Source organism: Protopterus annectens, chromosome 9.part0 (genome assembly GCF_019279795.1).
Source record: "Protopterus annectens isolate FY-2018-M chromosome 9.part0, PAN1.0, whole genome shotgun sequence".
Taxonomy (NCBI): Eukaryota; Metazoa; Chordata; order Ceratodontiformes; family Protopteridae; genus Protopterus; species Protopterus annectens.
Window position 1 is genome coordinate 777,392,334 of NC_056743.1, and position 72,089 is coordinate 777,464,422.

Sequence of the window (72,089 nt, forward strand, 5' to 3'; positions counted from 1 at the left end):
TTGCACTCTCTTCACTAATCAAACTCATGTCCGCTGGGTTATTGTCATGACCTTATCTGTCTTCGTCACTAGGCTGGCAAAAGATTTTACAAAGAATTCCATATAGATGTTTTAAAATGTTCAGTTTGCTATGCTGCATTTAAAGTCTTTTCCCCTAAAATCTATACTAATCTAAACTGTGTTTTCAATTTTACTTTTAAAGGTAAATTTGAGTAGATGTATCTTATTAACCTATAAAAAATTTTGAAAATGTGTGAAGACACCTTCCAGGATGATTTGATATCAGTGACCATGAACTTACTACAGGAAAGTGACTTTTGTTATTCAAGATATTGAATACTTATACAAGTATACTTACACACGTATACTTATACAGGTATACTTACACTTATATAAGTGATACATTTTGATTTATCTCTGCTTAATATCTGAGCTTTGGCCGGCTAACATCTACCTGAAATCAACTGGATGTATAAGTGAATTTAAGTACACTTTTATCTGCTCTTTATCATATAGTACTGTATTTACTTTATATGTGTGAATGGGCATTCTTCGTTGAAGGTTGTGCATTAGGCCCGGCAAGCCAGCACGTCAAAATCTACTGCCAATCATTAGCGGACCGGAGTTCCGCTGTGGTGACCCCTAACCGGGAAAAGCTGAAAGAAACAAATTGTATGTAATTTATTTATGTGCATTTTTCACTGAATATTAACTCAACTGAAGTTGTGGCTGTCTCTCTACAGAGTACTTGTTAGAATTTCTGTGTTGCCACTGACAGCAGTGGGGGGGCAGTTTCACCTCATCACTGAAATTCTGTCCTGCTTTATATAAGTGGTACATTTTGAGTTATCTCTGCTTAATATCTGAGCTTTGGCTGGCTAACATCTACCTGAAATCAACTGGACATATAAGTGAATTTAAGTACACCTTTATCTGCTCTTTTTCATATAGTACTGTATTTAATTTGTGTTTTTCACTGAATATTAACTCAGCTGAAGTTGTGGCTGTCTCTCTACAGATTACTTGTTAGAATTTCTGTGTAGCCATTGATAGCAGTGGGGTGTAGTTTCACCTCACCACTGATATTGTGCCCTGCCTTATATAAGTGGTACATTTTGAGTTATCTCTGCTTAATATCTGAGCTTTGTGTGGCTAACATCTACCTGAAATCAACTGGACGTATAAGTGAATTTAAGTACACTTTTATCTGCCCTTTTTCATATAGTACTGTATTTAATTAATTTATTTGCGTTTTTCACTGAATATTAACTCAGCTGAAGTTGTGGCTGTTTCTCTACAGTTATTTTGTTCTTGTTTTGGCGTTAATGTTGGTGGCTTTGAAATTGCCCACCCCTCTTGTAGATTTGTATTTGGATACTTCCCCTGGGCCCATCTCATTTGCTCACTCAACTGAGTGCAGAGAGATCATATTCTGATTTTAGGCACTCCTACTGTGTACAAAGAGAGCATTTAGTAAAGACAACCCCTGTAGCCTCGTAATCCTGCTCTGTTCCCTCCCTCAAAAAAAAAAAAAAAAAAATATATATATATATATATATATATATATATATATATATATTTGTTTTTTGTTTTTTGTTTATTCAGCTCTTCTTACTGTAACTGTCTTAGTTGCTCTTCTGTGTGCTATCTGTTCAGTTGCTCTTACTCTGCACTTATTACTGCTTGTTAGTAGCCTTCTAATTTACTGCCTTCTGCAACTGTTTTTTTAGACATTTGTTAATTTAGTTGCATTTATTTGAACTGTATCTGCCATACTGTTGCTACACACTCGGTTGTGCTGGCCTGCATTGCAATTTGTATTGTATTTACTGCTGTTTTAGCTGCTTTTCTGTAAAAAAAAAAAAAAATAGAACAGAAGTGTCAAAATTCATTAAAACCTTAAGCATAACAGAACTACTGATGCTGGTAAGAGCAAAACTGATATAAATTTAGCACATGTACACCCTAAATCATTTATTTAGTAATCAGCACTTGTAATGATAAATTTCCAGCCATGTAGTATATTGTCTTGGATAAAATCACAGACTTAATAGTCTACTTAATAATCTGGTTAAATAAGAGGTACCACATCATTATAAATTTTATTTAAAGTACATAAGGGTTATATATTATTATGACAGCTACTAGGTAGGGCAGGACCAGCTCGAATGTCACACTGATGGGGGAAGGGATGTGAATTTAACATGTGTACCAATAACACTTTGTTTTACAGCACAATAAACCACTCCCATGCCTGATAAAAAGTATATATATATATATATATATATATATATATATATATATATATATATATATATATATATTTACAAAGCTTGTGAGGCAATTATTACTCTATTTTTGTTTTACTTGGATCGCTTGTCTGTGTATTTAATAAAGGATTTTCGACTGGAAACAGACTGCCTACCTTGTTTGGATTACTTTCAAATACTTAGTAATGCTGTACAATTATATATTTTCTATTATTACTTTTTGTTTTGTTTTGACTTAAGACGAGTTTACGTTCGCTACTTCTACCACTATTGTCTGATCTGATTAATATACAGTGATTAACTAGAAATATATGGACTGAAAATCTTCCACACAGAGACGTTTCTTACACTGTTTTATTTTTGGACCCACTACACTTTAGTTGGTTGTTTTGAGACTTTGGGGATACCACGGAGATTACTTGTTTTTTAACTGTATAAAAAGGAGACAGCAGTTGTAGGACGACTGAATTCTGAAGTGGAAAGATGTAGAGGAAAGAGTAAAAGGCTGGCAAGCTCAAAATATTAGCATGAAAGGAAAGAACAGAAATGTCTTCCATATTCTTTTAAAATAAACTCTTCTTTTAAAACATTCTACCATTTTGATTGAACAAGTTTCTATAGGAGTAAATCATTTAAACACGTCAACTATTTTAAGTGAAGCACCCAACTTCTGCTTCAAAGAAAACAGTGAATAATATGATTCCCAATCTTACCATCATGTATTTCATAAATATGCAACAATCATTAGCAAATTAGACAACATTTTATTTAATGTATCACGATAAAAAAAATGAAATACCTTATGCAGCCCTGCAGACATTGCAGAAAAATATGCTTTTATACTGTAAACAATATTAGCATTGAAATAAAGTTTTGAATAGCATGTCTGTAATATTGCTGCTCAGCCTTAAACAATATGCTTCAAAATAAAATGAGGATCTAATAAATATAAACAATATAAAATACTAACTTTTGAAAACTGAGTGTATGATGTTTTTCAATATCGTAGACCTGATTATTATCCACAAGCTACTATTTATATTATTATATTATTATACCTGCCATAGGAGGTGCATTCTGCCATGGGCCTATTAGATGCATAAATACAGTGGATATAAAATGTGTACACACCCCTGTTAAAATGCCAGGCTTTTTGGATATAAAAAAAATGAGACCACAATAAATCATTTCAAAACTTTTCCCACCTTTAATGTGACCTGTAACCTGTACAAATCAATTGAAAAACAAACAAATCTGTTAGGGGAAAAATATAAAAAATAAACGTACAATAAGCTGGTTGCATAAGTGTGCACACCCTTAAACTAATACTTTTCTGAAGCACCTTTTGATTTAATTTACAGCATTCAGTCTTCTTGGGTAGGAGTCTATCAGCATGGCACATCTTGACTTGGCAATATTTGCCCACTCTTCCTTGGAAAAGCGCTCCAAAGTCGTCAGATTGTGAGGGCATCTCTTGTGCACAGCCCTCTTCAGGACACCCCACATATTTTCTACTGGAATTAGATCTTGGCTCTGGCTGGGCCAATCCAAAACTTTAATTTTCTTCTGGTGAAGTCATTTTGTTGTTGATTTGGATGCATGCTTGGAGTCATTGTCATGCTGAAAGGTGAAATTCCTGTTTATCTTCAGCTTTCTAGCAGATGCCTGAAGGTTTTGGACCAAAAGTGACTGGTATTTGAAACTGTTCATAATTCCCTCCACTTGATTAAAGCCCCAGTTCCAGCTGAAGAAAAGGAACCCCAAAGCATGATACTGCCACCACCATGCTTCACCATGGGGATGGTATTCTTTTAGTGATGCGAAGTGCTGTTTTTGTGCCAAACGTACCTTTTGGAATTGTGGCCAGAAAGGTCAACCTTGGTCTCATCAGACCATAACACATTTTTCCACATGCTTTTAGGAGACTTGATGTATTGTTTTGCAAATTTTAGCCAGGCCTGGATGTCTTTCTGTGTAAGAAAAGGCTTCAGTCTTGCAACCCTATCCCATAGGCCAGACATATGGAAAATACTGGAGATTGTTGTCACATGTAGTACACAACCAGTACTTGCCAGAAATTCCTGCAGCTCCTTCAGGGTTTCTGTAGGTCTTTTGGCAGCCTCCTTAACCAGTTTCCATCTTGTCTTTTTCTCAGTTTTGGTGGGACATCCAGTTCTTTGCAACGTCACTGTTGTCCCATATTTTCTCCTCTTCTTGATGACTGTCTTCACTGTGTTCCATGGTATATCCAATGCTGTGGAAATTTTTTTGTACCCTTTTCCTGACTGATACCTTTCAACAATGAGATCCCTTCGATGCTTTGTAAACTCTCTGCGAACCATGGCTTTTGCTGTAGCAGGCAACTGAGTAAATGTCAGGAAAATCCTACTAGGGCAACTGAACTTTATTTGGGGTTAATGAGTCTCTTTAATTGATAGACTGAATGCTGTAATTAAATCAAAAGATGCTTCAACAAAGTATTAGTTTAAAGGTGTGCACACTTATGCAACCAGCGTATTGTACTTTTTTTATTTTTTCCCCTAGCTTAATTTTGTTTCTTAGAACTAGCCAGTTTTTTTAGTTTCAGCACTCGTCTGTTTCTTTGAGCTCAGCACTTGTTCAGAACATATTGTAAGCACGAAATAAGCTACAAATTACTACAGCACTCAAATTTCCTCACTGTCTAGAGGAAAACAGTTTCTAGCACTTAACAAATAAGAACCTATCCAGGCATGTCAAAGGGTCAGCTCCCGGTGTTTTCTCTTGTCTTCCTGATGAATATGGGCATCTTGGTGCAATGCAGCAATTGCCTCATGTACACAGACAACCCTCTCATCCTACCACCCAACACTATAACCTGTGAGAGATGCACTTATATAGCCAAACTGGAAGCAAAGCTCTCTTCACCTAAGACTGGACTAGACAGTCAAGAGAAGAAGGTAAACACTTGCACCATACCACACTCAGCACATAGTCCCTCAAAACCTACACCACCAAAATACACACATAGAAACACAAAACACACACCTCCATTCATGGAGGCTCTCAGTAAAAACCTGCCCAAGCAACAGGGACCTCCAAAGCAGAAACACAAGCAACCTCCACCCCCCCAACACAACCCAAATGACACATAGCTCAAAAACTCAGTGTGCCACTCAACCACAGCCCATAAGGCATAACTACGTATCCAACACTCTAGTCATAGGTGACTCTATAGTCAGGCACACTGAAGTTCCACTCACCAGGCTAAACAAGGAGAAAGTTACTGTCAGCTGCATGTCGGGTGCCAGGATCTGCCACATAACGCATGCACTCAGGTCACTCCACAATAAGTACAAATATGACTCTGTCATTGTCCATGTTGGTGTGAATGACCTGAGACGTACCTCCCTGGACTACATGAAAAGAGACATGGAGGAGCTGTCCGATCTTGTAGCCCAGGCAGGTATGACCCTAGCCCTGAGTATCATCCTGTCATCACCCAGAATGATACCAAAGTACAAGGACAAAATGATTGACTTCAACAATTGGCTAAGCTTCTGGTGTCATTCTAAGGGGATCCAGTTTATGTCTGCCTGGTATGACATGATCGACAAACAACGATGCTTTGCCAGAGATGGCTTCACCTGTCACCCCTGAGATTCTGGATACTGGTTAAGGCTCTAGCCACCCCTATAGTGCCTTTTTTAGGCAAGGTTCAAATGACAAATTTGCCACCGTAACAGGTACAAGCAAGAAGAATCTGAGGGTATTGCTACTCAAAGCTAGAAGTCTAAACCTCAAAATGCACTTACTCAAGGCACTCATTAAAATGGAGAACATCGACATCTGTGCCGTGACAGAGACCTGGTTCAAGGCTCCAGAGAGTACCCCTGCAATACCAGGCTATAATTCATACCACACCTTTTGGCCACCTAACCTGGACTGAAACACTAAAGGTGGAGGCATGTCCATATTCATTAAGGATATCCACACTTCCAGGCTAGTTGCCCAGCATAATGCATCCGAGATTATCCAAGTGCAACTAACTCTGGGCAAGACCGCAATCCAAATTGTAGCTTACTACAGATCCCCCACCATGCCCCAGGATTCCCACTCCTCATTTCTTAATACACTGGAAAATATTAGGGTACAACCTAATACCCTAATAATGGGTGATTTCAACTAACCCGCCATTAACTGGGAAAACTACTCATGTACCAGCTCTTGTGCTCAATGTTTTCTGGAATTCATAAATTCCAATGCCTTGTTTCAACTTATCCACACCCCCCACCAGGGACAGCAATATCCTAGACCTGGTTATTACCAACATGGGCAACTGGTGCTCCACACTAGAGGCCAGTTCCTCGTTGGTCAGATCTGACCACAAGGTAATCACCCTAGACATCCACATCCCTCCCCCACCCTCCATTAGGGAAACCACAGTAAAAGATTTCTCCAAAGCCAACTTCATGCTTCTTAAGACAGAAGTGGCAAACGTCACGACACCCATGCTGACGGACAATAGAGGTATGACTGCTGAATCCTACACAAATGCACTTTATAAGCACTTACATGAGTGCATGGATCATGCAATCCCTAACAGAACCAAGATGCTATCCACCAAAAAAAGGAAGCCAATCTGGTGGTCCCCTGCCATAAACAAATTCTATAACAGAAGAAAGAAACTGTTGCAAAAAAGAGTAAAATCCCATGATTGGAGTAACTCCCTGATCAACCTCAATAAGCTAGTTATGAAAACAAAATTACCACTGACTCTAAAGACAACCACAAAGCATTCAATTGCTATGTCCAGAGTCTCAATGGCAACACTCATACCTGCTGGGAGTTACAGCACAATGGCACTAAATATACAGAACCAACTGATATTGCCAACATCCTGGCAGATAGTTTCATTGCTAACTTTACCCCCCTGTCATCCCCTAAAGGGCCCATCTCTATACCAGAAGAATGCAAAGTTCCTGTAATCACGGCTGCACAGGTAAAAAACACACTATCCAAAGCCAAGAACACAGCATCCATGGGACCTGACAACATCCCAGGCTGTGTTCTACATGAACTACAGAATGTACTGGCACCCCACCTAAGTACCATGTTCAATAATAGCCTCACCTCAGGCTATGTGCCCACTGAATGGTGCACAGTGACGGTTATCCCACTTCACAAAGGGGGAGCCAACACAGACCCTGGAAACTACCGCCCCATTAGCCTAACAAGCCTGGTCTGCAAAGCTATGGAACGTATCATCATGGAACATATAAACAATGACTTTGGTAATCTTCAAACTCAGGACCCCACCCAGTTCGGGTTTGTAAAAGGCAGATCATGTCTCCTAAACCTGATCGACTTCTTTGAAGTAGTCACCAAAGCCATAGATGAGGGTAAGGTGGTTCACACAGCCTATCTAGATCTCGCCAAGGCTTTTGACACCATCCCCCACTTTGGAATTATAGATAAACTCACTAAACTAGATATAAATCCTTATGTCACAAGATGGGTTGCCAACTGGCTCACTGACAGAACCCACACTGTGAAAGTAGCAGACTCCAAATCCAACTTCAGACCAGTGACAAGTGGAGTACCACAGGGTTCAGTCCTGGGTCCTCTCCTGTTTGGTAGCTTCTTCTCTGAAGTACAGGCTAACACAGAAGGTCTTTGGGTAATGAAGTTTGCAGATGACTGCAAACTAGGAGCCATAATCAAAACTCCAAAAGATGTGGATCCTACAAAAGGGCCTCGCTGAAACAGATGCCTGGTGTCAAAGCCATGGCCTCAAGCTCAATGCCAAAAAGTGCATTGTCATCCCTTTTGGTAAAAGCTCTGTACCCATGAGCTACCACATAGGCGGTAGTCTACTTACCACCGAAAGTGTGATAAGAGACCTTGAGACACAGGTCAACAGTAGTCTCTCCTTTGATAATCACATCATCACAGTAGTCAGGAAATCCTTCTATGTGGCACACATCATCACAAAAGGTTTCTCATCCAGGAAAAAACAGGTCATTGTTCCCCTCTACTCGTCACTCACTAGACCCATTATAGAGTACAATGCCCCTTTTGGTATGTACCTCACAAGACATCTACAACAACTGGAAAGGCTGCAGAAATACATCACAAAGAGGATTACCAGCCTAAAACAGATGCCCTAAGCAGACCATCTCAAAAAACTGCAGCTTTATCCATCACATATCACCTACTCAGAGACGATCTCTGCCTAACACACAAAGCTATGTCAAACCCAGAGCTTTTAGACATGCTCCACTTAAAGAAATCTCATTCCCTATGAGCTACACACTCTAGGGACCTAAACCTTGTCACCCCAATAAACAGAACATGGTGGAGGGATAGATTCCTGTCCCAGAGACTTCCCATACTCTGGAACAAACTACCTATCTATATCAAACAAAGCTCCTCATTATCACTCTTCAAGAAAAATCTTGATGACTGGATGGGAGATAAGAAATTCACCCTGGGGATAACTTCTGTGACACTGCTTGACAGTGGCACAGGAAAATAATTTTCTTGGGTGGCGAAAGCCAGGGTACCTTTTGGCTTATATAGGCCCTAGGGCCAATAGCCTAGTACCTATCTATGAACCTATGAACAGATTTGTTTGTTTTTCAATTGAATTGTACAGGTTATAGTTTACATTAAAGGTGGTAAAAGTTTTAAAATATTTTTATTTATTTATTTATTTTATTTTACATTTGTTAACCGGGCTAGTCTAACTGGATATATTTCCATTTTCAGTAGAGGCCCGGGGAGAAAAGCTCCACATAGAGAAAAATGACAATTTCATAATATAACACATTTAAATATTAATGGAGAAGGAGGTGGAAATAAGCAAATATTCAGGAAGACATCACAGGCATTACTATTGACATGACAATACTATGATTCACCATTCTCACTCACGAAATAACAATTAAACTTATTTCACATTGTTTTATAGGAAGATTATATAAGGGAGAGTAGAAGAGAAAGAGGAAAAATATACAGAAAAAAATAGAGAGAGTAGAGTCGTAAAAAAGACAAAAATACTTTCAGACAAAGAAAGGCATCTAAAGATGGAGAGGGAAAACTAAAAGAGCTAGATCTTATACAGTGAAGATAATAAGGCTAGTAGAAGAAAAGAAGGAAGAAGGAGAGGAAGGTGGAGGAGTAGAGGGGAACATAGGGAGATTTAGTCGGGGTAACAACAGGGACATAACCATTGATTTTTAAGGTAAGTTTTGAGTTTTTGTTTGAACAGAATAGGATTTGGAATAGAAGTAAGTTCAGTAGGAAGTTGATTCCAGTGTTTACCAAGGGCGTTAGAGAAAAGGGAGTCACCAGCAAGGTTGTTTGATTTAGTTAAAGTTACAAGAAGTTTGGTGGAGGAACGAAGTGAGTTCAGGTTAGAGTAAGGGGTTAGAAGTTTGGAAAGTGCAGGAGTGTTATTAGGTAGATAGAGAGCTCTTTGGACAAAGGAAAGTTGGGAGAGAAGTAGCATATTTTCTAATTCTAGCCATTGAAGTTGCTGAAGGTTCAGGCAGTGGTGAGTTCTAAATTGATTGCCAGTTACAAATCTAGCAATACTGTTATAAGTGTTTGCCAATTTTGAGAGATTGTTTTTCTTCAGATTAGTGTAAATTGGTGAGGCATAGAGTAGAGTTGAAATAAGGTGGGAGTCGGCAAGAGTAGCTTTGGCTGCCGGGGTTAGGAATGCTCTAATTCTGTAGAGGGAGCCCAGTTTTCTGTTTACGGTTTTAATGGTATTATTGATGTGATAATCATAGGTAAGGTTGTTGTCGATCATGACTCCTAACAGTTTGGTAGTGGAGTCAGCTGATATGAGGGTGCCATTAATAGATGAGATGGAGAAATATAAAGTGGGGGACTTAGCAGTAGGTTTAAAGAGGAGGAGTTTTGTTTTATTCGCATTTAAGAGTAGGCAGCGTTTTAGGAACCATGCTTCTACTGTGTGGAATACATTTTGTGTAATAGTTTGAAGTTCTGGAATGTTTTTAGCAGAGCAAATAAGAGTGGAGTCATCAGCATATTGTATGCATGTAGCTTGTGGAATAGCTGCTTGAAGGTCATTTATAAAAGGGAGAAAAGGAGAGGCCCAAGAATAGAGCCTTGTGGGACACCGAGAGAAATAGGAAGGAGAGAGGAGAGTTTGTTTTCCCAGAGTACTGCCTGTTTCCTGTTAGTGAGATAGGAGGTAAACCAAAGGATAGCATTTGGTTCTAAAGCAAGAGATTCTAGGATTTTTATGAGAAGGGGGTGGTTGACCATGTCAAAGGCTTTGGACAGGTCAATAAAGAGTGCAGAGGAAAGAATGTTATTATTACGGTTGGCGTTTATAAAGTCAGTAAAGGAAAGAAGAGCAGTGGTGGTACTGTGGAATGGCCTGAAGCCGTGTTGACAGGGAGTTAGAATGTTATTTTTAGTTAAGTAGTTCATAAGTTGGTAGTGAACACATTTTTCCATGATTTTGCTAGGGGAGATAAGAGTGCTATAGGCCTGTAATTAGAGTATTCTTTGGAGTTACCTCCTTTGTGTAGGGGTATAATGTGTGAGATCTTCCAGATGTCAGGTATGGAACCTTCATTAATAGTTCTATTGATAAGGATGGATATGGGATAGGCAATAACCTTAGCTGCTTTTGGAGGTATTCAGATGGAAGTTGATCAGCTGATGGGGTACAAGGTTTAAGTTTTTGGATGCATTTTTGGATGAAGGTGGTAGAGATAGGTTGTAAAGTGAAAGTAGGTTTAATAGAATCTGCTTGAGCTGGGATGCTAGAATTGTCAAAGGAAAGCTGAGAGGCCAGAGAATTGATAGTATTAGTGAAGAAGGAATTGAAAGCATTGGCAGTTTCATGGGAAGAATTTTTTCGGAACCAGAGGGAGAGGTGGTAGTTTGTCCGGGGTGAAGAAGTCTATTCAAGGTTGTCCAGAATCTTTGGGGATTGTTATGATTAACTTGTTGGAGGTTACTATAGTAGTTTTTTGTCTGAGATAATAGCTTTTTTAGTACTATTTCTTAAGTGTCTGAAGGTCTGTTGATCAGAGGGAGATTTACTAGTTCTCCATTTTATCCAGGATTTGTTTCTAAGTAACATTTTTTGCCTTGTTTCCTAAGATAACCAGGGGGCGGATTTAGTTTTGACTCTGATAGTTCTTTTTGGTGCATGATTATCTAGGATGGATAGGAATGTGGTGTTAAAATATTGAACTGCTTCTTCTAGAGGAAGAATTTGTAGAGGTATCCAGTTACAGGCATTTAGTTCATTGTTAAATAGTATGGGGTTAAACTTTTAGTACTACGAGAGGTTCGGATGGAAGGGACATTTGTAGCAATATTCTTCTTTCTTATGATATAGGTTAAGTAGTGGTCGCTAATGTCATCTGGCAAAGTGCCGGTTTGGTATTGTAGCTGTGATTTATTAACAAGAATCCAATCTAGTATACTTTCTTTATTGTTAGGTTTATTAATTCTAGTGGAGGAATTTATAGTCTGTGTAAAGCCATGGAGATTGATATGAGAGACTGGGTTATTAGTATTAACTGATGACCAGTCGAGGTTGAAATCTCAAGTATTACAGTTTCTTGTGGGAGGCTGGATGATGCCCAGCTAAGGAGATTTTCTATATTTGTGGAGTTATTTCCAGGAGGTAGATAAGTACCGATAATATATATGGCTTTATTTGGGTTCAGCTGTAACTTAGATATAAGGAGTTCAGTTTTGGTGTTATCTGGGGGTGCATAAGGAGCTAAGGATAGATTAAGATCAGTCTTAAATATGAGTGCAACTCCCCCTCCTTTGCGAGTATTGCGGTCTTGTCTTATAATGTTATAGCCTGGTGGGATGATTTCTGTATTTTTGGTGAGGGATTTTAACCAGGTTTCAGTTAAACATAGGATGTCGAAAGAGTAATAATCAAGAAGCGAGTGGAGATGGGTGATTTTGTTGTTAACACTTCTGATATTAAGGTGTCCTATGAGTAAGGAGTGAGTGAGCATTTAAGGTTGGTAAATGCAGGGAAGAATTTGAGATAATAGGTGTATCTTCAGAGGCAATAGTAGAGGGTCCTGGGTTAGGATGTATATCGCCATCTTCCAGGGTAGAGGGGTTGTAGTTTAAGTGTGGCTTACAGGTAAACATCATTAAATATTTTAGTTTTTTTAGCATGAGATTATTAGATTTAATATGGGATAGTCTGTGACATTTGGCTAAGAGGTAGGAAGAGGTAGAGGTAATGTTTGAGTGTGTGAACTTTGGGAAGTTAAATTAGAGGCAGTTTGTTTGGAAGAGGTATTGAGGTCGTAATTATAATTTAATTCATAGGAGGTTAGGAGATAGGGTAGTGTGAGTGCCAGGGAAAAAATGAACATGGGAAATAATTTGGCAGGTTTCTGTTTTATTCTAGGGGCCAAGGAAGATGTTTTGTTGGTTTTAAAAGACATGGTGAGTAGTGGAGAAAAGGAAGTGTTAGAGTGAAGGTAGGGTTAAGATTAGAGTATAAGTTAGAAGGAGTTAATGGGAAGAGCAACAGTATTAGCTTAGAAATAGGAGGAAGGGGGGGGAGGTAATAAGCAAGTGGAATGATAGTACTTAATGGGAGTGGATGTGCAATTAAGGTCGGTGTTATGGATAGGTGGGATTATTAAGGGGAGTGGTAAGTGAGGTATAAGGCTGAGGGTGCGTGGGTGGGTGGGATAAGGGGTAGGGAGGGAGAAGCGGGCAGAAACAAACAGTTTCAGGAGGAGGCAATCAGAGAAGAGCAGATCATACAGGTGAGTTAGTCAAGGGATAAGTGAAGGTTAGAAGGCAAAAGTTGGGAGTGAGTAAATGTAAGTGGTAGCAGGAAAGTAGATAAAGGTGGAAGGGTATAGAGGGACTACCAGAGGGTAGGATAAAGAGGCTTTTCTGGGAGGAATTACTTCCAGAGGGGAAAACTATAAGAGAAGGGCGCCACCTAGAGGCAACAGCAGGTACTGGAACTGTGGTTGCTTGAAGGGCTTACTTCAAAGAGTAGGAGGTAAGGATGCTGGGGATACTAATGGAGACCTTTGGTCGATTGGGTGGACAAAGTAATGTGAGGCTGCTGGCTGACCTGGCTTCGGGTTTTACAGTTCAAGGCTAAGAACAGTTATTTACAAGTTACAGGAATTGTAGGACATACTTTCTTCAACTTTCCAGGAGAGAGTTCCCAAAAGAGGGTTGGCGTCGGTCCTTTTAGTGGTATAGGAGACAGTGGTTTTTGATAAGTTAAATGATCTCAGACTTAGTAGTGGTCAGGAGGTAATATATAAAATAATTTATTTTGGTCTGATTTAACAGGGATGTGTACACTTTTTATATCCACTTGTAGGCATTATTTTCTGTTGTGCCATATGCCATCACATCATCCCCTAAATGTCTTTGTCATGCATAGCAGATTTTCCTTCCTTTTCTATGTTGATGTAAAAATACATTTATCCAATTATAGGTTCATAGGTAGGTACCAGGCTATCTGCCCGAGGGCATTTATAAGCCTTGCAAGAGTGTGTCGGCTTTCACCTCCCCATTGATTAATTAACTGATCCTCTGTCAAGCAGAGCCAATGAAGTGATCCCAGGGGTGTATTTTCTGTTACCCATCCACTCATCAAAGTTTCTCTTGAAGAGTGTTAGTGAGGGGCTCTGCCTGATGTAGTTTGGAATTTTGTTCCAATGCATGGCGAATCGCTGTGACAGGAATCTATTCCTCCAGCATGTTCTATTTATTGTTGTGGTGAGATTTAGCTCACTAGAGTGCGTGGCTCGCAGTGACTTGGATTTCTTTAGGTGGAGCACGTCCATCAATTCGGAGTTGGACATGGCTTTGTAAGTCAGGCAGAGATCACCTCTGAGTAAGCGATATGCTACTGAGTACAGCCAGAGCTTTTTCAGTCGGGCTGCATAGGACATATGTTTGAGGCCAGTAATAATCCTCTTGGTGAGGTACTTTTGTGGTCTTTCCAGCTGTTGGAAGTGTCTTGTGAGGTACATCCCAAATGGGGCATTATACTCTATGATGGATCTAGTGAGTGACGAGTAAAGGGGCACTATAACCTGTTTATTTCTAGAAGTGAACCCTTTAGTAATTATATGGGCCACATAGAAAGATTTCCTAACTACTTTGGCAATATGATTGTCAAACGAGAGATTACTATCTACCTGGGTCCCCAGATCTCGTATTACCTCTTCTGTATTAAGGGGGCAGCCACCTATGTGGTAATTCGTGGGTGTTTTGTTTTTCCCCAAACGGGATGACTATGCATTATTTGACATTTAGCTTGAGGCCATGACTTTGACACCAGGTGTCCATCTCAGTAAGGCCTTTTTGGAGGATGTCCATGTCAGCCAGAGATTATGGCTCCCAGTTTGCAGTCATCGGCGAACTTGGTTAGCCATAGTCCTCCTGTGTTTGCCTGTACTTCTGAGAAGTATATGCCAAACAGTAGGGGTCCAAGGACTGAGCCTTATGGGACACCACTTGTGACTGGTTTAGAGTCAGACCTGGAGCCCGCTATTTTTACCATGTGAGTTCTGTCTGTAAGCCAGTTGGCAACCCATCTCGTAACGTAGGGGTTTATTTTCAGGCTGGTGAGGTTTTTCGGTAATACCTGAGTGGGGAATGGTGTCGAAATCCTTGGCGAGGTCAAGGTAGGCTATGTGAACCACCTTTTCCTTATCCATGGCCTTGGTGACCATCTCAAAGAAGTCAAACAGGTTTAGTAGGCATGATCTGCCCTTAACAAAGCCAAACTGGGTCGGGTCAAGTGTTTGGAGGTTCCCAATGTCTTTGTTAATGAGTTCCATGATGATGTGCTCCATAGCCTTGCAGACCAAGCTAGTGAGGCTTATGGGGCAATAGTTACCAGTGTCAGTTGTGGCCCCTCCTTTTTGGAGAGGAATAATTGTTGCTGTGTGCCATTCTATGGGCACGTAGCCTGTGGAGAGGCTGAGGCTGAACAGCATGTTTAGTTGGGGGGTTAGTTCATTCTGTAGTTCATGCAAGATGCAGCCTGGGACACCATCTGGTCCCAGTGATGCTGTGTTTTCACCTGTGCATCTGTGATTTTGGGACACTACACTTTTCTGGTATTTTTGTGGGCCCTTTTGGAGGTGAGCGGGAGGTGAAGTTTGCACTGAATCTATCTGCCAGGATGTTGGCAATATCAGTAGGTTCAGTATATTTTGTGCTATTTTGCACTAGTTCAGTGCATATCTGTGAGTTTCCACTTAGATTCTTAACATAGCTAAAGAAGGCTTTGTGATTATCTTTTGAATCCTTGGCTATTTTTCTTTCAAAGTTAGCCCTGGATGATTTCATGAGGGACCTTAGTTTCTTACTGATACTGATCAGGGATGTCTTTCCTTCTTGGGATTTGCTTTTCTTCTGAACTAGTTTCCTCCTTAAATTGTATAGCCTGTTTATGACAGGGGTCCACCAAACTGGTTTCCTTCTCTTAGAGGAGTGAGTATTGGTTTTGCTAGGGATGGCATGATCCATGCATCCTTGTAGGTGCTCATAGAGTGCATTTGTAAAGGTTTTTGCATCTTGGGCAGCATTATCTTTTAGCGTGGGGGCTGTGAAACTTACCACCTCTGTCTTAAGTAAGGTGAAGTTTGCTTTAGAAAAGTTTTTTACTGTGGTTTCCTTAGTTGGGGGTGGTGGTGGGGTGTGGACATCCAGAGTGATTAGTTTATTGTCTGATCTAACCAGTGACGGGTTGACCTCCGGTGTGGACCAACTGTTGCCCATGTTGGTGATGACCAGGTCCAATATGTTTTCACCTCTGGTAGGGGAGTTTACCAGCTCATCCAAGGTGTTTGAGTTGATGAATTCCAGGAAGCGCTGGGCCTGGGAGTTTGTACTCGAGTAGTTTTCCCAGTGACTGGTAGGGTAATTGAAATCTCCCAATATCAGGGTGTTTGGTAGGACCTTCATGTTTTCCAGTGTCTCCAGAAAGGTGGAGTGGTGGTCCTCGGTCACGGATGGGGATCTGTAGCAGGCCACAATTTGCATTGCAGATTTGCCCAATGTTAGTTCCACATGGAAGATCTCAGAGGTATCATGCTGCGGCACTAACCTGGAGGTGTAGGTATCCTTGACGAATATGGATACACCCTCTCCTTTTGTGTATCAGTCCATGTTCTGTGGCCGAAATATGTGGTGTGAGTTGTAGCCCAGTAGTGCTGGGGTGCTCTCTGGAGCCTTGAACCAGGTTTCAGTTACTGCACAGATGTTGACGTTCTCCATACTGATACCCCCTGTCCTCCTTCACTTTATTCCAAGCCATTTACTTAAATATATGTTCACAGAACAATCTGAAGTATCAAATTACTTTTGTGGGTTTGTGTAGTCCTTGAAGTGTAAATGAAAAATGGAGGTTATTCTAACATTTCATTCATGAATTCATAAATTTATAAGGCGGAGTCAGTCCATTGCCTATTATCAGCTTACCACTTTCCATATTCATAGGGAAAGCAAATCAGGCCCGAGATGAATTTACAGGTGCCCATCCAATCATCATAGTTTCACATAAAGAAAGCAAGGACATCACTAGGTTTATATGCAGTTAAAGATTATTTTAGAGAAGAGGATCCAATGAGGGATACATTTGTCCCTCCAGTGTGTGAATTTACTTTCTAATGGAGATTCAAGACTTAATTTAGAGTTTTTGTGAAACACTTTTTGAGGACCAAGAAATTAAAGGAGATTAGGTCTCTAAAACCACAAAATGAATGTGAATCACCTCTCATGGTTACATGATAGAGAAAGGAAGGGACAGAGCTTCGAGCTAGTCTTGGTAGCAGACAATCTTTAGTCCAGTAATCTTTTAATTAGGGGTCTTTATAGCCATGTGACATGTTTAAAAGATAGATAGATACTAAAAGGGACATTATTCCGTAATGTGTCTTATCTAGGCAGATATATAGGAATGATAAAGTTTGACCTGGATAAGATATTTTTAGTTTTTAATTGGGACAGATATGAAGAATTCTTGGAATCTTTTAACACATGGTGGTCAAAACTTAGAAGGTTGTTTACAAAGGTACAGGTGCATCAGTCTGAAGTGTTGTCTGTTAAATCATATTAATGGTCTTGCTAGTAAGAAAATTGTTAGCATTCCATTTAGTACCATAATAATAAAAAATATAATAGTGTTACACAATACGTAAAAGAAAAAAGAAAACTTTTTTTCTTGCCTTCAACATGCAAAGGAAGCATCATTTGTGACTTATCAGATTTAAAATATCATTAAAGCATTGCTCTTATCAGAAGAAAAAATATATCAGGTGTTTTAAATATGCAGGCTACATCTGCATCATCTAAGAAGAAAACAATACTGTCACCTTTCTCCATGGTTGGATAGGGCAGTGTTATATTACAATGCTTTTCTCCAGACTTACGGCTGTACTTCTGAAGTTAGAGTTGGGCTGTTGGAACTGTACTCAGATTTTTGAGCGGTATTATTTTGGATATTAGAACAATAAACACTAGAACTCTATCAAATGCAAGTTTGAAATTAAAATCATATTACTTTCTGTTAAAATTCATTAAATGTTTAAATATTTTACATCTGTATATTAAATCAGCTTATATTCTTAATGCATTTAAATGACTGGAGTCACTTTTTGGTTATTTTGAATGAAATGGGTCAATAATGTTATCTTTTTGCTGTATTGCTTCTTACTGATCATCTGTGGAAAAGGAAAGGTGTCCTCCAGGTTATAAAGATATAAACAATGAAATTCAATGATGCTGGTAGAGACGGAATATTGAGAGACTGGTCTGAAATATTTTGTTTTGTTTTTTTCCCCAAGTGGGTTGAATTAAGAAATGGAAGTGCCAATAGTAATCTTGCAGTTAGGACAATGGGTTAAGGCTATCAGCTGCATATTTCTAATGGTACAGGCCTTCACCTGCCTACCGTGTAACCTTGAGCAAAATCACTTAACCATACTGCGCTTTGGAGCAAATGGAAGTTTGGTCAAGACTCCTTTATGGTCTCCTGGACTGCATGCCCAATAAGTACCTATGAATCTAGAGGTATAACCTCTTTGACAGCATGTTGTCAAACATTAAATCTGTTACTTTTAATACTGTTACTACAGCTAAGTGCTCTGTATACAACCATAAGGATCAAGTCTGAGGAATAGAGTCACACCAGTTTGCACCTCTGATGGATAAAAATATGTTTCCAATATGTAAATTGAACTCACAAGCCCACTGTCCAACTTGCATTGAACTGTCCTTATTTTTTTCTGCTTGTTGTAGTTAGAATTCAAGCAGTATGCTCATATATATTCTATAAACCCTGTCTTGTACGAAAAAGGTAATTTTCTTTCCAATTATCCCAGGAAGATAATTCAATTATGGCAATTGTTTGTTATGTGCAAGGCAAACACAAGCATAAATGCTCATTCTGAAAATCAATCTGTATCTCTGATGTTGAAATTTGTTTTTAAATTGCCTAAAGAAAATCAAAACAAGATGTAATCACATTCTTTGTTTTAACATCAAAAAGGCAAATGTATTCTTAGACAGAGTACAGCACTAATCTTGTATCAACACATTCTGGTTAACGTCACTGACACTTGACTGCCACAAAATGAATTTTTCTATCTGAAAGCAAGGCATGTGCTCTGTTTTTTTATATTGTATTGGATGAATTTATTTTCTTATCATTTGCACACACCGTGTCAATTTAGCAGTGAATTAACTCCTGCGCTAACAATATCTTTCTTTTCATAGCTATTAATTTGCAGTGTTTAAATTTGACTTTTTTCACGTATTTATCATGTTTTGCCTACACTAACACGTCTTCCACAAAAATTTCCTTCAGCTTATATGAACTGATTATCTGACTGAAATGCTGGCAAAAAAAAAGCTATGAAAGTTGTTGGTAAAACACCTTATGAGCATGTTGTTTTATATAGCTGCACTTGTCCATAGGCTTGAAGCATTTCTTTGTATTTAATACGATTACAGTAACCAGAATGTCCCCGTTTTTATGAATGCTGCCACATATTTTTCTGACAGCTGGGCTTAATTAAGCCTGACGTTAGTTTAATGTACATTACAAAGTCCATTCTGCTTTCAAACTCACAGGCCGTGGCTGTGGTCGAAGCAAAGAAATAACTGAAATGTTTATCCGTCAACTGACCTCAAAGTCTCTAACCCTGATGTCATAACTTTAATTACAAACCAGTAAAGAATCAAAATTAAATATGTTCAGTAGGTAAAAACGAATGACTTTTTCAAACCTAAATGAACCAAGAAGATTAGACAGGAAGTTTCTCATTTTATTTTCTACCAGATGGTGTCTTCACATCATTCCTTCTAGAGTTCTATCATTTTTATATACCTTTACTTCATTTGTTACTTATTATCTGATTACATTGCTGTAAAATGTTCAGACTGAACACTTTCTATCTACTCCAAGTTAGCACTTTACTATTTTTTTTCACAACAGCAGCAGATCTCCTTTGTTGTCAAATATATTTAAATACTTTGGCTTTCTGGTTATTGGTGGAAAGTGTTTCTCTCTCTCCTTTTTAGTATTATTATAAATCTTCTTCTTTAATAGATAATTTAGACAGTTACAGATGAGCATTTTTCTTCTTCAACTAATTCAAATCTTAGACTTCTATGGGAAGATCATTTTGGTTCTATATGAATTTCAAATACTTATTTCTGATCAAAAATACCTTCTCTGTGGTATGCTTCTCCGCTTCCTCTTCATATTTAAAGATTTCTTTATGTTTACATCATACATGGTGAGGCAGTTTGTCCTCTACAAATGCTGACAAAGTATCTCAGATTTGCACATATATTTGAGTAACAGCATTCATTTTATTTCTGCTAACATTAACTTTGTCTGTAGTGTGTTTCCTCCTAATTGAAGTGAGCTACTGTACCAGAAATTTTGTGTTTGTCTTTCTACTTCAGGACGTCTGGTGATAGAAAAGTTATTAAAAGCAGTGTTCTCAATAATTTAACCGATATTATGTTCAGATCTACTTTTAGCAATTAAATGCTGACACTAAGATTAAGTTAGTCTTGATCGGTTTCAGATTTGTTGCCAGTGTTCTAGTTTCTGTACCCAGATTATTTGACTTTTTCATAAAACATGACTCATTTATTAATTTCTAGGAGAAAATAACGATTTTTGATAATTCAATATCATGTCTTTTTTCATTAACCTTATTAGCAAATTATTTTTTTATTTTTTTTTTTTGGCTTGTTTCATCAGCAAATAATTACTTTGACTAATTTCAGAATCATCAAAACTCATTGAAACTTGTATTAATACTGACAAGACTCTGGCCAAACTTTATCAGCCATTTTGATTGCCATAGTTTTCCCTGACTGGCTTGTAATTTACAGAAGTGCTAATAATACACTGGTGGTTGGCATCAGTGATTCATGTTTATAATACTAGCAGTTTAAGTCTGCTAATGTACATTTAGACCATACTGTTTTATTGCAGGACAGAATAGTGCTACACTCACAGTCCATGGTCCCAAGGTTTATTTCCTAGCTGTGATGCATGTTATGTTAACTCTGTATGTCCTCCATGTACCCAGGAAAGTTTTCACCAAGCCCACCAGTGTCCTTTCACATTCCAATAAATCCCAATAGGGGAATTAGTTGTCCACTATATTGCCACTCGGCATGTGTTTGTGGCAAGCGTGTGTGTTAGAAGGGGTCTACTTTAATTAAACAAAAGCGGAATCCGTCAAATAAGAGTCAGTCGACACATAAACAGTGAAACACGATAACATCGAACACGCAAAACTGCGAAATTTAAACATCGAAACTGCAATAGTCAGCCAACCCCACCGCCCGTAACATACTACCTACGCAAACACAACAACAAAAAACACATACATACACTAACCAAAACCCTACTACTAACCCTAAATTAAAGCACCAAAACCCCACTTGTAACCCTACACTAAACCCCACATACACAACTATCTATGCACTACCCTTAACCCCTCCCCAACCCTAAGGTCCGTAACTATCGCACACTTACCTTACGAAGCTATACCGCAGACAGGCCAACTATGACAATTTGACATTTCCAATTTCAGTATTTAGTGCGTTCGATGTTTCTGCTTTTTGTTGTTTATGTGCTGATGGATTCGTATTCGTTTAATTAAAGTAGACCCTGTTAGAAGCCTGTTAGAAGTGTACACGCTTTAATAGACATGGATCCCATTCAGTTTTGTTACTTTTCCTTATCCTCAATGCTTGCGCCTTCAGGCTTCAGATCCCCACAACCAAATGAGTATTGAAAAAAGGAATAAATTAATAAATTACTAAACCAATTATTTACTGTGACTGTTAAAATGAATGTAAACATGTGGAAATCTATCTTCATTTCTGTATTATTTGAATTGTATCCCTGTGCAGCTGTTTAGGTTCATAGGTGTTTACTAGGCTAATGACCACCAGGGTCTTTTTAACCTAGCCATACATCACAAATCTCTGACAAGTTCTGATACACTTGATAAGTGTAAGCAGGGGCTTGGGAAATTAAACATTTAACAAGCTAGGTTGTGGGAGATGAACCATTTACAGGTTGCCTGTGTCCATTAGAGGCATAGCTGCCAAACCAGGGATGAATTTCATGTTTCCATCCAATTCTCCAGGTTTCATTTGAATTGGGTTAGGGAGAAACTCTGATTCACATGGATGGGGAGCTTGTTCCAGAGATGGGGTAATCTCTGGGATACATACCTGTCTGTCCGGCAGGTGCAGGTCCTATTTATATCACAGTCAAGGTTTAAGTCTTCAGAGTGGGTAATTCTGCTACTGTTTGTTTTGTGGATGTGCAGGAGGTCCATCAGAGTGGGGTCTGATAATGCCCTGTATTGTCAGTATTGTCAGGCATAGCTCTCCCCTCAAAAGCCTGTAGGAGACTGAATACAGGAATAAAGTCTTGAGGTGGTCTGCATAGGACATTTTGCTTAAGCCCTGTATTCTTTTAGTGATGAACCTCTGTGGACATTCCAACTGTTGGATATGCCTGGTTAGGTACATACCAAAATGGGCATTGTACTCAGTAATAGGTCTAATGAATGTCGAATAAAATGGAACAATAACTTTCTTGGACTTAGATGTAATACCTTTATTTATGAGTTTTGCAACATAGAAGAATTTCCTCACTACTATAGGCATGTGATGGTCAAAGGCTAGATTACTGCGTGTCCCCCTATAGCACTTCAACTTCATTACTGTCATTTACCCAAATAATAGCTGAACCCTGTGACAATAACCTCCTCATCTCCAGTCTTTGCCTTGATCTTTCAAAGGCCTTTGATACTTGTCTCTCATTTTAAACTTCTAACTAAACTTTCAGACCAACATCTCTCTACCTCCTCCATCAACTGGTTTTCTAGCTATCTCTCCAGCAGGAAGCAATTTGTCCGCTGGCAAACCGTCACCTCTGCATTCCTCCCTGTTAATACTGGAGTTCATCAAGGATCAATTCTGGGCCCCCTCCTGTTTGATATATTCACTAATAAACTGTGCTACTAACCTCTCTACACTTCTATAGTATGCCGATGGCTCCACCCTCATTACCTCTGCCCATAATACCCCTGATCTACTAGCTCTCACTCAATAAACCTTTTCATCTGTCAAAACCTGGCTCTCTGATAACCAACTCATATTAAACCCCCCCCCGCAAGAAAACTCCTTTGCTTCCTCCCTAAAACACTTGCTCAGCACAAAACCTCTTTCTCTATATCCTCTCTCAACATCACCATTATTAAACCTGAACCCCATACTAAACTACTTGGAATTATCGTTGATGATAAATTAAAATTGAATATTGATATTCAACAAAGTATAAAAAAAGACCCACCAGAAACTTGAACTTCTCTTTTGTAATCAAAAATTTATGTCACCCTCCTTCCAACCTTCCCTTGCTCAGACCCTACTCCTACCCTGCCTTCTTTATGCTACCCCTGTCCTTACTCCTGTTCAAACATCTCATCACTAAACTAGAGCAAACTTATAACAAAATTGCCAGATGCCACCAAACTTCCTTACAAATCTCACCACTGTCTTGCCCTTAAGTTACTCCAATGGCCAGAATTCTCCAAATAGCTACGTATACCCCAGCTACATTTTGCACACACTATCCTATATGAACCCTCATCCTGCCCCTCCATCTTCAATTTAGTCTCCTTCTATAACCCCCTTGTCACCTCCGTACTGTGAGTAAACAACTCTTCAGTTATACAGACCCAACAAAAACATTGGTAAGACCCTTTACAAATACTCTGTAGCCCATTGTAGGAACTCGCTCCCTCTCAAAATAAGAAGATTTCGGCATAAATACCTGTTTAAGATAGAACTTAAACTTTTTCTCCTGAAGACTTGGTCTTGCCCTTGTCAAACCCCCACTTGAACTCATCTCATCTCTTCCCATCTTATCTGCTTTTCCCTATCATCTTTTTCCTCCTTGTATTTGCTCTAGCAAACAGTATTCGTACTGTGCTCCTAGCAAACTGTATTCATACTGTGCGCCTAGCAAACTATATTCGTACTGTGCTCCTAGCAAACTGTATTCATACTGTGCTCCTAGCAAACTGTATTCGTACTGTGCTCCTAGCAAATTGTATTTGTATTGTGCTCCTAGCAAACTGTATTCGTACTGTGCTCCTAGCAAACTGTATTCGTACTGTGCTCCTAGCAAACTGTATTTGTACTGTGCTCCTAGCAAACTGTATTCGTACTGTACTCCTAGCAAACCATATTTGTACTGTACTCCTAGCAAACGATATTCGTACTGTACTCCTAGCAAACCGTATCCATACTGTACTACTAGCAAACCGTATTCAAACTGTACTCCTAGCAAACCATATCCATACTGTACTCCTAGCAAAATGTATTCATACTGTACTCCTAGCAAACTGTATCCATACTGTACTCCTAGCAAACTGTATTCATACTGTACTCCTTGCAAACTGTGTTCATACTGTACTCTTTAGTGCAATATTCTTTAAACCTTTTAATTTTTTGGCCTATGCTATATACAGTTCTCAATTTTTGGAAAATGTACTTGTTAACTGTTATTTTACCTGTGCATTGTACAGCTGTGCAGAAATCTTTGACTTGTACTGTATTTCTGTGACCCTGCTTGCATATGTACCCGTATTGTTTCTGGAGCTTTTCTCCTCGGGTGTTCACTGAAAATGGGCCCCTGGCTCAGCTGGACTAACCCGGTTAACAAATGTCAATCAATGAAGTTCCTGACCTGGGTCAACTCTAAGGGATGTGTTGTCAATATGATAGTTACCAGGGGTGGATGGCTTCCCAAAGTATACCATTCTACATTTCTTGCCATTTAGTTTTAGACCATGGCTCTGACACCGATTGTATGTCTGTGTCAGCCCTTCCTAGAGAACATTTGTGTGAGTGTGGTATTCAATGACAGCTCCTAATTTGCAGTCATCTTGAAATTTAGTCAGCCAGAGACCAATGACATTAGCATTGACTTCAGAGAAGTAAATGCAAAAAAGGAGCACTCCAAGGACCCTGAGGGACTCCATTTGTGACTTGGCCTCTTTGTAGAGGTAGACTCCCCAATTCTAAATTCCTGGGTCCCATCTGTGAGCCAGGTGGCTATCCACTGGGTGAAATATATGAGTTTGTACCTTACTTTTAGAGTTTGCCAACAATGCCCAAGTTGGGTAGCTTGCCAAATGCCTTGGCCAGGTCTTGACGCTTTTCTGTCAGAGGTATGAAACATTTATTTATGAGATCAACAACTTTGAAAAATAAAGTGTAACTGGTTAAAACATCCTGCTAATCTTGAAACTAATGCAATCATATAAAAGTGTTTTTGCAGGCGGGGTGAATCTCCCTAAAAAGGGGAGCTGCATGTTACACACCCTTATTACTTACAGGTATTAACTTCAAGGTCACTGCATCTCCCAGTAGGGGGGGAATACTCCAATACCACAGCTTCATGCAGTACATATTTTGTATATTTGCACTTCTAGCATTGCTGGTATGAAGATTGTAATTCATGTCTACTGAATTTCAAAAGTGATCCATTCCTAAGTACTTCACAGGCCTGAAATTTATTTGTGACCGCTGCGTGTGTGTGTGGCATTCTTTTAAGAATTTATGCAAGTATGTTTTTTTCTATTTATATAACTGATATCTGAAACTGTTTCTCTGTCATTCCCAAGTTTGTATATACCACTCCTTCTTTGTTCTCTTGCATGCCTCCATAAATATTTTTCTATTAGTTAAAAATAACAATATTTCATACTTCTCTTTCTCTTACCCACATATCCGAACAAATTGTGTCTATTTTTATACCTGTCCCAGCACACTTTGATTAGTAGTGTATTCACTTTCCAGTTAGATGCATCCAGTTCCTGCTTACTTCTGTAATTTACTAACCACTAATAACAGTTTACCAGGCAGATGTTTTTGATCATGAATGCCTATCTGGTGGACATTTAAATATAGCCGTGGATTAGGGTTGTTTTTTGAGGGAAGAATGTAGGGAGATGAAAAGCTATGATTCAAATCAGGTAAGGTGAGAGATGAGCAGTTCAGATTCATCTCAGAATGCAGTACAACCAACCCAATATTCACAGTGAGACAGGTAGTTTGGAAGGAGAAACTATAAGTGAGAAAAGAGTCCAACTCGGCATTCCTAGACGTGGGGAAAGCATGTGACAAGTTTCAAAGAAAGTTGATTCGGGCTGTCGTGTGATAGTTTGAAGTCCCAAAAACATTGCTAGAATTAGTGTAGGCTATGTACAAGGACCAAATTACACAAGTACAGTGTTTCGACTCAAACAGAGGTTCACAGTAGGAGTAGGTATGTATCAGTGTTCACCTATGAGCCCACTATTGTTCACACTGGAGATGGATTACATTATCAAACAGCTGTGATGGGACAGATTAACAAAGTTGCTTTATGGAGAAAATGTGGCATTACAGGCAGACTCTGAAAAAGCAAAGGATAAGAAATGGAATGTAAAACTGAAGGCACATAGGATGAAATTGAGCACAGATAAAATTATTTTAATGGTAGCAAATGAATGAAATCAGAAGAAGCTGAGACTAGAGATAGAAGGTAAAGCAGTAGAACAGGTTAACAGTTTCAAGTACCTAGCAGGGTTGGTTGAGGAGGAAAAAAGCAAGAATTATACGTGCTGTAGCCAACTGTCACAGTGTGTCAAGAGTACTGTATGACAGAAGAATGCCAAAGAAGCTGAAAAGTAAGGTGGAGAAAATAGCAACAAGACCAGTACAGCTGTATGCTACAGAAACCTGGGAAGTGAAGGCAGAGAAGTTGAGGAAGCTAGAGGTGCGTGCCTTCTGTGTGGAGCCTGCATTTCCTCCATGCATTCGTGTGGGGTTCCTCTGGGTGCTCCAGTTTCCTCCCACGTTGCAAAGACATACATCTGGAGCGTTTCTCCCCGGGCCACTGCTGAAAACTGGCTTCACTCCAAGTTGGACTTTCCCGGTAAACAAATGTTAAATAAAGAAATAAAAATAAATAAATAAATGAAATGAAGACATCAGAGCAGAATCCCAAGTAGCTCCAATTGTACAGAAGTTCAGAGAGAGCACATTACAAGGGTTTGGACACTTGCAGGAAAAATGGAAACAATAATGGGGGGGAAAAAATTGGGACAAATAAAAAGAAGGCAAGATGGAAGATAGGCATCCATCAAAGAGATGGGAGGATTGTGTGAGAGAAGACCTGTGACAGTCAAGCATGACTGTCAAGGAGCGTAGGAGAGTGACATTGAATCGAGAGAGATGGCAACAGCTGACACAACAGTATGAACACATGTAGAAAATTAAAAAGGGGAGGGGTTATAATGATGACGTTGATGGCAGGAAGTGATGTAAGGGCTTGTTTTAGGTAAGGGATGGGGGATTCTTATTTAAGGACAGGAGAGCAGGCTCTCAGACTCTTTCGCATGGGCTTTTGTATGCATGATACAACTGGCAGCACCCAAGTGACAGACAATCCAGGCCAAGTCAGGCACTAAGGAATGGAAAATTCAAGTAAGTGAGGATAGCATGGGGACCATATCTAACATAAGCTGCATTGGTCACATTTTAGTGGTAGTTAGACATGAATCTTTGAAAGAGGGAAGGGGATTTAAATGTAGAGTAGCATGTAAAGTGGAAATGAGGTGTTAGTGGTAGGAGTGTGACCTCACAGCAGACAGGCTACGCAGTTAGACCTTGTAATCAGTAGAGGCTTAGGGCTTGTGCTTGAATAGTATAGACAGATTATAGTTTGGGAAGGCACTCAGAGTAGGACTTACCCCTTGTCCAGTAGTACAATGACAATAGCTATCTCACCCTCCTCCAGGGTACCTGGCAGGCAATTTTCCCAATTTCAGCCAAGAATTGCATGGCAGACAAAGAAGCAGGTATATAGATTCACAGATTGTTACCAGGCTAATGACCAAGGAGGCCTTTCTAATTCTGGCCAAGTTTTCCCAGAGAATAATGATGTCCTGTATCCAAATAGAAAATTGAAGGCCGGGTATTTATATGCAACCCCTGTCCATAAAGGACATTATATTCTACGTTAATATTCTAGGTTTTTCCCGGATGGCAGTGGTGCAGCAACAACGACTCCATATGGCAAGGGTTTGACATACATGGAGTTAGTACACTATCATCATGGCATCATGTCAGCATGGACCATGCAGGCACTAGGCAGAGGGGGAATGGCTGGACCCATTGCTTCATGGAGGTACCTAAGAGGTACTTCAAGAAATAAAATTATTATAAAAAAAAAAAAAAACAAATCAATGGCATAGGAAAAAGTGGGAAAGCAAGCATGCAGAATGGAACAGTTAGCAGAGCAAATGGGGAGACCGGTAGGACAAAAGCAGGTGGGACATGCTACCGGCGAAATAGCTATGCAGGAGGAGTTAAAATTTATTAAATTAAAAAAAAGGAAGATGATGTAGGAAGGAAGATAAAGGTTAACTAGTGAGGCAGGCTGACCATTCAAATGGCTTTATCTGATACTGTGCAAGTCAGCATTTCCCCCTCCTGCTTGCCAGCAGGTCACCTTTCTAAAGGGGGCAAATAGGGAAAAATGCAGGCCGTTTGCCAAATGCTGGGTTAGCATTAGCCAGGAACTTATTTGTGATTGGTGAAGGATCCATACTAATTCTTAATAAATGCAACTAGGGAATTTATAATTTAAAAAGAGGTTAGAGCAGGATGGTTCAAAGGAGGCACCTCATACTTACATTTATAATTTAAACAGAGGTTAGAGCAGGATGGTTCAAAGGAGGCACCTCATACTTACATTTATAATTTAAACAGAGGTTAGAGCAGGATGGTTCAAAGGAGGCACCTCATACTTACATTTATAATTTAAACAGAGGTTAGAGCAGGATGGTTCAAAGGAGGCACCTCATACTTACATTTATAATTTAAACAGAGGTTAGAGCAGGATGGTTCAAAGGAGGCACTTCATACTTACATTTATAATTTAAACAGAGGTTAGAGCAGGATGGTTCAAAGGAGGCACTTCATACTTACATTTATAATTTAAACAGAGGTTAGAGCAGGATGGTTCAAAGGAGGCACCTCATACTTACATTTATAATTTAAACAGAGGTTAGAGCAGGATGGTTCAAAGGAGGCACCTCATACTTACATTTATAATTTAAACAGAGGTTAGAGCAGGATGGTTCAAAGGAGGCACCTCATACTTACATTTATAATTTAAACAGAGGTTAGAGCAGGATGGTTCAAATGAGGCACCTCATACTTACATTTATAATTTAAACAGAGGTTAGAGCAGGATGGTTCAAAGGAGGCACCTCATACTTACATTTATAATTTAAACAGAGGTTAGAGCAGGATGGTTCAAAGGAGGCACCTCATACTTACATTTATAACTTAAACAGAGGTTAGAGCAGGATGGTTCAAAGGAGGCACCTCATACTTACATTTATAATTTAAACAGAGGTTAGAGCAGGATGGTTCAAAGGAGGCACCTCATACTTACATTTATAATTTAAACAGAGGTTAGAGCAGGATGGTTCAAAGGAGGCACCTCATACTTACATTTATAATTTAAACAGAGGTTAGAGCAGGATGGTTCAAAGGAGGCACCTCATACTTACATTTATAATTTAAACAGAGGTTAGAGCAGGATGGTTCAAAGGAGGCACCTCATACTTACATTTATAATTTAAACAGAGGTTAGAGCAGGATGGTTCAAAGGAGGCACTTCATACTTACATTTATAATTTAAACAGAGGTTAGAGCAGGATGGTTCAAAGGAGGCACTTCATACTTACATTTATAATTTAAACAGAGGTTAGAGCAGGATGGTTCAAAGGAGGCACCTCATACTTACATTTATAATTTAAACAGAGGTTAGAGCAGGATGGTTCAAAGGAGGCACCTCATACTTACATTTATAATTTAAACAGAGGTTAGAGCAGGATGGTTCAAAGGAGGCACTTCATACTTACATTTATAATTTAAACAGAGGTTAGAGCAGGATGGTTCAAAGGAGGCACTTCATACTTACATTTATAATTTAAACAGAGGTTAGAGCAGGATGGTTCAAAGGAGGCACCTCATACTTACATTTATAATTTAAACAGAGGTTAGAACAGGATGGTTCAAAGAAGGCACCTCATACTTACATTTATAATTTAAACAGAGGTTAGAGCAGGATGGTCCAAAGGAGGCACCTCATACTTACATTTATAATTTAAACAGAGGTTAGAGCAGGATGGTTCAAAGGAGGCACTTCATACTTACATTTATAATTTAAACAGAGGTTAGAGCAGGATGGTTCAAAGGAGGCACCTCATACTTACATTTATAATTTAAACAGAGGTTAGAACAGGATGGTTCAAAGAAGGCACCTCATACTTACATTTATAATTTAAACAGAGGTTAGAGCAGGATGGTTCAAAGGAGGCACCTCATACTTACATTTATAATTTAAACAGAGGTTAGAGCAGGATGGTTCAAAGGAGGCGCTTCATACTTACATTTATAATTTAAACAGAAGTTGGAGCAGGATGGTTCAAAGGAGGCACTTCATACTTACATTTATAATTTAAACAGAGGTTAGAGCAGGATGGTTCAAAGGAGGCACCTCATACTTACATTTATAATTTAAACAGAGGTTAGAGCAGGATGGTTCAAAGGAGGCACCTCATACTTACATTTATAATTTAAACAGAGGTTAGAGCAGGATGGTTCAAAGGAGGCACTTCATACTTACATTTGTAATTTAAACAGAGATTAGAGCAGGATGGTTCAAAGGAGGCACCTCATACTTACATTTATAATTTAAACAGAGGTTAGAGCAGGATGGTTCAAAGGAGGCACTTCATACTTACATTTATAATTTAAACAGAGGTTAGAGCAGGATGGTTCAAAGGAGGCACCTCATACTTACATTTATAATTTAAACAGAGGTTAGAACAGGATGGTTCAAAGGGGCACTTCATACTTACATTTATAATTTAAACAGAGGTTAGAGCAGGATGGTTCAAAGGAGGCACCTCATACTTACATTTATAATTTAAACAGAGGTTAGAGCAGGATGGTTCAAAGGAGGCACCTCATACTTACATTTATAATTTAAACAGAGGTTAGAGCAGGATGGTTCAAAGGAGGCACCTCATACTTACATTTATAATTTAAACAGAGGTTAGAGCAGGATAGTTCAAAGGAGGCACTTCATACTTACATTTATAATTTAAACAGAGGTTAGAGCAGGATGGTTCAAAGGAGGCACCTCATACTTACATTTATAATTTAAACAGAGGTTAGAACAGGATGGTTCAAAGGGGCACTTCATACTTACATTTATAATTTAAACAGAGGTTAGAGCAGGATGGTTCAAAGGAGGCACCTCATACTTACATTTATAATTTAAACAGAGGTTAGAGCAGGATGGTTCAAAGGAGGCACCTCATACTTACATTTATAATTTAAACAGAGGTTAGAGCAGGATGATTCAAAGGAGGCACGTCATACTTATGTTTAGTTTGAAATACTGTGCTTCAGTATTATTTTCTGAGGAGATCTGAACACCTACAAGCACTTACTGATACTTGCATCAGCTAATGGGATGGAGGAAGCATTTACATAAAACACAGGAAGCAGGAACAGCCCATATGCAGCACTGCCAGGTTGACTTAACAGGGAGGGGGTTCCACAGATTTTGCAGGAGAAAGGTGAACATTCATGGCGATCTGCAGTGTGAGGACCTTGGCAGAAGAGCAGTTTCTTTAACAGGATTGAACGGTGACTGTGTGTGTGATATATATATATATATATACTGTGGCAGGCTAGTTGTGGTAGAAACGAGAAAGCAGATGGAAGCGTTCAGACAGGAGTCCATGCTAGAATCCATGAAGGCCTGAGTACCATAGAGGAGTTTGCGGTGTGTTGCCATAGGATGGGTTTTTTGGCCCCCCCAAAAAAAGAGAGAGAGAAAGAGAGAGGGAGTGAGTAAGTGAGAACAAGAAGGAGATAAGGGGAGGAAGGATAGGATTGCATGAGAATAAGCACTATGTACAAGTGGGGTCAGGGTGAGTATTGACAGTGTTGCTCAGGGGGATATAATTTTTTCCACTGCAGGATGTGTTCACTATCATAAATGCCTCACAGGCAGTTGCTCTGTTTCTAGAGGCAGAGGTCCGGCAGCATCCAGATTTCAATACTGAGATTTATTATGTTATTGTGTTCTGACAATATCTATTGGTCAAGTTTCAGTTTCAATTTCAATGTGGTTATATGCATCTCAATAAAAGGGTGGAGGTTCATGAACAAAACTGAAATACAAGACTAGGTTAGGGTAAGAAGGATGTGATGTGAGGGCTTGTTTTAGATCAGGAGGAGGCTTGCTATTTAAGGACAGGACAGCAGGCTCTCAGTCTCTTCAGGTGGTTGTATGCACCATTCCACCCGACCTGTTTGAAGAAAGTTTTGATGGTGGTGCTATTTGGGGTAAATTTATAAGTTCATAAGTGTGTAGTAATCTAATGATCACTGAGGTCTTTTTAAGCCTAGCCATGCATCCTACATCTCTGAAAGTTTCTGGTACCCTTGATAAGTACAAACAGGGGCTTGGTAGACAAAACATTTACAAGCAGAGGCCTGTGAATTGAGTAATTTACAGGCTGCCTATGTCCATTAGAGAAATGGGATGAATTTTATGTTCCCTATCCAACTGTTCAAGTTGCACTTAACTTGGGTTTAGGAGGACCTCTGCTTCACATGGATGGTGAGCCTGTTCCAGAAAAAGGGTAGTCTCTGGGATACATACCTGTCTCTCCAGCAGGTCCTATCTATATCACAGGCAAGGTTTAAATCTTTAGAATTGGTAATTCTGGTGCCATTTGTTTTGCAAATATGCAGAAGCTCCACCAGGGTGGGTCCAACAATTCAATGTATGCTAGGCATAGATCTCACCATCAACAACCTGCAGAAGACAGAATACAGGAATAGGGCTTTGAGGCAGTCTGCATAGGGTGTGTTATTTACACTCTGCATTCTTTCAGTGAGCAAGCTCTGCAGATGTTCCAATTATTGTTAGGTACATACCTAAGGGGGGCATTGCACTCAATGATAGGTCTGCTGAATGTTGAATACAGTGGAACAATTGCATCCTTGGACCAAGATTCCAAACTTTTGTTTATAAATTGCACAACATAGAATGATTTTCTCACAACTGTAGATGCATGATATTCAAAGGCTAAATTACTATCTATATGTTCATAGGTAGGTACTAGGCTATTGGCCCAAGGGCCAAAGTAAGCCTAGCCAACAAGGTTCCCTGACTTATGCCACCCAAGAAAGTTATTTTCCTGTGCCCCTGTCGAGGAGAGCCACAGAAGTGATCCCTGGGGTGTATTTCCTATTTCCCACCCACTCATCAAGATTTTTTTGAAGAGTGCTAATGAGGAACTTTGCTTGACATAGATGGGTAGCTTGTTCCAGAATATAGCTTTTGGGACAAAAATCTGTCCCTGCAGCATGTCCTGTTTATTGTGGTGACAAGGTTTAGGTCCCTAGAGCATGTAGCTCGGAGGGATTGGGATTTCTTTAGGTGTAGCATGTCCAACAGCTCTGGGTTTAACATAGCTTTATATGTTAGGCAAAGATCTCCTCGAAGTAGGCGATATGCTACAGAGTAAAGGTAGCGTTTTTTGAGATGCTCAGTGTAGGGCATCTGTTTGAGGCCAGTAATCCTCTTTGTGAGGTACTTCTGTGGCCTTTCCAGCTGCTGCAGATGTCTTGTGAGGTATATTCCAAAAGGGGCATTGTACTCTATAATGGATCTAATGAGTGCTGAGTAGAGGGGAACAATGACCTCTTTTTTTCCTGGATGAGAACCTTTTTGTGATGAGGTGTGCCACATAGAAGGAGTTCCTGACTACTGTGGTGATGTGATTATCAAAAAAGATACTACTGTCCACCTGGGTCTCAAGGTCTCTTATCACACATTCGGCATTAAGTAGACTGCCATTTATGTGGTAGTTCATGGATACAGAGTTTTTATCAAAGGGGATGACAATACACTTTTTGGCACTGAGCTTGAGGCCATGCCTCTGACACCAGGTATCTGTCTCAGTGGGGCCCTTCTGTAGGATGTCCACATCATTTGGGGACTTGACAATGGCTCCTAGTTTGTAGTCATCTGTGAAGTTCATTAACCAGAGGCCTTCCGTGTTGCCTGTACTTCAGAGAAGTAGATACCAAACAGGAGAGGACCCAGGACTGAACCCTTTGGTACTTCACTTGTCACTGGTCTGAAGTCGGATTTGGAGTCTGCTACTTTCCCAGTGTGGGTTCTGTCCATGAGCCAGTTGGCAACTCATCTTGTGACACAGGGATTTATACCTAGTTTAGTCAGCTTATCTATAATTCCAGAGTGGGGGGTGGTGTCGAAAGCCTTGGTGGGATCTAGGTAAGCTGTGTGGACCACCTTACCCTCATCTATGGCTTTGGTGACTGCTTCAAAGATGTCAATCAGGTTTAGGAGACATGATCTGCCTTTTACAAACCCGAACTGGGTAGGATCCAGAGTCTGAAGATTACCAATGTCTTTGTTTATGAGTTCCATGATGATACATTCCATGGCCTTGCAGACCAGGCTCATCAGGCTAATGGGGTAGTAGTTCCCAGGGTCTGTCGTGGCTCCCCTTTTGTGGAGTGGGATAACCGTCATGCTGCGCCAATCAGTGGGCACAAAGCCTGAGGTGAGGCTTTGACTGAATATGGTACTTGGGTAGGGTGCCAGTTCATGTAGAACACAGCCTGAGATATTGTCAGGTCCCGTGGATGCTGTGTTCTTGGCTTTGGTGAGTGTGTTTTTTTACCTGTGCAGCCATGATTACAGGAACTTTGCATTCTTCCAGTATACAGATGGGCCCGCTATGGGGTGAGAGGGGGGTAAAGTTAGCACTGAACCTATCTGCCAGGATGTTGGCAATATCAGTTGGTTCTGTATATTTACTGCCATTGTGCTGTAACTCAGAGCAGATCTGAGTGGTGCCATTGAGATTCTTGACATAGCTATAGAATGCTTTGTGTTTGTCTTTAGAGTCAGTGGCAATTTTGTTTCATAACTAGCTTTGGAGGATTTTATGAGGGATCTCAACTTCTTACTGAGGCTGGCCAGGGAGTTCCTCCAGTCATGGGATTTTACTCTTTTTTGCAACAGTTTCGTTCTTCTGTTGTAGAGTTTGTTTATGGCAGAGGACCACCAGATTGGCTTCCTTTTTTGCAGGATAGCATCTTGGTTCTATTAGGGATAGCATGATCTATGCACTCGTGTAAGTGTTTATAAAGTGCATTTGTGTAGGATTCAGCAGTCATACCTCTATTGTCCATCTGCATGGGTGTTGTGAAGTTTGACACTTCTGGCTTAAGAAGCATGAAGTTGGCTTTGGAGAAATATTTTACGGTGGTTTCCCTAATGGAGGGTTGGGGCTGGATGTGGATGTCTAGGGTGATTAGCTTGTGGTCAGATCTGACCAACGAGGAATTGACCTCTGGTGTGGAACATCGGTCACCCATGTTGGTGATGACCAGGTCTAAGATATTGCTCCCCCTGGTTGGGTGTGGATAAGTTGATCCAAGGCATTGGAATTTATGAATTCCAGAAAACATTGAGCAAAAGAGTTGGTACATGAGTAGTTTTCCCAGTTAATGGCGGGGTAGTTGAAATCGCCCATTATTAGGGTATTGGGTTGTACCCTAATATTTTCCAGTGTATCAAGAAATGAGGAGTGGGAATCCTGGGGCATGGTGGGGGATTTGTAGCAAGTTACAATTTGGATTGTGGTCTTGCCCAGAGTTAGTTACACTTAGATAATCTCGTATGCATTATGCTGAGCAACTAGCCTGGAGGTGTGGATATACTTAATGAATATGGACACACCTCCACCTTTAGTGTTTCGGTCCAGGTTAGGTGGCCAAAAGGTGTGGTATGAATTATAGCCTGTTAATACAGGGTTGCTCTCTAGAGCCTTAAGCCAGGTCTCTGTCACTGCATAGATGTCGATGTTCTCCATTTCAAGGAGTGCCTTGAGTGAATGCATTTTGAGGTGTAGACTTCTAGCATTAAGTAGCATTACCCTCAGATTCTGCTTGCTTGTGCCTGTTAAGGTGGTGAATTTGTCATTTAAACCTTGCCTAAAAAAGGCACTATAGGGGATGCAAGAGCCTTAGCCAGTATCCAAAATCCCAAGGGTGACAGGTGAAGGCCATCTCTGGCAAAGCATTGTAGTCTGTCAATCATGTCATCCCAGGCAGACAAATATTGGATCCCCTTAGAATGACACCAGAAGCTTAGCCAATTGTTGAAGTCAATCATTTTGTCTACTTGAAGGGAAACTAATACGTAGAACCTGATTATTTATAGATGCAGTATTTAGGGAGATATTCTGAAGTTAAATTAGAGAGTAGCTAATCATGCAGTGCTTACTGAAAAGAAAAAAAAAACTAGCTTTGTCAAGAATGATGAATAGCGGTGTATACCTAATTTGGCTACTATCTGGGTACTACTAGTGCTGGTCTCATGATAGCTACAAGCTGGTGGGATACAATGCCCCCTTGCTTCTTTTCAGCAGAAGCAAAACAGTAGCAATGATCGCAAGCTGTGAAGCAAGCCATCGGCTCTTTGATCATCAATAGTCTTGTTCCAGGTGATTCAGCAGTATGTAGGCTTGTTGTGGCCTGCTCCTGGAAGATGTCATGAATAGAAGCCAGACTGATCAGGAAGGGCTCCACAGATAATCACTCTCCAATCAGAGATCATCAGGAATCAATGCACTGTGCTCCTCTTTTCACCAAGAACAAAACAGAATCACAAGTTCCAAGCTGGCTCCTATGAAGCAGCTACCAGGCTTTCTAGTAATCAGCAGTTTCCAGGAAATAATGCCCCTATACTACTACTTTCAACAGGAGCAAAATAGAAGCACTTATTCTAAGATGACTACTGAGAAAATGTGGGCTCTTTAATGATTGGTGGTTTTGGACTGGATGTTGCAGATTTCAAAGGTAGGATGGAAAACATGTGTTAATATCCTAGGAATCGCAGTGTGCAGTAAGCAGTTGATTTGAAAAAGCTCAAGCTTTAGCAATGTAAGAGGAGAGCCAGTAATCTTATAAGAGCAAGATAGGTTGCGGTGTGGAAGCAAAAATTCCAAGCTGGCACTTATGAAGTAGTTATCAGGTATCCTCATGGTCAGCAATCTCCAGGAAATAATGTCTCTATTCTCCTATGTTCACAAGCAGCAAAAGAGAAGCACTAAATCCCAAGACGACTACTGAGATGCAGAATGTGGGTTCTCCAATAACTGGTGGTCTTGAACCAGATGTTGCAAATGTTAAAGGGAAGACAGAAAAAAAGACAGTTAATATCCTAAAAGTTGCAGTGTGCACTAAGCAGTTAGATGAGAAATATGGAGTAATTCAAGCTTTAGCAACCTAAGGGGAGAGCTAATAATTTTAAAAGAACAAAATAGACTGGATGGGGGTGGACACTGTATTCTGGCTGTGTGGAATACAGTGGGATGGTCAATAACTTTATATATTAAATAGCTGAAGGGTAGAGACTTCACAAAAGGATAATTTCGTGCTTACTGACAATCAACAATGAAAGAAGAGAGGGAAGGGAATATGTGGTCAAATTAGCATAAGGTGTGGGCAACTAGAAAGACAGATGAGTTTGAAAACCAACCACCACTAGACTGGGGAAAATGAATATCTGTGCAACTCACAACAGGCATAACTCTGGTCTCTTTCCTAGTTGAAATATGCATTATAAAACAGAATAAAATTAAAATACAGTACATTATACAAAATAGAAAAAAGGCAATTAAGCAATAACAATTACAAGAAAACATAAAAGTTATAAAAGTTGTTAGCCCTCCTATTCGCATGTTCCTTGGTGTTCTTTTATGGGTTGGAGTGGTCTATAATGTTATTTTCATGGGTAAGCAGGTCTATGAATGCTTCCAACTTCCATGTGAATGTTATGCTATTCATACTGATATTATAGCACTAGTTTGTGCTATTCATACTGATATTATAGCACTAGTTTGAGTTCAATACAGTAATTTAACTTATTGTGGTATGGCATTAAATGCCAGTAATGCATCCATTTAGGTGTGGGTATTTGTGTCTGGAGTAAAGTGCAGGGGATCATGAGCAAATGCTGAAGTTCCTAACCTGAAAGTTTTATTTTCACTCCACTTCTTTATTTGTTGCACATGCCAACTGAATTTTTAGGCAACATTCATCTGACTCATAAATGCTACTTTACTGCCTTATATAAATCAATTGGCTCATCATTTCTTTTCTTACTCTCTCAGCACATGATTTCTAAGGTCTTATATCTCCTATCATTTTTTATCTTCTCTTCCTTTACGTTTCTTTTCTATAACCCATACCCATTTTTTGTGCCCTGAATTATATACATTTATTTTACCTTCCTATATTGTTTTTTATTTTCTTTCTTCATGACACACAGAAATTACTACTGTTCTACTTGGGACCTCATCCCTCAGTCATTCATCTCACCTCCACATCTAAACATTCAGTCTACATACTAAAGATGACCACCTTGATGGCTGTGTTAATTTGCCTCACTGTCAAGAAATTAATTAAACTTTAGCTTGGACTATCTAACATAAGTGTCTATATTATATAATCAAACTTTTAAAAGTTCAAACGTCATATAGTTGACATCATATGATCGAACTTTCAAAAGTTCAAAAATGTAATAAAAAAAATAAACCAAAGAAAAAAGCCTACCTGAACATTTAAGCAGGGGGGCAAGCCCCCTGCACCCCACACCCCCCGCTCTTTAAATATACCAACTCCGAGATCACACTACAGTGCAGAAAAGGGAAATCTCCCTATTCCACACTGTATAGAGAATTCTGTTGAAATGTTCAACTTTTAAAAGTTCGATCATATGGTGTCGACCATATGACGTTCGAACTTTTAAGAGTTCGGCAATGTGATATAGACCCCTAACATAATGCTACAAATGATTACCATTGTGGAAATTATAAGCATGTGTTATGCAGGGGAAATTATCTTTTTCTTGATTACTCCCTGTGTTATTTTCTTTACTTTTTCAGCAACTCACTTCACCATTGGTTTGTTATACAAGTCAGTCTATATGGTACTGCAAAATTTATGTTGCCTCTAATTTCATTTTTCTCCATTCACTCATACATCTTTGCTCTGTTTGTTTGAACTTTTCTAACCAAGGATACTGGAACCTAGCTTCCATCTCTTATGTGACAAAAGTCTTATCTTCCTATCAGACTTCCATTCAAATTCTATACAGTCTCTTTCTGATTCTGATATCATCTTTATGGCTAAAAAAACTCATTTATCCAAACATACATAGTAGGACTCATTCATTGTTTAATTGGGTCCTTACTAATTCTCTTATCATTGGCCTACTCTATACATTTCCTAATTTCAAAATGGATTCATGACATTGTGGTTTCTTCCCTTATTCTGCATCTCCATTCCTTTCTACCTACTAAGGAATCTCTTCTACACTGCACACTTTCTCATTTGCACAGGACCTTCTTTTTGTAAAGATATAATCCTAGTTAGAGATTATGGCATCTCACTAACCTCCAGGCTTCACAAATATTAAAACTTGAACAAATAATGCTATAACAAATTTGCTAAATTTGCAGCAAATACCCCTTTCAGAACCCACCACTGTATAGCACTAAAAAGCCAAAATTAGTTAAAACTGCCTCATCGACTAACGAATACACAACTTCTTACCACCTAGAAAATTATCCAGCATCCATCTGCCAGTGCAGCACTAAAAATACATTCTGCACAACTATGTTCCCAATTGGCTATTGCGAACCAGTGACCAAAAACTCCTGTCTCACTGCAAACCTATCAGATCTGCTGGGCATTGTCTATACTCATACAAGGTTGCTAAGGCTTGGAACTCCTTACCTGTATCTATCAGGTCAATACTCTCCCTTCCATCTGTTAAAACCACTCACCATTTTCCTATCTATAATCTGGCTCGGTTCTTGCTCAAAACCAGGATAATTTATATTCCTTAATTTGAACAAGTACCGCTTCATTCCTTATAACTCCTTATTCTCCCTCCGTCACTTACTTCCTTACTTCTATTAAATCCTCTTCTCTGACTTTCTCTCAAGTATAACATAAGCCTGTTTTTCCTCACTTTGTATTGCAATTCCTGTTCGTAGTAGACTAACTTACTTTTAATTTCTCTACAAACGGTCTGAAATTTCTCTATTAAATGATTGTCATATAACTTGTACTGATTCTTAACGAAAGTTTTATATTATTTCTAATCTGTTATAATTATTTAAAATGCAGATGTTTTTGTTTGATTTTTGAAGCTTGTAAAATTGTTGTTCTTAAAATGTTTTGTAATAATTTGGAGCTATGCTCCCTGCACCTCCATGGAAAATGGGCTTCTACCAGTTGGACTTTCCTGGTTATCAAATAAATAAATAAAGGACTGCATTACCGCCTTTAAAACACAGAGTTTATGATTCAGCATATCTTATCCCAGCCCTTAAAATACCAATTGAAATCTATTTAAGCATGGTGAAAAGAAAACCTTAAATATATCCCACTGTTTTTTCCCCATAAATGCATACTTCTCAACTGTCCAGATTTTCACATAATGTCCATATTTCTGCCTCATATTTTTAGTCTGTGCCTCAGAAATTTTTTTGATTTTCTGGCAAATCACTCTGGATTAAAGTCACTAAATAATGACAGATTTCATTTTCAGACTTTATATTCTTCAGAAAATGCATACTAACACATCTTGTTACTCCAGCAACTTTCTAAGTTTATAAAAGCAATATTTAAAATCTGTCCTTATTTTTTGGCCTTTTCCTCTCATTGTTTTAGGCATTGTCCTGATTTCTTGCACTAAGAGGTTGAGAGGTGCGCGTAAATGTAACATGATCAGAGACTAACTGTTTGTATTCGGGTAAAAATACTATTTTGGCATGATAACAAATAATGATATCCCACATTGTTATCTTACATTTAAATAATTAAATATGAAGAATGAGTGGAGACAGACTAATTCATGCAGGTACTGCAAAAAAAATAACTGGCCCTCAACTATTCCAGACTTTGTGAATCAGATATGGTCTAGCATTTATATTTGTCTCAGTACTTGACCTTTTCTACCAATGCATGTTTGCGTGTGCCTTAAGTGATAATTTAATAAAGATGTTTTAAAAAAATGATATATGTACTTACTTCCTTGAACTCATCAAACCACAACATCAACACCCTTTCTCTGTAACCTTTTCTAACAATTTTCTATTTATTTCCTCTCTCTAACCATTTCTCTGTCTCTTCATCAATCACCTTCTTTGACTATTCATTCTAACTTCATTTTACATTTTGCAAAATTGTTTGCAAGGAAGTTAAGCAAATTATCCTTGCCTTTCCAAAAGGATGATATTCATTTCAGCTCTGCCTCACTGCTCTTTTCTTAAAATGTCTTCGGCTTTACTACAAAAACTGTCAGCTTCTTCTTCAAATAATTGATTTATTCACAAACCATGATTATTTCAGAGAATGCACTTGTTGTCACTATCTTCAAAATATCACCTCCCAAACTGATTTTCCCCTGCATAGCAAACCTACTTGAGATAATTGTTCATTCTTAAGCTCTTGGGTTAATTAACAAATACAGAATCCTTTCTAATGCTCAACATGGATTTTGAACTGAATAAACGCAATCTACCTTTCTGTCCATCTTCAACACTATAGTCCGAAATGTGAGCCAAGGTTGAAAAACAACTGTCCGTTCTACAGCATTTAAAATGATCACTGACATTGTGGCCCACTCTTTTGTAAATACTCTGCTCTTACAGTTTTTTTGCAACCATCAACTTTCCTAAATGACTTAGCTCAAACATCATCGCCTCTCCCCTCCAATATTCTCATATCACATAGCTGCATTTGCACCCTCTCACTGCCACCACATCTCCCAAAACAAGTCCTCAAGGTGTGAATCTATGGCCAAGAACACTACTTCTGTGTGGCCAGACAACATAAGAGGCTGCTTACTGGTCAATGTGAACACCACTTGTCAGAGATTCTACAGAGGCTATTCAGAATCATCCTCATAACAGACGTTGTGCCAAATCAATAGAGGATAGCAATGATGATTTCCTTGCATATAGTTATGTCTTCAAAAGTTCTGGGTAATTATACAAACTGCTTCACCTGTAAAGCTATGGAAAAGAATGTTTTGGAATTAACAATTAAGGATATAGGTAATGCACAGCTTCTCCATCCAGTCCAGCTCACATTCATTAAGGACAGATCCTACCCACTTAACCTGGGTTATTTCTCTGAAAAAAAGTTACTACTGCAATGGCTGAGGACAAATCAGAACACAGCACACATGTAGACTTCACAACATCATTTGCCAGCACCCCACACACAGGTATCATAATAAAACTCAAATTAAATGAAAATACATATATTACTCATTGGATAGCAAATTGTCTCACAAACAAAACCTGGGAAATTAAGAAATTCACTCTGTAATATGTAATATACAGCCTGCTGTAAACTTGCACAGAGAGAACTCAAACCATTGTTTAGATAACAGATGGCATAGACAAGACCTATTTCTACCAGCTTATCTGGACCAATCACTACCAGCAGCAAAGGATATACCTTTTCTGTTTTCTACCTCTGACGTATGATGTCTAAACAGCAATTGCATTAAGTCACAAGCTGATAAGAATCCAAATTCAGGTCTCTCTCCACTTAAAAATGACCAGACTCTATTTTTTTTCAGTTTTCTTCAGAGAATGACACTTTTCCTGTCTCTATAGACTTTAGCTTGGGGGCAGAATGGCCAAAAAAGAGTGTATTATCTGAAGTCTTAGGCATTGTAAATGTATACACAGCTCAGAGGTAGATTCTGATTCAACTTCTAACAGTTCTGTTGTATTGCTACTGAACATAGTCTCACACACACAGTACTATTTCATTTTTTTTAAAGTTCAACACATCACACATTCAGTAAGTGGCAAAATTTACATTAATCATATTTTTTATTTGTTTATGAAAAATGTAACTAAATTTATCTTAAGATAATACTTATTCTCAAAATTTCTCCATCTGTTGTACACCACAAACATGCAGACAGGTCATAATGTAATGAAGGTTGATGTAAATGATCTGTATCAAGTTACACTGAACTATTTCTTTGTTTTAAGAGACTGTATTTCTGGTAACAGACTGAATATATTTTGCCTTTTCTACCTGGTAGCTCAGTAGCTCTGAATGTCCATCGTGTAACATCTCTTTATATAGTACCCTACTGCTTTGATACACACTGACAATTTCCTTCCTCTGTTTGAAACTGCTTACAAGTGCTGCAGTACCTTCTCGCATCTTTTGCAATGCCTGACAGAAACAAATATGCTGCAGAAGCTCAAATTTGTTACATTTCTGTACACTTTATGACTGATAAAAGGAATATCACTGACTATTGTTAAACATGTCTAAGGGTATGCTCTTGAGATTGCAAGCTGTTGTACTACATTTGCCTTCATCCACCTTACGAAATCCATTTTGTTCTGTACAACAGCCCTTGTTCCAGTATATAAACTCTCATTGGCATGGAAAATTTGTTGACTCTTCTGTTACCTCCAATTTTCTTTAAAGATGAATCTGAGAGCTGTGGCTGACCCAGCTCTCTCTTTGCGATCCTCTCCATTTCCCCTTCCAATAGAAATCTAGTATTTGTCAACAAGTGTGACTCAGATTCAAGATTTTTGCTACCAAACATTTATTCTCCTGAAGTAGCCCTTTCAGGGAACATACAGTGCATTTTAACATCTGTGGCTCAGGTTTACGTATCCTGCTCCAATCTAGCTCTTTCTCTAAAGTTAAGAAATAGCCGGCTTCTGACTTGGTCTCCACTCACTGACTTCATCACATTCTTGTCTGCACAGCTATCTGCATGTAATTAGCAAGTATAGAAGGTATCATGTCATCAGAATCATTATCTATTAGAACATCCACAGGGCTATCAGCAATCCAATCACAACCACCTTCCCTTCTCCATGCCCCTCACCAATGCAAATGAACCCTGGCTAATGGCAACTGAAAATATGCCACTGCCATGGCCATATCTGAAATGAACTGCCTGGTGATGTAGTACTCCTTTCTAACAATCACAGGGTATGAACAAGATTAACAATAGTTGTGTTGGATATAATCCCTGCCTGTTGAAATAGTTTCAGGAATAAAAGACAAAGAGAGGTACTGGGCTAGAGACATGGAATGAATAAATAATCAGACACTCATAATGATGAGAAAGGATTTTGTATACCAGCTGAATGAATTTTTAATAAAGTAGGCTGATGGATGATATATGCATTGTAGAAGATAAATCTGGAGGTAAAATAAAAAAGTCAAATTGATAAGAATGGAACAATATTGTGTGAGAAATGGAATTGGTCTGATGCAGAGTAACAAAGTTTAAAAATTGTACTTAGAATATGTTACAGAAGGTGAACAAAAAATAGAATCAAATATAATTATGTCTCAGTGATAAACTGAAACCAAAATACAGAAAAGCAAAAGGAATACTATATCGAAAAGAGATGGGATACAATGTGTGAGATCTTATTAAATGAAGTCAGCAAGGCCTTCAGGAGAGAAATTAAGGCATGTGCTAGGAAACAAATGTCAGCAAACTGGTCTGTTAATCATAAAAGATGTAGACATTATTATGAGAAAGTGGTCTTCTCTGATCCCAGTGTTACGTATGGTGAGAGTAGTAATAGGGAATTGGAATTATGACATTATAGTATAGCAGTAGATGACAATGTTTTTAACAGAGTAAGAGCTGCAAACCCTGCCAGCCTACAGATATTTTTCAGGTGGCCTCCAAGAAATGAACATCATTATTATTAAATGTACAATTTGATGAATAAGTCTTTCTTATGGAGACGTAATTGTACCAATTTATATAAAAGCAGTTACGATTATCTTAGTATACATTATAACTCTGACAAACAGTTAATTGAAAATGTTTATTTCAGTCCTCTTAAAATACTTAAAAGAAATGGGATGAGGTGTCAGTAATGAATGTCTAACAGAGCCACACGAGTAGCTGATTTCTGTTTCAATCCATTCTGAAAACACGTCAGAGTTAGGAATCACAAATTCTGGATGGTATCAAAGGACTTGGAGACTGCTTTTTCACAGCATTAATAGAAATAAGGTGCAGTTCGGAATACTACAGTAAGAAATTTACTGTGCAATTGATTAATATAATAGTAGCCCTTTATGATGAAACATAGGCACACATTAAATACTCAAAAAAGGTTTCTTATCGCAAATATTTACAGTCAAAAAAGGCATAAACTGTATTTAAAGAGATGGAGAAGGTTTGTAAGGATGTCCCTAAGTTAGTTAACACTTGCTGAGTGAAAGTTTTGTATGCAGATAATTTACTGATATGACTGACATCCTTTTTAACTTTAAGATAAAAGTAAGTCATGGACAGGTTTAAGGTTAATAGAGGTTTACAAACTGATATGTGATAAAAAACATAATGATAACAGAATAATAAACGGGGGAATTTGAGACGCATACTTTTGCAGATAGGAGGTATATTAACAATAGGTTCTACACTTTACCTATTTATGTGCATTGTTCCCAAATAACTAACTGGAATAAGCAGTAGATTTACATTATGAGCAACGTTAAGATAATGTGTAATTTCTGTGAACATATATATATAACAATGAATGATTGAAACAAAAACATATCCTGCTTTAACATATGTTGCACAAGTGTGGTTTAAATGGAAATATATTTAAGTCTTGAAACTGGTCATTAGAATAATGAATGTAAAGATCTGTATGCTACAAAGGAACTTAGACCAGATAATGAGTCAGTACTGCCTGATGCTCATATACAGGCAAATGAAACCAACTAATGAAATTGGGTAAAAAGAAGATTATTCAAAGCATTTGTTATATGAAAATTAGGTTGTCTAAGAATAAACATTATAATACGATCATTTTAAAAGCATTTGTAAAATTCAGTAGGAGTTTAGCTTTAAATATCTCAACCATTATCTTGAATAAGCATAATACAAAAGGAGAGCTGTATCCCATACATCAGGAAAATAATTAAGACGGTTTCATATCTTACGTAGGTGGAGATGATCATGACTGCACACTATTCAAATGTTTACCTGGAAACTGTGAACACAAAAATTCAGACTGGCTTCAGAATATACTTACTATAGAAAGGCTAATAAATTATATGAGGTATAAGGCTGAAGTTTATAAAAGAAAGGTTTGTAAAAATACTGATGGGAGTGATATCATCCAATGATAAGAACACAAGGGAAGGTTTTTGCTCCTATCGTTGCAGTGCATTAGGTCTACACTCCTGTCAGAAATGTATGAAATATCAGAATTTTCATTTAGGTTATGACCATGTAATTCCTGGTTAGTCACACTTTTATTTACCACCAGGGTGAACACACTATCAAATATTTGGTTGTAGTAGCATTCATGATGCAGAAAAGAATTAGTAAAGTTAAAGAATGTTTCTACTTGATTTCAGTATAAATCATCTAGCACAGGATGTCTCAGAATATTGTATACTGTATATTTGTGATTGCATATCAGATATGGACTGTTTTACATTTTAATAATGCATCTGATGACATCTCAATTAAGACAAAATGGCTGACTAACTGATATGCCTAATGCATTATCCCATTTAGCAATAGCTTCTTTACTGTCCACCAGAACAGGATGCAGGCTTGTGTTGTAATTTAGAACTGCTAAAGATTCAGGACAGCTCACCACCACTGTTGTGCTACCATTATTAGCTCCATTACATTGCTTTTCTTCTCCACTCCGTTCCTGGATGTCCACACCATTCATGCCCCATGCCCATGGTGTTTATTTGAACAAGTGGCTTCCCCATTTGTTTGAGGACTCTGTTGTGAAGATTTAGAATGTCCTACCCTGGTTTTCTTATAACCATGTGCCATAATGAGTAAACACTCTGTGCACTGCTTGATTATGCGAGCCTTTTTTTTTTTCACAGATTTTCTCATCAGTCTTACACTCTTGAGATGTAAACCAAATCGTCATGTCTTTTGGCAAAATACTGACTGCTTTCTTCCTTATTATTTAGTATCTTAACATTTTAAAAGTTCTAACTAGACACCCAATCACCCACTTATTAAATAAGTGCCTACATCTACAATGAAGTATTTGGTACCATATTCCTGCTTTCTCCTGTGTGTTCAAAACTTTCCTTCAGGCTTCAGGATTAAATTTAAAACATTCAAAAAACAGATTTTTTTTTTACTTTAAATTAATCCATAAAACCTGAACAAGATACTCTTTGCAAAGCATTGCTACCTTACCAGCAAACAAAGGATTTTAAATCCTGACTTAACTGCTTCAGATCATTTTAGTGTTGAATATACACCATTTTAAATGCCAGAGTAAAATTATAAAGCTCATCCCACTTTTTATACTAAGGAAATAATTTAATACTGTTCTTGGCATCTATGACATTGTTTTCAATCTTAAGTACATGTCATTAGTGGAGTTCATACGTGTTGTGAATCTTTCCAGCATAATATAGTTGTGCATCTGTATACTGAGGAGAGCACTGATTTCCATGGACCTTTCTCAGACTCTGCTTAGGAGCCCTGTCTGGTTACGTGACTTGCTCAGAGTCAAGCAAAAAACTGAGTGCCTCAGAACCACACATCTAAAACATGTCTGTTTTACTGGCTAGTTAAAAACTTTCACAGTTGCTCACAGCTTCTTCAGGCTTAACGTAAAAGAGCAACAAAGTAGAGCAAAAATACACTTACAGTATATACTAATACTTAGCTCCCTTCAATTAAACAATCAGTCATGCAAACTTCTAAAAGTAATAGCACACAAAGCTTATAAAATACAACTCTAGCAAAATATCATAAGTTAAATGCATATTAAGTTAACCTATGGTTAAAATTATCAGTTTTAACTAGCCAATAAAACAGACTTGTATTTTAGACTTATGGTTCTGGGATACTCAGTTTTTTGCTTATTACTACTTGGAAAAAACAGATTTGTTACCAAACCTATTAATTTTGTGACTTGCTCAGAGTGACATAGGCAACTGAGGCTGGGGGAATCAAACCCTGGACCACTGGACTACAGGAAACAGCTGAATAATAGCTCCTCAATCCTCTGGGCCAACTGGCCCAATTAACTCTTTTCAGTCGCTCCTTCCCTCTTTCTGTAGGAATAAGCTGGTTCATTCTTGCCCCTGCATTGAGTAATTTAATTTCTATGTCCGGCTGCATCAAATATTCCATGGTCATTTGGGGATGGACTTAGTTTCTTTCCTACATGCTGTACACTTACAGCCATTTTCAAGGTACCTTTGCCTTCAGTAAATGTAATGTTTACTACAAGAAAGGTATTTATGACCTCATTCTTGGTCAAACCAGTTTCATGAATTCTATATGATTTGCATCCTTTCGTCATCAGTGACACTGGCATTATACATATTTCAGAAAAGTAATTTTGCCTATCTTCTAACTACTCCATCTTAAAATAAATAAATAAAATAAGTAGGATAAAAATAAAATAATAGTTGTGCACAATATGCTTCTGCATATTTACCTTGTGCTTGCAGGGTGCATGCACTTTTCTGGTTACAACACTGCTTTGCAGGCTTATAGAAGTTTAGTTCACAATATCCACACGATTACAAACCAATTTAAATAGATGGACTGTTTGTAGGATCTGATCCACTGCCAGCACTTTATATGTAAAAGGTCAGGGGCTACAGTGTCACATTCTGCAGTGGTGATTAGGTTCATAGGTAGGTATTACGCTATCGGCCCAAGGGCCTACGTATGCCTAGCCAACAAGGTTCCCTGGCTTATGCCACCCAAGAAAGTTATTTTCCTGTGCCACTGTTGAGCAGAGACACAGAAGTGATCCCCGGGGTGTATTTCCTATTTCCCATCCACTCAACAAGATTTTTCTTGAAGAGTGCTAATGAAGACCTTTGCTTGACATACATGGGTAGCCTGTTCCAGAGTATGGGAAGTCTATGGGACAGGAATCTATCCCTCCAGCATGCCGTGTTTATTGTGGTGACAAGGTTTAGGTCCCTAGAGCATGTAGCTCAGAGGGATTGGGATTTCTTTAGGTGTAGCATGTCCAGCTCTGGGTTTGATATAGCTTTATATGCTAGGCAGAGATCACCTCAGAGTAGGTAAAATGCTACGGAGTAAAGCTGTAGTCTTTTGAGGCGGTCAGTGTAGGGCAGGTGTTTGAGGCCAGTAATCCTCTTTGTGAGGTACTTCTGTGGCCTTTCCAGCTGCTGCAGATGTCTTGTGAGGTACATTCCAAAAGGGGCGTTGTACTCTATAATGGGTCTAATGAGTATCGAGTAGAGGGGAACAATGACCTCTTTTTTCCTGGATGAGAACCCTTTTATGATGAGGTGTGCCACATAGAAGGACTTCCTGACTACTGTGGCGATGTGACTATCAAAGGAGAGACTACTGTCAACCTGGGTCCCAAGATCTCTTATCACACATTTGGTGTTAAGTAGATTGCTGCCTATGTGGTAGATCATGGGTACAGAGTTTTTACCAAAGGGGATGACACTGCACTTTTTGGCATTGAGCTTGAGGCCATGGCTTTGGCACCAGGCATCTGTCTCAGCGAGGCCCTTCTGTAGGATGCCCACATCATTTGGGGACTTGACTATGGCTCCTAGTTTGCAGTCATCTGCGAACTTTGTTAGCCAGAGGCCTTCTGTGTTAGCCTGTACTTCAGAGAAGTAGATACCAAACAGGAGAGGTCCCAGGATGGAACCCTGTGGTACTCCACTTGTCACTGCTTTGAGGTCAGATTTGGAGTCTGTAACTTTTACAGTGTGGGTTCCTTCAGTGAGCCAGTTGGCAACCCATCTTGTGACATAGGGATTTATACCTAGTTTAATGAGTTTAGCTATAATTCCAGAATGGGGATAGTGTTGAAAGCCTTGGCGAGGTCAAGATAGGCTGTGTGAACCACCTTACCCTCATCTACAGCTTTGGTGACTGCCTCAAAGAAGTCGATCAGGTTCAGGAGGCATGATCTGCCTTTCACAAACCCGAACTGGGTAGGATCCAGAGTTTGGAGGTTACCAATGTCTTTGTTTATGAGTTCCATGATGATACATTCCATGGTCTTGCAGACCAGGCTCATCAGGCTAATAGGTCGATAGTTCCCGGGATCAGTGGTGGCTCCCCCTTTGTGGAGTGGGATAACTGTTGCTGTGTGCCATTCAGTGGGCACAAAGTCTGATGCGAGGCTATTATTGAACATGGTGCTTAAGTGGGAAGCCAGTTCGCTCTGAAGTTCATGTAAAACGCAGCCTGGGATGTTGTCCGGTCCCATGGATGCTGTGTTTTTGGCTTTAGAGTGTGCAGCTTTTACCTGTGTAGTTGTGATTACAGGGACTCTGCATTATTCCTGTATGGATATGGGCCCTTTAGGGGGTGGGGGTGGGGGGTAAAGCTAGCACTGAACCTATCTGTCAGGATGTTGGCAATATCAGTTGGTTCTGTAATTTTCGTGCCATTGTGCTGCAACTCAGAGCAGATCTGGATGGTGCCATTGAGATTCTTGACATAACTATTGAATGCTTTGTGGTTGTCCTTAGAATTAGTGGTGATTTATTTTTTGTAGCTAGCTTTGAATGATCTTATAAGGGATCTCAGCTTCTTACTGAGGCTGACGAGGGAGCTCCTCCACTCATGGGATTTTACTCTCTCTTGCAACAGTTTCTTCCTTCTGTTGTACAGTTTGTTTATGGCGGGAGACCACCAGATTGGCTTCCTTTTTTTGGAGGATAGCACGATCCATGCACTCGTGTAAGTGCTTATAGAGTGCATTTGTGTAGGATTCATCAGTAGTAACTGTATCGTCCATCTGCATGGGTGTCATGAAGTTCACCACTTCTGTCTTAAGAAGCATGAAGTTGGCTTTGGAGAATTTTTTTACCATGGTTTCCTTAATGGAGGATGGGGGTGGGATGTGGATATCAAGGGTAATTAGCTTATGGTAGGATCGGACTAATAAGGAATTGACTTCAGGTGTGGAACACCGGTCACTCATGTTGGTAATGGCTAGGTCTAGGATATTGTTGCCCCTGGTGGGGGTGTGGATAAGTTGATCCAGGGCATTGGAGTTTATGAATTCCAGAAAGCGTTGAGCTAAGGAGTTGGTACACGAGTAGTTTTCCCAGTTAATGATGGGGTAGTTGAAGTCGCCCATTATTAGGATGTTTGAACACTAATGTTCTTCTGATCACCAAATAACACACGTATGAGTGGCCTTAAGAGTCTACAGTGTTGCCTCAGGTAATGCCCAACATTTACTTCACCCAAATAAGCTGTACACTGACCACTTGCAGAAAATAGTTATGATCAATGGCAACCCAGCACTCACTCATCTCAGAATGAGACTAATACCTTTCAATGTAGCCCTAACAATAACTGAATCCTGTCCAGAATTACTTTTGCTTATAAGCACTTACACAATATTTTCCAGACAAGTGTAATGTTATTTGCCAACAAGTATAATTTCTTACTTATGTTTGATGAAATAATGCTGTTATCCAGACTACTTTAGCATTTAACATTAAAATGCCAGGCATTAAATATTGATATTACAACATCAGCTTGAACAGCAAGTCCTTCAAAGTTGAAGAACAGACTTAAACAAAGTTTAGCATCTGTCCTGATAAACAGTAATAAATCATCAGATGCTAGTGTTTGTGACTGGATAAAAAGTTCTCTATTTAAAATAAATAAGTAGTATACTATATAAAATCAAACATAAAAGCAGTTACAGATTTTGGCAAACAGAATACAAATAATAATCAGCATATAGAATTGTATTTAGTAGCAAATCTAAAACTATTGCTATCAATACATACACACAAACACATATAACATTGCTTTTATCTACCTATGACTTGTAAGTCCAAAAAACAGATGTGTAATATCACAAATAGATTGTTTCCATCATAAGAACTACACCTGACTGCAATACTCGAGCAATTCAGAAGCAAGGCAGTAACAAACTGATCTCCATTTATTTAAGTCTCACATTCTAAATTTTTTGTTTTGTTCACTCTGAATGATGGTTTTCCAGCTTCCACAGTCTTTTACTCTGAGTCAGTAATTAAAGAGAGAGAGAATTTAAGGTAATGCATTATTTGAGTAGCTAGGCACTGCAAATGTGTACACATTTAAGAAATGGATTTAGTTTCAGTTTATAAAAACTCTTCTGTATGCTCATTGGACACAGTCATATATTTAGTACCAATTATATTTTTTACATTTCATACATGATATAAATTGTGCATGTTGTAACTTTTAATAGAACTTTTTTTTTTTTTTATAAAAGATATAACCACATTTATCTTAGCTCAGTTACTGACTTAGTAGTTGGAATTATCTTGTCAGAATACACACTACACATAGGATCATAGGAAGTTACTAGGCTCATGGCCCTTGGGCCCTTACAAGCCTAACCAAGTCCTTACCCTTATTTCCATGATCAGCACTTATTGTCCCTGTTGAAGCAGGACACAGGTGAAACCCCTGGGGAGAATTTAGGGTTAACCATCCAATCGTCCAGATTGTGTTTGAAGAGGGCCCAAGATGTCTGTTTGACATGAAGTGGGAGTGTGTTCCAAAGGTGTGGCAACCTCTGGGAGACAAATCTGTCCTTCCAGCAGGCTTTATTAATGTCATATACCAGATTAACATCTTTAGAGTGAGTAGTCCATGTACCATTTGACATACATATATGCAGCATTTCCAATAAAGCAGGGTCCGAGATTGCCTTGTATGCAAGGCAGAGATCACCTCTGCGTAGTCTGTATGAAACAGAATAAAGTGGCAGTGATTTCAGGTGATCCCCATAGGACAGATGCTGAAGACCTTGAATTTTCCTTGTGAGGAACCTTTGTGGTTTCTCCACTTGCTGTAGGTGCTTGGAAAGGTAAATACCAAAAAGCGTGTTGTACTCAATTATTGACCTAATGTGGGAAGAGTACAGGAAGGTTATAACTTCTTTTTTTTTCCTGGAGGCAATGCCCATACTTATGAGATGAGCAATATGGAATGCCCTTCTTACCACTGTAGAGACATGGTGGTCAAAGGTATGTTTGCTGTCAACCTGAATGCATACTTAAGGTGTTGCTATTGATGTGGTAGTTAGCAGGAATATCGCTTTTACTAAAAGGAATGATAATACATTTTTTTGCATTGAGTTTAAGGCCATGACTTTGGCAGCAATCATTTGTTTTTGTAAGACCCTCTTGGGACACCACAGGCTACAGGTCTGCTGTTGGAGGTGGATTCCCCTATTTTGACTGTATTAGTTATATCAGTGAGCCAGTTAGAGACCCATCTAATGATATAAGGGTTTATGCCTAGTTGGGTGAATTTGTCATTGATGCCTGAGTGAGGGATAGTTTCAAATGTCTTGGTTAAGGAAAGGTAGGCTGTATGCACAGATTTCCCTTTATCCAGGGCCTTGGTGACTGTTACAAAGAAGTCAACCAGGTTTAAAAGGCATCCTCCCTCTCTCACAAATCCAAACTGATTAGTATCATGTGTTTGGAGATTACCTATATCTTTGTTGGCAGGGTCCATGAAGATTCGCTCCATGGTCTTGCAGATAAGGCTATTCAGGCTAATATGTCTGTAGTTTCCAAGGTCAAAGGAAGCACCACCTTTGTGCAAGGGAATAACAGTGGCTGTTTTCCATTCAGCTGGTACAAAGCCAATGCTTAGACTATGATTGAAAAGAGTACCCAATGGTGTTGCTAATTCATGTTGGAGCCAGTGTAGAACACAGCCTGGGATGTTATCGGGTCCCATAGATGTTGTGCTTTTGGCCTTAAAGAGATCATTTATGACCTGCTCTTTAGAGATACAAGGTAGGGGACAGGTGGTAGGGATGTCATAGGGTACATGTGGCAGGGACAGTGATGTCAAGTTTTCACAGAACATGTTGGCCAAAAGATTAGCTATGTCCACAAGGTCAGTATCATTCGTTACCAGTTTGGCACAAATCTGGGCATTTCCTTTTATGTTACGGATGTAACTATAGAATGCCTTGTGGTTGCCCTTTGTTGAGGAAGCTAATTTGAACTCATAGTTTGCTTTGTAGGATTTTGCAAGAAGTCTTATTTGCTTATTTAATCTGAGGAGGGAGTGTTTCTAGTTTAGAAGGGCTCACTCCCTCTTACTCTTAGGCAGCAATTTCTTCCTCTTATTGTAAAGTCTGTTAATGGCAGCTGTCCACCAGGTAGGTTTGCTCTTCCTTGAGGAGCTCACTTTGGGCCTATCAGGTATCGCTGAGTCAATTCGGCTATACAGGTGTTCTTATAAAGCATTGGTGTCGAGCTTTGCATAGTTGCCAGTTCCATCTGAGGAGGAGAGGCAGTGAAGCTATTTATACAATCCCGTAAAAGGTTATAATCTGCTTTGGAGAAGTTTTTTAGTTCAGTTGTTGCTGGGGGAGGGGAGCAGGTTTTCTAGTTACTCTGAATGAGACTGATTTATTGTCAGATCTCACCAGGGAGGACCTCACAATGGGGTGCTACAGTGATCCGCCATATTGGTAAGCACCAGATTTAGGATACTGGCACTCCTTGTAGGGGTGTCAACCAGCTGGTCCAGGGCATTGGAGTTAATGTAGTCAAGGAACTTTTGGGCATTTCAGTTTGAGCACGAGTAATTTACCCAGTCAATGGATGGGTAGTCAAAGTCCCCCAAAAACATGGTGTTCGGATGTCTCTTGATAGACTCAAGTAGAGCCAAATAGGCAGAGTGGGTGTCCTCATTCATAGAGGGGGTCCTATATCTGGCAATGACTTGAACAGGTGTCCTACCAACAGTTAATTGCACCTAAAGTGTCTCCATGTAATCATACTGTTTAACCAATCTGGAGGTGTATTTATCTTTAATGAATATTATACACCACCTCCTTTACTTTTGACACCTTCAGTTTGAGGTCTAAACGTGTGGAAGGTGTAACCTGGCATGGCTGGGGTGCTCTACATAGCCTTGAACCAGGTCTCTGTGACATTCCAACCATGATGCTATTTAAGATAAGGCTTACTTTTCTTTGATGAAGGACTCAAAAGTGATCATATTTTCTGTTATATAATAACCTTGTTCTTCGATATAATTCATCTTCTACAGTAAATCAAAGCTTTGTGTACCATCCCTCTATATACATTGTACCTACAAAGCACTGTGTAGCATGGCCACTGTGTACCATTCCTCTCCCTGCACTTGAATAATAAAGCTTTGTCTAACCAGGTCACTATGTATTCCACTCTTCTCTTCACTCTGATAAAAGGCTGTCTGATATGGCTGCTGTGCACCATTCCTCTATATACATTGTACCTACAAAGCACTGTGTAGCATGGCCACTATGTACCATTCCTCTCCCTGCACTTGAATAATAAAGCTTTGACTAATCAGGTCAATATGTATTCTACTCTTCTCTTCACTCTGATAAAAGGCTGTCTGATATGGCTGCTGTGCACCATTCCTCTATATACATTGTACCTACAAAGCACTGTGTAGCATGGCCACTATGTACCATTCCTCTCCCTGCACTTGAATAATAAAGCTTTGTCTAACCAGGTCACTATGTATTCCACTCTTCTCTTCACTCTGATAAAAGGCTGTCTGATATGGCTGCTGTGCACCATTCCTCTATATACATTGTACCTACAAAGCACTGTGTAGCATGGCCACTATGTACCATTCCTCTCCCTGCACTTGAATAATAAAGCTTTGTCTAACCAGGTCACTATGTATTCCACTCTTCTCTTCACTCTGATAAAAGTCTGTCTGATATGGCTGCTGTGCACCATTCCTCTACTTATTATCTACTGATAAAGCATTTTGTAACATGACCATTGTTTGTGCCATCTCTCACCTTCCTCTCCAATGAAAAAGGATTCTAAAACATGTCCGCTGTGTGTTCTATCCATCTCCACACTATCTCCTGATAAAGTATTCTCTAGCATGGCCACTCTATGTCCCATCCCTCTCAATACTTTGTACCAATAGAGTACTGATTAACCTCAACAGTGTGTGTCTTATCTATCCATATTGATAAAGCACTAGCTAATACAGCTCTATATGCACCATCCCTATCCATGCTAATGATAAGACATTTTGTAATACAGCCACTGTGCACTGCTGTCCCACTCACTAATATGGCCTCAGTGGATGCCTTCCATCTCTGTACCATACACCAATAAGGATTTCTCTGATTTGCCCACTTTATATACTATCACTCTTCATATTTACTACTGATAAAGCTTTCCTTGATATGGTTACTGTATATGTCATTCCCCTCTATATTAGCCAATGTGGTCTAAGATTTACCCTTTTATGAAGAAACCCTGTAATCAAAATATTTTAGAATATTTCAACCCCCCCCCCAGATTAATGATTACACTCAAATCATCTATTTTAGAGATCTAGGCTACCTTTACTTTCCTGCACTTGTGTGCGCTCCCGCACGCACACACACACACACACACACAGTCTTACATGTGTGTTACTTGATCTAAGAATAGTTAAACACAAATGATCTAAAATAACTAATCTAACTCAGCATAACTCAAAAAACGAAATACAGAAAAGTTATTTTTTTGCAGGAAGTTTGCCCCCCCCCCCTCCAAGTTACAACTCTAATGTTATACTACGCTGAAAAAAAAAAGGAAAAACACTGCGGTGCAACTCCAGCTTGCACATTCCAACACTGTGTGATAAAGTGAACTGTACTATCATTTATAGATTTACAAGTAAGTATGAGTCAGTCTGCAGACCATTACAAGCTTATGCAAAAATCTCTATTTAAAAGTTCTCTCTAAGCTTAAGATAGGCCTTTAAACAATTTGAGGCTGCCATCCAGTAATCCAGATTTAACTTGAATATGACAAGCGTGCTTAATATGTAGTGGAAGTTTGTTCCAGAGGGATGTACTGGGATATGAATCCATCATGTCAATGTGTCTTATTTGTCAGCTGATTAAGTTTTAGTTCCTTTAACAGAGTATGTTGAGGTACCATTAGTTTTGCAAAGGAAGAGGAGGTCAAATAGGTTTGTATCTTTCACGGCTCACAAAGCTAGACATAGATCTCCAAGAAGTCTGTAAGAGATCAAATACAGAGAAAAGGCTGACATTCTCTCTTGATAACTGATTTTTGAGTCTACTGATCTTTTTGGATATAGACTTTTTAGTTCTCTCAGTTTGTTTGATATGAACATATGCCGAAAGGTACATGATATTCAGTAACAGATCTGACAAGATATGAATAAAGGAGAATTGAGACTTCTTTGGATATAACAGCGATGTCTTTGAAAATTAGATGAGACAGATGAAATGCTTTCTGAACTACTGGAGACACATAATGGTCAAATGGTAAGGAATTATCAACAGGAGTTCCTAGATCCCTTATAACCATGTCTGATTGGAGGGGTCCACTACCTATATAATGAGGGAAATTGATTTGCTTACCAAACTGGCTTATGCTACAGTTTTACATTAAATTTCAGAACATTACCTTTGCAGCACTTGTTAACAAAGTCCAACTAATGCTGGGATAGTTGTGAGACAGTTGAAGATTGACCAACTACACCTAATTTACGTTTGTCTACAAACTTCATCAGTGCTGGCCTGGGATCTGAGAAATAAATACCAAATAGGAAAGGGCTCAAAGCTGAGCACTGCAGCACACTGCTTGTAACTTTTTTTGCTTTTATAAATGGCACCTGTGACTCTAGCTACATGAGTTCTGTCAGACAAGCAGTTGACTATCTACTGCATAATGTATGGATTTGATTTCAAATTCACAAGTCTATTAATAATGCCTGCTTGGGGAGTAATGTCAAAGGCAGTGGGCATGTCCAGATATAATGCATGTACAGCAAAACCACTATCCATTTCTTTGGTTACTTTTTCAAAGAAATTAATGAGGTTAAAGAGGTAAGACCTTCTTTGATAAAGCCAAACTAATGGGGGCTCAGATTAAGATATTTTCAATGTCTGGATTAATGAGGTCCAAGATAATGCACTCCACAGGTTTATGAGATGATAGTCAGAATAATGGGCATATGGTTACCAGGGTCTGTAGGAAAACTCATACCAGCTATAAAAAAAATCATAAACTTTCCTTATTATCAGAGTTCTAGTTGGTAGAATGTATTGGAAAGTATTAGATCAACTGAGATTAAACCACTTTTCTAGCTCAATTGTTATTATATATTCATATAATGTGACATTTCATAGAGTTCTTTACTCATATTCCTGTTTTTTTTTAATATTCCTGTTATGAGAGAATTTTAGTCCTTTTAAGCAGCAGTAATATTACTGAACCTTAACAACTAAGCCATGTTCAATATGTCGAGTTGGACTTGGACTGGGTTATCCTCCACGGTTCCCTTTTCATTACATTTTGCTTTCCTAACTTATTGATACTTTATTTATTTATGAAATGCAGGCGTGGTGGCACAGTATGCGTAGAGCGTATCAATCAACAGCAGTCTGTATAACACACAAATACACTAATACGCTAGCTGCGTACAGAGAGAGTTACCAGTTAGTCAGTATCACCATAAAAAGCAAAAGTATACCAAGTACTGTATCAGGCTTCCGTGGAACAATGGCTTGAAAACTCTTCAGCACCTCAAGCGTTCAACGGGACATATCCAAAGTCGTATAACAAAGAAAGCAGGTAAATGCAATGCAGGCTTGTTATTCAACGCCAGTATGCGAGTCAGTGCATACAAAAATAAGCTATCTGCTTGTAGATGGAGTCAACAGTTAATTCAAATAAAGTACCTGATTCAAGAGCAAAACTTCAGAGGAACAATAGCTTGGAAACCTTCAATGACAAACCAAGCATTCAACAGAGTATATCCAAGGTAGTTTATTCATATAAAAATCGGCAAGCGCTTTCAACTAGGTCTTCATCAGGCCGTTATTTAGCCAACAGAACATTTGGTTTCTTGTCTTGCAAAATTTGGGACAGTTGTGGGATATGGCTCCAAGGCACCTTTAGCTTTCTGCAGCAGTAAGCATTTCTGTGACTTTTTTCTTTTACCACTTCTGGCTATCACAGCTGGGTGCCAGATGTGGCTATCTGTCTTGGGAGGAGAGGAAGCATAGCTCTCAGCTGTGTCTCATAATGAGTACAGTTATTCAGCTTTGAATGTTGAGATCCAGTTAATAAATAAAAGCAAATGGCAGGTGCATCCTGAGCACTCACATTAAAGTGATCACCGTTGTGTCTTGGCTGGGGAGTGGGGTAGGTTAGAGCTTAATATCCGAAAGCTCCATCTTAAAGTTTGCTGCTTATTTTTGTCATTACTAACAAACTAGCAATATTTTTAGTACAGTGTGATATAAACCAGAACTTTTAGTGAATTCTCATGTCTCCCACACTGGTGTTTCACACCATATACCTCAATAAAAGGTAGATCCTTTGATTATGGAAATATAAACATAAATATGAATAAGTGGCTAACAAAGATTAATTTCCCTACTGCAGGACATTCTAGACTAACAATCTTAGTGTCAATTTAATAATTCCTTGCCCTTTCTAATATGACATATTAGCTGGTAAGTCACTCAGTTAAAGAAGCCAAATACAAAAAAGTTCTGGATGTCATAAGAAAGTATGGGTGTGAACTGGAAGAACACAAAAACAAGGCATAATAGGTTTAAATGATTTAAATGCAATGTACCATGTTAAAAGTATTGGATTCCACTGTTTCACAATGTATGTGTTTTGTACCGAATTATGTTATTGGAAGTCCCTGTTTTTTTTTTTTTTTTTTTTTTAACTGCCTTCAGGGAACTGACATATAGTTGCATTTTTATACAGGTAATAATCCAGCTTTCCCTGTTACACTATGGTACTAGACTTGATTTAAATCTGGGGGCTATCTGTCCTCTGCACAAAAGACCAGGTAAAACTAATCTCTAGAATATGTATGTACTAATTTCTCATAATGTCAGAAGTAAAAATCTTAGTTGTAACATACCACGAGTACAGTGCCATGCTTTCAAGGGACTATAGCTGTTAAGTCAAATTCAGAGGTGTGCTGTACTAGAAGCTGCACAGTATGAATTATAGGCTTGGGAGTGTTTTGTAGTTGAATACTCTATTGTTAACAGCTAAAAGTTTTGTAATGAAATCTCACTGTAACATAGAAATAGCCTTTCAAAGACAGAACCCTTTGGCCTTAGTTCTGCCATTCATACATTTTACATTATATTTTTTCACTCTGGGTTCTCTGGTGAACTTCTGCTCAGTTTGCTGAGTACATCACAAATTATAATAATAAAAACATTTATTTCTCCTGAACAGAGGAGATTTTTTTCTTAAATCAATGGACTTAGGCCACCCCTCTTCAGTTCACCATAATGAATAATAAACTACATTACAGGAAAATAAAACTGCATATGTCTCCTTTCCATGTAAGTGCATTTTGTGTATGAAGGTCATGCTATATTACTCTGAGAAATGTTATGCTACTTTGTATGATGCCTTAAAATGGTCTTTCACTGCTAGATATCATCAGTATTGTAATGCAGTCATTTGAATGCTCTGGCTTTGTCATTCTTTTCACAACATATACAAATACACATACACACAAACAGATATAATAGCCAAGAGTGAATGCATTGAAGAGTGAATAGTCTTTCTGTCTATGTTTAATGCCTACCAGTAACAGGATCAGTGTACTTAGGGGTCTTGGAATTTGACTCTTCCATGCTGAAGTGCGATCCTGGAGTTGGAATATATAATTTGCAGGTGGTATGTTGTATGCGGGGTGCTGGCAGACTGCTTTTCATTTTTTATTTCAATATTTTTGTATTAGATCTAAACATATTTATCTTTTCTGAACTTTTTTTTAGAACAATCACTTATTGCTTAGGTAATCATACATGTCTATAAGTATGTATGTATTGCATTATTTTGAATGACATATTGGTTAAATAGCTTTTATTGACTCATGTTTGAGCAACATGCTTTGAGGTGACGTAACAGTGGGGAAGGGGACATTTTACTTGCCCCCACTTTGTTGTGTGAGCTTGAAGTTGTTATATATTATTAATAGACAGTATGGGGAGTTGCAAGTCCCTACATGGGAAAAAGACATTTTTCTTTCTTTTTTTTTTTTTTTTTGAGTCAATGTTGGTTCAATGTTTTTTTCAATGTTCTTGCATTACAAACATTTGTGGTTTGATTTAGAGAAATAGACCATATACATGTACACACACTCACACGGAAAAATCATTGAAACCACATTTCTTCTAAACACATTTAATTGTATCAAATTTCAAAGAAAATGTCATATACAGCAAATACTTATTTGTAAAATATGCCTCTATTTTGCAGGGGGCAAAACCCAACACCTTTGTTGGGGGAGCTTTGCCCTCTTTACCCCTTTACTTAAATATATTAACTCCATGGTCACAAGTCCACAGAGAAAAGAGAAAATGCCACACACAGTGGATCATTGCTGGTATACAAACACAAACAGCTAGAGATGGGGTACAACATAAGGGTCAGTATTGTCAAGGTACAAATGGTGTTTTTACTAATTTGACATGCAATTCCTATAATCTTAAACCACACAAGCAGTGATTTTCTATAGCATTATGTAGTTTTCTAAGATATGAATACTTCTATGACCTTCAAGTGAAATTAACTTTTTCCTTTTTAAGTCTTTTTGGACAGACTTAGGCCAACAAAGCCAAATGCCACTAGCTGTGGACTTGCATGTTTTGGCCGTAAAAAGTCATGGACATTCAGAAGCCATATAGCTGAAACACTTGATGTCCTTAAGGTGTCATTTTCATATATCCCAAGGGCCTCTATTACAGGAGGTTTAAGGTATCACACAGTGAACATTCTAGCTTGGCTAGGTTTTTCTTGTAGTTTTAACTAACTGATTTGTCTCTGTGACTTTTTTACATATTGATTAAAATTCAGCCTTGTTATCTGACTAACAAATATAGAGAGATACTGTGCGCTGTTCATAAACCTAACTCTGCAAATGGCCACTATTTTCATAGTTATGTAAATAAATCTGAGCAATGCAAATAGGGCAGTCTTAACTTGTCACATGAGCATCCACAGCTGTTCAAAAATCTTGCTTAAAACTTGAACTCTAATAAATGCAAAAAAATAAATAAATAAAGTTGTCTTTACACTGAACTGTTCTTGATTGTATCTCCTTAGTAAATACTGGCCATGTACTTTGTGGTTATAATATAAAATTATTTTTTCAAAAGGCACTAGAGGTTAGAAGACAAATGTCCAGCACTCTTGGGAGTGAAAGTAAGTGTATTTAACATTCTGCCCTCCAGCTGTTCCTCCATTCCTCCTCATCCTTTCTTCCCCTCTATTGTTTCCACTTGACTATGTATATGGACTCCCTTTCAACTATCCCTTTTGGCAGTGTATTCTCCTCTCTGAAGGAGCACTTTTCATAGAAAAGTCAGTTCTTATAATCTACAGCCTATGTGCATATCCTTCTAGTTCTAGGTGACTCCTTAATTTCATCTTCACATCTTCCTAGTATGATCTTGAAAACTTTTCTGTTCTGGTCACAAGTGAAAAAGCATCCAGCTGGTATATTGTGCAAGCAAAACCTTTTCCCTTCATCATACATACCCTTCTGGACTATATCCATTATCCTGTTCTCTGCGCGCACACACACACACACACACACACACACACACACACAGACATATATATATATATATATATATATATATATATAGAGAGAGAGAGAGAGAGGTCTATTTCAAAGGATCACATGGACAAATTGTGGAAATCCATACTGTCGACTATTCAGTCCATCAATCCATTATGACCGAGATCATGGTACAATGGAGATAAGAGAATTTCCCATTTTGCCCACTGTATTGAAATCTTAGAGTTGGTATATATAATTATCAGGGGGTGGAAGGTACGGGGGGCTTGCCCCCCTGCAAAATCATTGTTTCTGTTGTTTGCAGGTGTTGGTTGGGTTTGTGTTTTTTGTTGATGGACTGAATTGTCAATGATATTAATTTCGGCAATTTGTCCACTTGATACTTTGAAATAGACCCATATCTATATCTATATGCATACACACACACTCCAGAATTCCAAGTTCCACACTGCACATTAAGTGTGGTCAAACCAGGCCTAATGGAGAAATAAAATTACCTCTTGCATTCTGGAGCCTTCCTCACTGAAGATTTATTTCAGTATTATGTTTGCATTTGTAAATGCTCCTCGATTTTAAATCTGATACTTCAGTTTAAGTGTAAGCAGCAGCCCCAGTTTTTATTTCCTGCTCTTTTGTCATCAGGTCCACTCTTTGTATGAAGTCATACCAGGACTACTCTGGTTCAAGTGCAGTACTTTGTATTTGCCTACAATAAACCTTAGCTGCCAAATTCATATTTTTTGTTTAGCCAGCTACTATTATCTTCAGATCTTGCTGTTCTCCATAGACAACTTATACACTGGGAGCAGCTAGTCTTGGGTGTGTAGTACCCCATGCATAACCCTTCAGTGGATTGGTCCCACCATCTGGAAAAGAAAACCTCTTAACCAGGGAGAAGAGTCAAGAACAATTTTTTTTCAGAGTCCTTACTCATATATGCTGATTTGTGGTTTAGAAGTGGGCCCCTCCCCCCAAAGCAGTGAATACAGACCAAACTGCCCTGCACATCTGGCCCCAGCTTTCTTTCTGTGCTCTGGTATCCACTGGATCTACAAAGAATGGCCTATCCATCCAGCACCTCACATGATCCCTTCCACAAAAAAGGAAGATGACAAGCCCTCACCATTCCCAACTCCACCAGTACTAACTGCAACAGGTTCTTGACTCACTAGTCATTCTCAGGTTTCCTTGTTCATTATCAAGGCTCTATCCCTGTATGCCAAAAGAACTGTCATTAAACTTCAGGTGCCATATTTCTACCCTGTTTATAAATGTTGGCAAATTCTTCCTTAGAACAGTCCCACATTATCAGCCACTGCACCTATCTACCTTTGGGTCATTCTCACAGACCAGAAGTCAAAAAGAAAAAGAAAAAGGAATGATATTCATTTCTCTTTCTCCATACATTAACCATTTTTTTCAGTCATTTTGATGCTTTTTTTTCTGTTTTGGTTGTGTCATTATCTATCTCAAACTCTATACTCGTATGCATATGTGTGTATATATATATATATACATATATATATATATATATATATATATATATATATATATATATATATATATATATATATTTGTGAGTGTCATAGGGCATATGACTAGTAACGTCTATGTAAAAATACTTTCTTGTCATGTATGTCATCATCTAAAACGTATGTTGATGAATCATATTACTAAAATGTTAACCTTCTTCACATTAAATTAATGCATCTTTTCAAACTGACAAAAACACACTACTCCAGCTATTCAAAACCTTTATTAACCTCTCTTTCCATAGCGTACCTATAAAATAGCAATTTTATTTTGCACTGTAACATGTATGTGTATACAATATATACATATATAGCTGGATTTGCATATATTATCCTAGTATTTTTCTATGTTATTTTGATTTATATTGTAATGCTGAAGCATCCAAAACCTGAGCTAATCTTCAATGTTTTGGGCAGATATGCTCACCTTAGTGCACTTGGGCAATAAAACACTTTCAAATATACTACACACCAACTTCCTGGTAAGTGATTATAGAAGGTCCAGTCATTGACCAACTGCTCAATGAGAATGACTTTCATTCAAAGAAAATAGAGTGCAACCTGTTTTACCACTTACATGGACTCCTCATTTAATCTCAATGGACTCCTCATTTAATCTCAATGGACTCCTCATTTAATCTCATACCATTCCAATCTATTCACTCTACCAGTCTGTCTGGCTGCTGTTATTATCATTGTATCTAGTTTGTCCATTAGAAACTCTGAACAGGCCATCTTAGGCACATATTTCTTGTTTTCTGTTAACTATTTAAAGAATATCAACTGAAGAGCAGTTCCATTTCTGTAACTTACACATTTGCAAATCTCATCAGTATCTGCATTGATTCCTTCTTCTTACATAGGGAATGTAATCCTCCTATCCTGCTCAAGGTCAACATATCCTCAATAATCTTTGAACTGAGTAACTTATGCTTTCATTACCCTTGTCTAAATAAATGCAATAATACATTTTATTACTATGAATAATAATGCATCCATTTTCACAAAAAGAATACATTTTATTACTATTAATAATAAGTCATTTCCAATTTTATGCCAGTCTAAAATGCACAATCATATTAAATACATTACTTATCCTTTACAATTATTTTTTCAGTAAATGCACAGCAGATAGTATTTATCTCTTTAGTGCTCCACTGACTGCATGAGCAAAAGAGAGTCAAAAATAGAAACATTTCAAACTGACTGTAAAGGCTGTTTAAATAATGCCCTTAGACATTTGCTCTGGTGATGGGGAAAAAAATGGGCCAATTGGCCAGTTTGGGGGGGGGGGGCTGATGAAAAAAAAAAGGCAATATCCAATGTTAACATAAGGTGTACAATAAATACAATACAATAAAATGCTGGAGGGATAGATTCCTGTCCCAGAGACTTCCTATACTATGGAACAATCTACCCATCTATGTCAAGCAAAGTTCTTCATTAGCACTCTTCCAGAAAAATCTTGATAAGTGGATGGGAAATAGGAAATACACCCCGGGGATCACTTCTGTGCCTCTGCTCAACAGGGACACAGGAAATTAACTTTCTTGGGTGGCATAAGTCAGGGAACCTTGTTGGCTACGATTACTTAGGCTCATAGGCAGGTAACCTAGTACCTACCTATGAACCTATAATACCAAATACAATAAATGCAATACCAAATTTCAGCACTGGCATTGGTATTTGACACATTTGCTTATTTTGAACATTCCTTAGTAAATGGTATTAAGTAGCTGGTTAGCAAAATTGAAGTTTGCTACCACCAAACAAGGCTGTGTAAATGTTCTCAAAGTTTAATAAAGCACAGTGAAAACAATAATTCCTATGTCTTGAGTTATACATGAGTTCTCAATGTTGTAAAGGATATATTTATGTACCATTTTTCTCAAAGTTTAGTTTCATAAGCCTTAATTAAAAAAGATAAACTTTTTTCTGCACCATACTTATTCCAGTTTGAATTCAACATGAATGAAAGGTGGGTTTTTGGTAAAGCTGCCCAAAATCCAAAATACTTAATTATCTTAGTGAGGTAATTAAAATTATAAAGATAATAAATGTCCCTTTTTAACTCATCAACACTTATGTGGTGTAGAATATCGTATCTCCAGCTGCCTACACACATCTTGCATTCCACAGTATCTTCTGAAAAATAAACTTAAAAAGCGATAAAATACACAAATGTAAATATCGTATAAACAATAAGAGCTATTAAAAGTGTACAAATAGTAATGTTATTAGTAAGAAGTGTTCTTTACAGTGGTAATAGTCAGTGCATTTGTAGTATTTCCATAATAAACTATATTATAATACACACAAAACCAGAATTATATTTTTCTATACTTTCACAAATATTCATATTTTGAAAACTATACAGCCTAGACATGTATTGTTAAAACATTTTTGTTAACCAGACATAATCTTTCATATGACAAGAAATTCCTTTATCAGTGCATGTCTGAGATATTTATAGAAATATAAAAACATATGTTTAATTGTATTATTAACAAAACAAATACTGTATAGCTTACAAAATATGCAACTTACAGTGCAAATATCAAAGGCAGTTTTCTTCAACAACATCTAAGGTTTCACCTTATATCATGCAACACTTTGCAAGTCACTATTAAGCACATATGGAAATATTGCTTATTTTAATTACTAACAAACAACTAGTAATATTGCCAGTATAGTATGATATAAACCAGCATTTACAGTAAATTATCCTGTCTCCCACATTGGTGTTTTGCACCACACACATCAAGAAAATGTAGGTCTCTCACTTATAAAAAGATGAACATAAATATGAAAATATGAATAATATGCAGCAAAGACTAACAATTTCATCATTTTATTAATAACTTCTTGCTCTTTCTAATAATTCCTATTATTAGCTGGTAAGTTACTTAGTTAAAGAAGCTGTACCCAAAAAAGTTCTGGACTCCATAAGGAGGTATGGGTGTGAAATGGAAGTATGTAGGCTTGAGTGAGTTAATGATTATTCAGTAGTTTTTAGAGCCCTGGCAGACAGACCATTCTCTACATGCAAGTCAATCTATAGCCTTCTGTTTGATGTTCAACATTTGCTGCCACAATTATTTTAGTACATTTACAGCTCTGTGTTAAAGGTACTGTTTTAATGCTACCATCAGCAATCGCCCTCACATACTGCATCTCTGCTTGCAGCAACCCCATCTGTTTTCCCCAGACTACATGTCCTGCACAGCTGTATTACTCAGCCAAGCAGTGTCCACCATTGTTTGTTTCTCTTTTGTTTTCTGTGTTCATTTTCTTCTTCTTCTGCCCTTGAAATGAGAACCTAAACCCTTCTGTTGCATGTCCTTCTTCTTCCATCTTGGATCAAACATTTGATCTTTGAGAGATATTTATCCAACTGAGCACCCAAGTCTGAGCACCACTGCCCCATCTGGGGTAGGATGGTGCATGTTTCTAACCTATATCAGTTTCTCTGCCATCTCTGTTTTTGTCTTCCCCACATTCTCACACACTCTTATGGTACATTCCTCCCACCACCTCAGACAGGTCCTTGGTGCCTTTGTATAGATCTTCATTCTTCATGCTCTTCTCTGCTGATTTACTAAACCACCTTCTTCATATCCTCCCATCTTTTATTAACTCTATTTCTTTTGTAACCTGTCTTGTCAATAGTGGGTTTGGTATAATGGTTATGGTCTTCATCTTATATTGGCTAGGCTTTAAATGGCCCTTCAGGGCAGTCAGCCTAGTATTTACCTATGAATCCATGAACCTAGAAAAAATGCAATGATTGACAAATCAATCACCAAAAGACATTTTCTGTATCAGCGACTGTCTCAGCTCTCAACTCATCTCTTCCTCCTCTCCAGCATAACTCTTATCTGCACCCTTTCCCCTCATCCTATATCCACTCTAACCCTGATTACACACACTGTGCTAGCTGTCTCCCCCTCCCTATGATAGACCAGAACGCTTTTCCCATTCCCTTCTGCACTGTCCCTCTTACAAGCCTTCTCCATTGTCTTTCAGTCAAGAACCTTCATCTTCTTCCATTCATCCTTTTCTTCACCTGCTTGCCTTTCATCCTGTCTTGTCTTCCTGCTGATACCTACTTCTGCTACCTTTATTTTATATAATGATTATTAACCAGGTAACCGAACCCTTGTCAGCCATGACATGGACCAGACAGACAAATATTTATTTCACAAAATATGTACTTTTACAAAAGCATGAGAATAGAATTTCTTGCAATTCTGTGGCATGTAGCAGAATTAGGGCCTTTAAATAGAAATAAAACACTAACTCTCAAAAAGAGAATTATACAACAACCCCCCCCCCCCCATTAATATTCCAAAACATGCACGGTGATTGGTCAGCGTGCCTGTTGTAAATCAGACTTGTAGTAATGGAAAAAGGTCCAGTTGCCCAGACTTTTTCCATTAGTACAAGTCTTTTTTTTTTTTTTTTTGTGCTGGACAGCAACGGAGAATGGAATAGCTCCATTGCTGTTATCTCGCTATGTTAAATGAGTATGTTAAACTCTTAACATAGCGAGACACCTTTTAAAAAGTGACAGAGATTTTCCTTTCTCCGTTGCTTCCACACACAGCTCTAATGTACTGCGTAACCATACGCATGTGCAGTACATCAGAACTGCCGCGGAATACTGGACAGCTGCGGAAGGGCAGCAAAGAGGCATTATACAATGCCATTATTTAATAAAAGAAAGTATTTTTTTTCTTAAATAATGTCATTGTATAATAGCAATAACCCACTTCTGGGTGTGGGTAATGCTGGATTTACCCACTGTTGTCTTAGTTTGGCCACTCGGGTTTCACCCCCGTGACCAAACCACACCAACCGTGGGTAAATCTAGCATTACCCACACCCAGGCATAGGTTATTGCTTAAATAGTACATGTATTTGAAAAATAAGCATGAAACTATTCAAGTATATTGAGGAGTCAGTTAATGGAACAATATAAAGTTTAGACTTTTGATGGCCAATAGAAATATTAATATCTATAGTTCAATACACTGGATAAGTAGTAAGTATAACATTAGTAATATATATAGGAGTATTAAAGCCCATATCCAATTAGAAAGAAAAGACAGAAAGCAAACTGACTGTTGGAACAGCATTATATGCAATAATATCCAATGGCTCTGAAGTTGTAACACCTATTTTCATTGACTAGAGCAGTACTGAGATTTTTTGAGCAATTTGGATTGCTACACTGGGCAGCAATTATCTGACTCCCTTGCCTTCTCTCTCTCGCTCATCCAGCCAAGTGCCTATCCTAGCTAAGTTCTACCATGGTTTTCCTATGGTGTAAGTTCTCACATGATGAGCTGTGGGTCTGCCTCCCTATCAACACTTGCCACTGTTATCTACCACGACAATTCCATCATTGCTTCCTCCACACTGGACTACTGCTTGAACAAGTCATGAACTCCAAATGGAAAAATAAGCTGTAGCTCTAAGGAATGTAAGTTAAATGTGCCTGACAAGTCCTCACTCAAGAATAAATGTTAAGCATACCCATTTTACCAATGCAAGAATTTCTACAGCATGATAACTCCTTTCTTACCACTATTCCAATATGCAGCTTACTACAAGCAGTAAACTTTAGGGCATCATGCACCCCGGCTTATTTCACCCTGCACAAACATCTGTACAAGCAGTAAACGTTAGGGCATCATGCACCCCAGCTTATTTCACCCTGCACAAACATCTGTAATATTACTGTGTCCCTGCAGCTTGATATTACATATGATGCTCAGTCATCCAACGGGATGTGAACCCAGGCCATGTTGCCTCTAATGGTCTCTGTATCCACAAGAAAATCCTCATAGTTGTCATCACTCTTCCAGCTACCATATTCCAATAGTAGTGCATTTCTTCATTTCATTATCTGCTGGTATGTACTGCCTACCTCAAAGAAACACTGCAGACAGAGAACATCTTGTAAACTACACCTTTATTCTATTGAGAGATATAGCAAGGGTTAAACTGTCTGCAGCAGCACCTGCCTAAATGCTGCTTCTTTGTATAGTAGGACACCAAAAATTATAGTGGATAACTGCAACAACACAGGATCTGAAGGTAATGACATTCTATTTCTTCAAGCCCCGCAGTCACAGTGGGTAATGCAATGTCACAAGAATCTAATATTTCAGACCATGTTTATTAGAATGTACCTCCATGGATTAATGTCCAGATTACTCAATACACATGGCTTACTCTATTACAAATTATTTTTCCAACCTTTATGCAATGGGTCTGGGAGATATGTAAAGCTGTACAGCCAGGCAGATAGTGTGTGTGTGCACATAATTTACCGTGGCTATCCAAGTAATAGTACATTCCCACTGTGTTTAATTAGTACATGTGTAGATTAATTATGTGAAAGAAGCTCAAGAAACACCAGCAGGAAAACTATCATTGGTATGTTGTGACTCTTCTGTAAGGGGTATGACTACTTACTTGGACCTAATTTTTTATGTACACTGCAGTCCTAAAATCAGAAAAGGAAATCTGCATGGATTTGCCATCTGTATGAATTTATAGAATCTCCTGCATCCCTTCAAATGATTTTTGGAGAGATGAAACATGACAAACTAATCCTTCATTTTACAATGTGTTTAATTAGAAGGCAATATCTTCAATAGGTTTCAATGTATTTCAATACCTGCAAAATACCATCTGCCTTGCTTAGTATGCAAGTTCATTAGGTACATAGCAAATACATCATATCATTTTCATTTATACCATATATAGCTGCATGGATCACAAAGGAGTTGTGCTTGATGTACCCTAGGCACACTTGCCACTTCTTTTGGAATTATGCTGTAGATTTCTGCAGCATCACCTCATCCTTACTGTACTCACTGTTGCCTTAAATATTTAAGATTTATGCATTTTCGTCTTCCCCGGTAATCAATTAAAATAAAAGCTGTTTTTTCATATTAACATAATCAGATTGCTTCCATATGTGGCATCTCATTTGCTAAACTTTCAGCACATAAATATAAATAGGAATTAGGCCAGTACAATCACTTTACATTTTTTCTTTAAGGAAAAATAGAAATAAATTGTTATATTTTCATTTTGTATTCTTTATCACCTCATACAAGCTTAATTTAAAATGTCACCCTTTTTTATATATGCTTTCAAATTCTATTTTTGTCCAAAATATGCATACAAGTATCATACAAATGGATGAGGATGAGCGTACTTTTGCTTGCTTGTGTCTGTGTATATTATGTAGAGATGTGTGAGTGCACTTTTGCTTGTTTATAAGTGTGTGCACAAGCATATATGGATGTGCCAGCAACAAATAATACAATCTATATTTTCACTTTCTAGAAAGAGCAGGACCAGGTTTACTTTCAGGCAGTTGAGTCATTTCATTTTTAATGAGACTCATGTCTCATAAAAGGCTGCGGGGAATAGGTTTACAAAAATGTGAAAAACTACTAAACACTAATACAAAGTCCTCACTGCAGAGAACAAAACAACTTAATATCGTTAGTGTTTGACTTCTCCTTACACTTGCCGAGCTAAGTTCTCTTAAAAAAGTTACATAATCACCTCTGCAGTAATGAGCTGTAACCAAAACTAATAAAGTAAGTACACATCAGCAAGGAACTAGAGGGTCTTAAGAAGATAACCATTAGCATACTCAATAACAAATGCCCTCAATTTTTCCACTTGCAAATGAATGAGGTACAATATCTCAACTTCTAAAACAGATAATACAGGCACACTTTTCCAAATTAAAAATGTAATTAATATGGCAGTAATCCATGCTAGAGGCACCTTGTTTAGATAGGAGCAAAAGAAAAATTAGGC